The sequence below is a fragment of the Macaca nemestrina genome, chromosome 11 (assembly GCF_043159975.1).
Source record: "Macaca nemestrina isolate mMacNem1 chromosome 11, mMacNem.hap1, whole genome shotgun sequence".
NCBI classification, from domain to species: Eukaryota; Metazoa; Chordata; class Mammalia; order Primates; family Cercopithecidae; genus Macaca; species Macaca nemestrina.
Window position 1 is genome coordinate 86,698,572 of NC_092135.1, and position 72,089 is coordinate 86,770,660.

The 72,089-nt window shown below is 34.5% G+C and overlaps 1 long non-coding RNA gene across 1 annotated transcript; it reads left to right on the forward strand.

Annotated features, from left to right (window-relative positions):
• The first annotated feature begins 52,159 nt into the window (after positions 1–52,159).
• On the forward strand, positions 52,160–59,417 carry LOC139356986 (uncharacterized). Its single transcript, XR_011609590.1, has 4 exons — positions 52,160–52,785; positions 53,786–53,962; positions 54,289–54,370; positions 59,167–59,417. It is a non-coding gene; the product is annotated as an uncharacterized lncRNA (long non-coding RNA).
• Positions 59,418–72,089: the final 12,672 nt, after the last annotated feature.

A 72,089-nucleotide genomic window follows, 5' to 3' on the forward strand; every position in this document is an offset into this window, starting at 1 on the left:
CAACTTAAAAATTTAGAAAGAAAACAATCAGGCAGTGTAATTTACAACTTTAAAATATTTACTCCCTGGTTTCCTTAAACTGTATACCTTTCTATATTGATATACATTAATAACAAACCTTGATTATTAAACATATTTTCAGAAAATGTTAGTTGAATAAGAGAAATCATATATATTTATATTTATATTTACATCTTACTGGCTGGTAAAACGAGATATTGAAATATGGGGCGGTGAGAAATAACAAAATGAAAGCACAGTTTTGTGTGAGTAATCTTTGAACAATTGAGTCACATTTGGCATAGACCCACTGAAGGGACTGTTTTAGAAATGTACTTGGTAATTTTATGGCCAGTCCTTAGGGTATAGAATATATTCCATATTACTTATTATCATAGTGTGCCAAGCTAATAAATTAAAAATTATTAATGTTGAAACTTAAAAAAAAAAAAGATCTTTGCCAAGTTGAGAGAAGTGGATTTGGACTTGCCCAAGTACTAAGGAGCAGAAACATTTACCATGTGCTTCTATCACTTTGAGTGCAGGATACATGGTGGGATGTATATAGGTTGTAATTTATAACAGATGCCAAAGTAGAAATAGATTTGGAATTTATAAAAATCTTACATTTAAAGGAAATATTTTGCTGGTTGTATTGTATCAGCAATTTAAATATATTTCCCACTACCGTTGTAAGAAGGAATATTTTTTCAAGTGCTTAATTCATGAAAAAGATACGTTAACAAAATGAATATAAGCTCTGTTTATGGCCAGGAGTCTGCTTTGGGGAACCCCACCCTCACTCACAGCCCAGACTGAGATCCACTAAGGAACCTGACCTGCAGGGACTTGTGTTTCTGCTACTTCCCCATGGACTTAGGGTAGTGCTGCTCCCTGTAGAAAGAAAAATATATGTCCCATTAATTTCTTTATTGTATATAAGATGGCTTTTCTTAAATGTAAATAAGGATGTTTCATTTATTTACATAAAATTTTAGAAATTGGCATTGGATAAAAAAGGAAGGTTTTGCAAATGTGAGAGATAAGGAATTTGACAGAATTGGATCACTACGTCCAGCAGTTTCTAAGCCAGAAATATGCAACATCTTCTATGTAACTTTTCTAACTACCCATACCCAAATGACACAAATTGATTTTATTTCTTAGTTGTCAATTGAGTTTACCATCCAATCTAAGGCAGACATTACTTGTCACCTGTGTTACTGAAGTGCCTTCTGATACAATTGTATGTGTAACATATATTGATAAGGAAGAGAGATTATATGAGTTACAATTAGGTTTTTCTCAGTATTTCTCCATGTCCCCAGCTTTCCTCCACAACAAATATTCACAAAATTTTCTTTTGTATCTTACAAATATACCCCATGGAAATACAAATTAAGTTATACACATGAAAGCATATTGATACATGTTTATGTTGTTTATACAGGTTGTAGGATATTTTCTACAATGTTCTCCAATTTGTATATTTCACTTAAAAATATATATTAGAGATGATTTAATGACAGTTCTTATAGAATCAATATTTGTTTTAATGGTAGCATAGTATTCTTCTGTATAAACCTAATGGCCGGGCATGGTGGCTCATGCCTGTAATTCTAGCACTTTGGGAGGCCAAGGCGGGCAGATCATGAGGTAAGGAGATCGAGACCATCCTGGCCAACATGGTGAAATCCCGCCTCTACTAAAAATACAAAAATTAGCCAGGCGTAGTGGTGGGCGCCTGTAATCCCAACTGCTTGGGAGGCTGAGGCAGGAGAATTGCTTGAACCCAGGAGGCGGAGGTTGCAGTGAACCGAGATTGCACCACTGCACTCCAGCCTGGGCAACAGAGTGAGACTCCATCTAAAACAAAACAAAACAAACAAACAAAAAAAAACCTAACACATTTAGTACATTATACAATAGGAAGTTCTTGTTACATTTTACATATACATTATACAATGAATATCTCTTATTAATGAATATATGATATATTTCCAATTTTTTGGTTATTATAAATAAACATGTTCCAATGTATATTCATATTCATACAATTTTGGACACTTGGAGAGTAAAATAAATTCTTGGGAATGGTTGTATATCTTTTACTCTTTGATTTACATTGGCAAAATGCTCTCCACAGAGGCTCTGTCAATTTGCCATCCCACCAAAAATGTCTGAAGTTGTCTGTTTTTCTTCCTCCTTGTGAACAGAATATGTAACCAATTTTTAAATAAATCTCTATTGATGTGATTGGTGAGAAATCACTTAGTCTAATTTTCCATTTCCCTTATTGTTAATTAGTTTATGTATATTTTCACAAGTTTAAAAGCCCTTTGTTTTTCTTTTTATGTGTACTATTTATGTTATTTTGCCCATTTGTAGTTGGGCTGTTGGGTCTTGTTGATTTTTAGGAACATTTAAATATAAATTAAAATCTGGTCTTTTTCAGATATAGATGCTTGTTTGGACTTTTTTTTTTAAGGCTCTATTCCAATCATTTTATAATTTGTATGGCATCGTATTTATACCTTTTGATCTGTTAGAACTGTGTAACTTTCCTTCTCATTAGTCTCTGCCGGCACCCAGCCCAGTGCTCAGCGATAGAAGACACTACATGAACTTTAAAAATGGAAAAAAACTGTTTAATTAAAGTGTGAAGATTTTTTTAAATGTGAAAATCTAATTTGTTTCTACTTAGTATCTATGAGATTATAAACTTTTTGAAAGAAGAATTAATTCTTTAGTCTTATTTCCCATTTTTCAAATAAAAGTATAGTTTGAAGTTTGGATGGAAACATGGACCAGTTTGTGGAAGGCAGACATTTTTAAATGTTGAAAATTAAATTAGATTTTTAATAATGAAGCTGTCCATATTTCATAAATAGAAGTTATTTAAATAATTTTAGTTTCAGCCAAAAAATAGTTGAAATGACTTTTAGCCTCTCACAAAAGAACTAACTTACGACTTATGGTGAAAATTCATGAATGGAACAGATCAGATTAGATTTACTATTGACAGTTGAATTAAAACAGTTAAAGTTAAAACAGTTGAATTTAGTTGATGTTAAATAATTATTTCAAATAATTAGCATGTGTTGAACACCATTTAATATCCTATTATATCTTCCAAAATTTTAGGATTTAGAAAGACGTTTATGCTGCACTTAAACATCAAAACAAATTTTTCCATTAACAAAACCAAAGAGTCTCATCATTCATATGCTGAGTTAAGGATACCAACAGTGAATCCCACATATGAAATAGATTCAAATATTTGCTAAATTATTCATATTTTTATTATTAATTGTTTTCCTTTTTAAAATTTATCAACCTACTTATCAACAATAGCCATTCTGACTGGTGTGAGATGGTATCTCATTGTGGTTTTGATTTGCATTTCTCTAACAATTAGGGATGTTGAGTATTTATTCATATGCTTTTGGCAGTATGCCTACTTTTGAAATGTTTTTATTCATGTTCTTTGCCAATTTTTTTAATGAGATTGTTTTTTGCTTGTTGATTTGTTTATATTCCTTATAAATTCTGTATATTAGGCCTTTGTCAGAGGCATGTTTTGCAAATGTTTTCTCCCATTCTGTACGTTGTCAGTTTACTCTGTTGATAGTTTTGCTTGCTTCTTTGTTTGTTTTGCTGTATAGAAGCTCTTTAGTTTAAATAGGTCCCACTTGTCTATTTTTGGTTTTATTGTAATAGCTTTTGGAAACTTCATCATTAAATCTTTGCCAAGGCCTAGGTCTGGATTGGTACTTCCTAGATTTTCTTCTAGAGTTTTTATAGTTTTAGGTATTATATTTAACTTGTTAATCCTCTTGAGTTGATTTTTGTGTATGGTGAAAGGATGGGGTCTAGTTTCAATCCTCTGCATATGGCTAGCCAGCTATCCCAGAGCCATTTATTGAGCAGGGAGTTCTTTCTCCATTGCTTGTTTTTGTTGACTTTGTCAAAAATCAGATGATTGTTGGTGTGCAGCTTTATTTCTGGGTTCTCTAACCTGTTCCATTGTTCTGTATGTCTGTTTCTGCACCACTACATTGCAATTTTTGTTACTGTAGCTTCATAGTATAGTTTGAAGTCAGTTGGTATGATGCCTCTGGCTTTGTTATTTTTTTTGGTTCAGATTACATTAGCTATTTGAGCCCTTCTGTGGTTCCATATGAATTTTATAACAGTTTTTTCCAATTCTATGAAAAATGATAGTGGTAGTTTGATAAGAACAGCATTGAATCTGTAAACTGCTTTGGACAGTATGACCATTTTTAAAATATTGATTCCTCCTATCCATGGGCATGACATGTTTTTCCATTTGTCTGTGTCATGTCTGATTTCTTCCAGCAGTGTTTTATAATTCTCATACCCTGGTTAGCTGTATTCCTAGGTATTTTATCTTATTTTTGGCTATTGTGAATGGGATTGAGTTATTGATTTGGCTTGATTTGATTCTCAGTTTGGACATTACTGTAGTATAGAAATGCTACTGATTTCTCTACATTACTTTTGTATCCTGAAGCTTTACAGAACATGTTTATCAGGTCTAGGAGCCCTTGGGCAGAGACTGTGGGGTTTTCTAAGCACAGAATCATATTATCAATTATGGAGATTGTTTGACTTCCCCTCTTTCTATTGGAATGCCTTTTATTTGTTTGTCTTGCCTGATTGCTCTGGCCAGGACTTCCAGTGCTATTTTGAATAAGAGTGGTGGGAGTGGGCATTTTTGTCTTGTTGCAGTTCACAAGGGGCATGCTTCCAGCTTTTGCCCATTCGGTATGCTGTTGGCTGTGGGCTTGTCATAAATGGCTCTTATTAGTTTTAGGTATGTTCCTTCAATGCCTAGTTTGCTGAGGGTGTTTAATATGAAGGATGTTGAATTTTATTGAAAGTCTTTCTGTGTCCATTGAGATGATCATGTGTGTTTTAGTTTTTGTTGTTTATATGATGAGTTACATTTATTAATATTAATTTGCATATATTGAACCAACCTTTCATTCCAGGATTAAAGTCTATGTAATCATGCTTTAGCTTTTTGGTGTGCTTTTATCATGATTAATAAGTCTATTTAATCATGAGTTTAGCTTTTCAATTTGCTAGTATTTTGTTGAGGAGTTTTGTGTCTATGATATTTGTTTATGCCTAAAGTTTTCTTTTTTTGTTGTGTCTCTGCTAGGTTTTGGTATCAGGATGATGCTGGCATCATACAACGTGTTAGGGAGGAGACTCTGCTCCTCGATTTTTTGGGATGATTTCAGCAGGATTGGTACTAGCTGTGAATCCGTTTGGTACAGAGTTTTTTCTAGTTTATAGAGTTTTATTTTTTTATTACTGATTCAATTTAGAACTCACTATGGTCTATTCAGGTATTCAGTTTCTTTCTAGTTCAATCTTGGGAGGTTATAGGTTTCCAGGAATGTATCCATTTCTTCTAGTGCTTCTAGTTTCTGCGCACAGAAATGTTTGCAATACACTCTGAGGTTTTCTTTCTTTTTTCTTTTTTTTTCTTTTTTTTTTTTTGTATTTTTGTGAGCTTGGTGGTAATGTCATCTTTGTCATTTCAGATTGTGTATATTGGGTTATTATCTTTTTATTACTCTGGCTACTATCTATCAATCTTATTTATTCTTTCAAAAAACCATTTTTCCATGAATTTTCACATCTCAATTTTGTTCAGTTTAGCTCCAATTTTGGTTATTTCTTTTCTTCTGCTAGCTTTGGGACTGGTTCACTGTTGTTTTTACAATTCCTCTAGATGTGATGTTAGTTGTTAATTTGAGATCTTTCTAACTTTTTGATCTAAGCATTTAGGACCATAAACTTTTGTCTTAACTCTGCTTTAATTGAATCTCCAAGATACTGGTATGTTGTATTTTTATTTTTATTAGTTTCAAATAGTTTCTTGATTTCTCAAATGTCTATGGGGATCATGGGGTCTCCTGCAGCTAGGATTCTGGAAGTCCATTGGTGAGAGTGAGTCACTCCACACCTATTTCACTTACTCCTTCCTTGGGAGCCACTTGGGCCCAGAAATGAGTCCTGGTGCTTGGAATCCCCAGGTGTTTTTTCCAGCTTTCTACTCTTCCAGCCTGGGGTCTGCATCCTTTCTCTTTCCACACTTAATGCTATCATTCTGAAAATCTGTTTGGAGTATGCCAGTCTACTGATGATCTGGTCTCTCTAGGTAAGAACAGCTCTTCTTGACTGTGCCTATTCAGCCATCTTGGCTCTTCCTAAAATTTGGGTAACCTACAAATCACAGTTTTTTTTGAACTAATCTAAGATTCTGAGGACAAACAAGTAGTCTTAAGTCTAAGGAAATATAGGCACTTTCCAAGAGAGACAGGACATGAGCACTGGTTCATCTGAACAAAAGTATACAAGAAAGGCACGTAGGATACAAGCAAACCGGTAAAAAAAAGAAAATAAGCTAAATTTTTAACACATATTTAAATGTTGATTTTTGTTTAGTATAAGAGTGTAGAATTGTAGCCACAAACACAAAGAAAGATTGCACTTAATCTTTTGTCCATGTAAGTCTCCAGGTGCTCACAAGAAAGGTTTAGGTCAGAGTAGGATACCAGAGACAGCTCCTACTTAATGCCAGCATTGGGGAGAAATTTACCAACCACTGTGAGAAAGGCAAAGTGCACCCATGTACCATTATTGACTTTTTGGCACAAAGTCCCAACTAGATCATTTTTGTCTGTCTACACATTGAAAAAAAATAAAAAGCCTTGCACCACTGAAGGAGGGACACAATATCCTGTATCTTTCAGGAAACACATGGAAATCCATTGTAGTGTGGGAAAATAAAGAGGAAAAAAAAGCATTTGATGTTGGGACAAAGTAGAACATTAGAGGTCCTCTACCACAGTGGAGGCAGGATCACTGAAAAAGACCTAAGACCTGGGAACATAGGGTTTGCCTAAAACTGATGCTAAAGCAGAACAAGAGAAAAGCCTCTCCATTCCCCAGCACCATACTACCAAGTAATGTGTGTTGAGTAATGTCAGTGTACTGCTGAAAGAGAGGCAACAACACAGAGAGAGATCTTCTCTGATTAGTAAGGCTATAGAAAAGTATAGAACTAAAAACAGAACAGAAACATTGAGGAAATCTCCCTGAAACTAAGGTCCTATCATAAGCTCAAAGAAAAGCTAGAAAACATTGAAACCAATGGTGTTCCCAAATCACTGCAACAGCAAAACCTAAATCTTGCTCAAACCCTGACTAGATTAACTCAGTCTGCCAGGCTAAAAGTCTAGCATAAAAAGAGACATGTTCATTTCACACATAAATGATATTTATTTTCATCTATATTGTCTCAGACACAATGTCCAGTATCTATCAAAAAATTACAGAACAACGAAGTGAGAAAAACAATGTGCTGGCAAGATATATTGGAATCAATAAAAGCAGGTCTATATATGATCCAGATGTTGGAACTATGAAACAAAAATTTTAAAATAACTAAAATTAGTGTATTTAAAAAGTTGTAAAAAAAAAAAGTGGATAGCATGCATATACTACAGTTGAGAAAAAAATTATAAAAACATATTTTATTTATTTATTTATTTTGAGACAGAGTTTCGCTCTTATTGCCCAGGCTGGAGTGCAATGGCACAATCTTGGCTCACCACAACCTCCACTCCGAGGTTCAAGTGATTCTGCCTCAGCCTCCCAAGTAGCTGAGATTACAGGCACGCACCACCGAGCCTGGCTAGTTTTGTATTTTTAGTAGAGATGGGGTTTCTCCATGTTAGTCAGGCTGGTATCAAACTCCCAACCTCAAGTGATCTGCTCACCTCAGTCTCCCAAAGTGCTGGGATTACAGGCGTGAGCCACCATGCCTGGCCAAAAACAGATTTTAAATTTCATCAGAATGATGAAAACTGTAAGAAAGAAAGAAAAATGCTGGGTATATGAAACACAGTAATTGAAATAAGAAAAATGCCTTTGACAAAGAAAGAAGAATTGGTAAATATGAAGATAGTCCAATAGAAAGAAACTAGGCGAAATCACAAAGAGTAAAAAGAAAAGACTAACGCATACAAGACCTTGGGGACAACATTAATCAGTCTAACATAGGTGTAATAGGAGTCAAAAAAGAAGAAGAGAAGCAAAACATGGAAGAGAAATACTATAAGTTAGTGGCTGAGAATTTTTCAAAAAATAATGGAAGACATGAAACCACAGATCAAAGAAATTCATAGCGAACCAAGCAGAATAAACTGACTAGCTAACTATCTAACTAAATAAGTAAATCACCTAAAATAGCATATTAGAAATGCTAAAAACTAAAAGTAAAAAGGAAATCTTGAAGGAATCCAGAAAAAAATAACATATTTAAATACAGAATAATATATATTTACATATCTTTTTATATATGTCTATGAATGATAGCAGACTTCTCCAGACTGCATTCAGAATTATAGAAACCAGAAGAAGTGACATGTTTAAAATGCCAAAACGACCAGAAAAGGTCAACCCAGAATATTCTACCAAGTATAAATAACTTTCAAAAATAAAAGAGAAGGTTTTTTTCAAACAAACAAACCGGAGATAATTTATAACAATAAACCACTACAACAAAAATGTTAAAAGAAGTTCTTCAGACAAAATTAATATCATAGCAAATAAAAACTTGTATCCACACATCTGACTGAGGAGCATTGGAAGTTTTATGTATAAATGAAAGTACATATAATACAAAGAAAATTAATTTTCTTTCTTATTTTAATTGCTCTATCAACTCCTGAATAATGAAGCTTAATGAGAGCTTCAATATATTCAGCTCACAGTTGGGCTCTGTTTCAAACCTGAAATGTAGTCATTCTGGGTGGTGGGTTGTTAACCAAAGCTGAATGTTAAAAATCAAATACTTATTATTTGCTTTAATGTAGATTGGTGTCTAAAAATATTTAGTCAGCAAGTGAACTAAATGATAATTCTTATCCCCTGTTACTCATCATCAATACTGAATAAGACAATTTAAAATTATTAAAGTTACTTCCTTCTTATTGCTTGTGAAAACAATTATAAGGAAAATGTTGGAGAAGAGGAAATGGAGATATAAGAAAATAATGATTGTCTACTTAAAACAGAAAAATTACTGTTTTCAACCAGATAGATTTAATCAAATTTCAGTGATAATAAAAAATCTTATATGAGGTAGGGTATAATTTTGATAACATGGAAGCCAACAATCAGCAACTAAAGGCCTTAACACTCATAGTTCATAATTCAAAAACAAATAGTGTTTTTCCAACAGTATCTGTCATTGAAATCCAGGTACATGTTTGTTAGTAAACCAGAGTTTAATAACAAGGTGAACATTTCTATTCAGTACTCTCCCTAGAATTTTGCTAATAAAGATTTAGAGGAAAGAAGGTTGAATGCCAATAAATCTATGTTGGCAAAATGTTCATAGAGATTTAATGTCAAATGTAAATCTTTTACTTCCGATTTTATTAAAGAGCCCCATAACTATGCATCATTTAGAGATCAGTGCATAATTCCAACATCCAAGGTTATTGTAACCTGAGGAAAAACCATTCTCAGTGATGAAAACTTCTAACTTATCAAATATTCAGTTGGTTTATTTTACAGGCAAATTGTACTAGCAAATATCTCTGTGTGATGCAATATTTATATGTTCTTCTTGACAATTTTGGACAGGAAACTGTCAACTAAGGAACAAAATCTAAAACACATCACAAAACAGTATATTTTGCAAAAATATTAGTCTTTCAATAAGAGCCTATTCAAGGGAACATATGAGATCTCTTTGAGAAAACACAGAATCTGCAATACAAGGAGAAAAATTAAACCAATGATGTAAAAGCGCTAATCTTCAAAGAAAAGAATTCAGATTTAAACTACAATTGACAGAAATAATTGCCTGGCCTTATAGCTTTATCAAAGTATAGCTTTCATTTTCTTGTGGTTGGTTTTGAAAAATTGATATTAATTAGATAATTAATAATGTATTATTAAAATTCCAGTGTAAAAAAAAAAAGCCTTCTGAAGGTTCTTAATACACAGTGACTTTCTTTACAATAATTTGCAAGTAAAGTAAAATGAAATAGAAAGTATGGGAATTTTGTAAATTCATTTTACTCCTCAAACATGAATGTCATATGTATCATTTGATTTATTAAGTTTAAAATGTACATATGCCATTTTAATTTTAGATGTAGCACTAAATTGTGAAATTTCACAGGCACCAATTCACTTACTGAAATATAAATGGATATGCTATTTTAGCAGGAGTTGTTCTGGCAGTCTGTGTGAGCAAGCTCAGCATCCTCTTCTGCATATAATATAATATATGCTTTAATAGGCCAGAGATCACCAGGGAAATAACACAGAAAAAATGGAGAGTTTCAAAATTAAATGTATGCTTCTTTATACACAATAAAGAAAAAATATCAGTACTTAAATACCATTAAGATTAGGAACTTCTTCATCAAAAATAGAGACAACAGATGTGTTGAAGGAAAATTAACATAGAAACAAAATAGCAAATATAAAATGGAATAGAAAAAATTAGCTGATTACAGGCTTTCATCTCTGCTTACTAGAGAAGCAAAGTCTAATTTTAAAGAAATGGAAATTTTTAGTGAATGCCAAGTGGATTTTTCCATGTGTTAAAGCTCTTTGGCGTAGAACCTATATGTATTTATCCAGATGTTAAATGTGGGAATTATGGTGTTTAATGGTAACTGGAAGTGCATTTGATGTACAGAATAGTAATAAAATATAGGTAACTATTTTTGCAAAAAAACAATTATATTTCACTCCTAAAGGAATCTAGGATCATGCCATGTTATAAATGTTAAAAAAAAATGGAGGTACAAACAAATACAAAATTGCATTACTTCTAAAGTTCACACCTTAGTTCACAAAATGGATGGAAATTTTCTAAAAACAGTTGGATGTGAAGTATTCAATAGTCTCTAAAAGATACATTTTAATATTATATGTTTAGGAGTAACATTTTCTGAGTGTGCTCTGGGAATTCTTTCCATAGGAGGTTATAGGGGTGAGGCAGTACTGTATGGTGTGTAAGAACATGCACTCTGGGTCACCCAGCTGTGGGTTATAACCCAGTTCTACCATGTATAAATTGTGTGAACTTGAGAAGGTCACTAACCTCTCAGAACCCCAGTGTCCTTATCTGTAAAAAATGATGAGGAACCCCAAGGAACTCCTGTGAGTATTAAAGTCAATCAATTCAAATGATTATGATTATTGTAATCAACAAGAAATTCTGTTCCCAGTGTACTAGGTAGATTATGATTATTCTGACCATCAAAAATGACCAAGTGTATAACAGAATAATTACACTCTTCTTGTTTCATGAAAGATATTACCACCAATGGTGCCTCAAGGCTAGGCCGGCACCACTGAGAGATCCGTTGCCACATAAGAGGTGTCCCCAACCCCAAACCATTCAGTCTTCAGTGAGCTTCAAGATCATTTTACCTCCATGCCTTGTGACTCCGAATGTCCTTTAATCTCATTAGTTTCCTTAGTCTTCAGCAGCATAATGAGTATGTGAAGAATCTAACATAAGATTGAGAAAAGTAGGCAGGTGCTAGGTTCATATGGATTCTTGAAGACCATGCTAAGGAATTTTGTTTGTGTGCAATGATAAGTGCATGAAAGTATCAGCATGGCTCCTTGGAGAATGAAAAAACAGTGGCACTAATATTTAGTAAACACATATGGTACAATGATAATCGGCTGTGTTAATTCAGATCGAAAACTAAAACGGGAGAGAATCTCATAAGAATTTATATAAAAAGTAAATGTTTTCTAAAGATATATAAAATACAAATTATCTAATTCATTTTTCAAGATTTAACTTTTGCTCCAAAAATATGTTTGAGAAATGATTTTCAAAATGACTAAGCTAATAAAAAATTAATATTCACTTAACTTCCATTTAGTAACTCATGTTTCAGAAACTACATTTTGTTTCTGTTACTTATTCCTCTCTTTGCTTTAACCATTATTAGTATTTTTAAAAAGTCAGTTAAAATTATATCAAGAGCACATTAATCCTTGATATTCTAGTAATCTTTACATCATTCTGAAACCTATTGTTCAGACTAAATGAGCACGTTCCCATGGAGTACTAATAAGAATAAGGTCAATATTTTCATCTCCATAGTAGATTAAGTAGCTTTGCTCAAAGCAAAACTCATGGTCTCAGACTCACCATGAATTCATCTCAATTCATTTAAAAAGTTTGCATTAGTCAAGTGTTGCGTTCCAGAACTTGATTATAATTCCTAGAAGTCAATCACAGAGGGGTAATTAAAAATGAATTGCTCCTTACTTAACTGAAAAAGCAGAAACTCAAAAAGCAACATTGGCTCCCACTGAAGAGAATGAGATTGAATGTCAATGACCTGGCTTCCAAGCCCAGTACTGTCATTATCTAATTTCCAAGAATGAGTGGTTAAAACATTTTAGCTTAAAAAATAAAGTAAATAGTAATAGAAATATCCTTAGTGGGGTCTATGGTGGATTTACTTATTTTGCATAATTTGATTCCCAAGTTCAAAAGGAGAAAATTTGCCAAAAAGAAAGCCTCTGGTGGCTAAGCAAGCAATTCCTTAGTATTCCACAGCAAATGCAACAAACGCAACAAAGAAAAAATAGAATACCAATTATATCCAATGCAAAAGATTGGAAAGACAGACCCTCTTTGGTCAATAATGTCTTATAATGGTAGAAATTTGGGGAAAGCCACAAGCAGAAAAGTATGAAAAAGCAATGAGAAATAAAAGAATGAAAAATATAAGAGAAAATAACATTGTCACAAGACAGCAGGAGTCATTATTTAGTCCAGTGCTCCACATTCACAAATGAATCTCTAGCTTTTTCTATGCAGCACAGTAAAATGATTTAAGAAAATGGCACAACGTTCTATATTTGGGGGGAATAGTTCCACCATGAAAGGTTTACATTTTTAAAAAGAGTGGAAACAAAGTTTTATAGAACATTAACTTGCCTGACATCACTTATTTCTCAGTGTTGTTGCATAATTGAGTTTTTAACTTTTCCTTTCAATGATGTAACATGAAGTGTTGCATTTATTGTTTAAATTATATTATTATGTAAACATTTGCTTTCTTGTTGTTTAAAAAAACTACATTATTTCTTACAGTGGTGTTATGTGAAAGTACAATAGCTTGTACTTGGTAAGTCTTCAATAATTACATATTGATTATATTGTACATTTATTACTGATAAAATTATGTTTATTCCTACCTTCTTAGCTAAACTTTAGCTCATTCATTCACATTGTAATTAAACTGGATATTGAATTTTTAAAATTAGGAATTATAAACCTAAAACACATTGCTAACATTTATCAAAAATGAATAGTTAAAACATGAATAAATCAATACTAATGCTGTAACATTACACATAAAACAACTTCTAAATATTTTCACTAATTTAATTATTAGGATTTACTAATATATTTCCAACTTAAGTAAATTAATATTGAAATATATTGCCAGTGTTAAATTTTAGAAATGTATTGTAATACCATTCAAAAAAAATCCTTTCCTTCCTTCCTGTGTCTTCCTTCTTTTCCATTCTTGCTGCCAGCCCAATAGTTCAGTCTCTTTTTACTCTCATTTTAATATTATGTAGTGGCTTAAAATTATGAAGTCACCTTCATGCCTACATCTTTTACCAACTTCAGCTATTCCTGCATATTGCTGAAAAATTAATTCTTCTAAAGCATGTATATGTCATTGTGTCACTAGCCTGTTAGTATCTCCATTGGCCTTTCTGATGAACGAGGTCCACACTTGTCATCTTAGCCTTCCTTCAAAGTTCCCCACAAGGGGGCCACAATCTAACATTAGCACTGGCTGTGTACCAAACACAATGAACCATTAACTACTTTATAAACTACTCATGGCATGTGAATACTCGACTCCATTCTCCCTATCTGAATGCCTTGCCTTCTGTATTTCTGTATGCCAAAATATTATTCAGTCTCAAAGATGAGCTAGTTATTTTCCGGTGAATACCAATAGATTTTATTTGTGTCTCTCATATTGCTTTTATCATCCTATCATAGTTTTGTGAATATGTTCGATGTCTCAATCTATTTGGAAAACTACCTAGTAGGGGTTGCTTTTTTTCCTTGGAATCTCCTCTCGGCTCAGCATTGTACTTTTTTCACAGTAGATTCATTAAATATTAATTAAATAATTGAACTGAAATGTAAATGTGCCTTATTTTCCAAGTTGCCTTGCTCAGAACTGAATATCAAATGTTTTGAAGTTGATGTAATTTGTATCCCTATGTTATTAACCAAAATAGAAATTGTCCCATTTTGCATTTGTTCCCATTGTTTTCCATGGAATTGTCAAATGCTAAAATCTGATTTCAATTAGAAGAAATAGATAATGCCTATAATTAGTGGTCTTGGAAGGATAAAAGAAAAACAAGCCACATTCCTATCTCATTAGAAATATGAAAATTTGCTTTCTGAGGTACTAGCTAACCATGAACCAAATCTCTGGGAGAATTTTTACCAATGAGGAGAGTCTCTCATTCAGTGGTTGTATTTATGCCTGAAACAGTGATTCTTAATTTTTTGGAGTTTATTTTTGTGTCACGATACCCATTCATCCTAAATATCATTTCTTTAGAGTATTTGTGATTTCAAAAAAGATTAAATAAATTAAGATCTACTTTGTTTTGAAATCTTTAAGGGATAGTGGGGTTTGAGATTTCTATGAAGCTGTTCAAAATAATCTTGGACACTCTGGGTTACCGCACAAGCAGATTGAGAAGCTCTGGCTTATGTCATTCAATGGTGTCACTTTCTTAACAAAAACACATAGTGTGCATTTTATAAACATCTAGCCAGAATTAAATATGTAACCAGATTTTCAGCACTTTGAATCAAAATTTAATGATACGGTGAATCTAAGAAAATTTTTGGTTTGACTTGCATAATTCATTAAGTCTCTCTATATAACATTTTTACGTTTATTAATAGCCACTAAAACATTTGACATTTCTTATTTGTTAAGTAATTCAAACAATACATTTTCCATCCAATGATAATTCCTTTTGTCTAAATATCATTTTATTAGAATCAGAATTTTTCCTGCATGTTGCCGCTTTACTCAGTGAATATTTGCATAATGTTAAACATTTGCTGTCCATGTTTTTCGTTCACACCCTTTAAATTCTTTCAGTTCTTTTGTCCTTTATTCGTCAGTTGGCTTAGCTGAGAAGAATTAGTTCTTTTTACCTGTTTGAATATGTCAATTCCATATATTTAACAGAATACTTCTCTTCTTCATATTCCCATCAACTTTCTGACACAAATGTACCCAGAATGATACTTAATGTGGTTTTAAAAGAAAACTACATAAACAATACTTATCGTTAAATTAATTATTCAAGGATAAAAATGGCTTTTCACAAGTGTTCCATTATCCATCCACACAATTAAGACAAACTGTTCTCTACTACTTTACAGAATTTGGCAGAGGAAGACTTTGAACTGCGAACTGAAGAAGAGAGAGGAAAGAACTCTATACAAATAGTTTACAGATGTGTCCATGAGATTTTTCCTAGTGTGTACTAAAGTCTGCAGAAAATAACCTACAATTGTCCTTGGTATTTCATGTGCTGTTTTATGTCAGTGTGCTAAAGTTTCCTTGGCGTAATTAATTTTACATGAAATCTCACCTTCCACTTTTGTGAATTTTTTTAAACAGTTGAGAGAAAACACTGGGTAAACAGAATTTCTTGGCAGCCTTGTATGACCTATGTACTCTGAGAATCAGAGCTGGTGTGGTGGCCACCTCTCACTTACTTTCTCCCCCATGTAAATTCTGCATTTTGGCAAACGAAAAAATGCTGAATGCCAAAGTTATGATAGAAAGTTCATGATGGTAATTTGTGAAATTTAAAATATAAAACAATTATGGAAATAGTCACCATACCTTATGTGAAAAATATCCTTGATATGAGCATATTCAATGTTGTTTAACAATATTTAAAAATGAGTTAAAACAGCAAAATGTGGATTTAATTCTCAAGAAAGGCCTTTCCAGATTAAAAGACTTAAGTAGACACAAACACATAGATGACAGAATTTGATATGAAGTTAAATCTACCCACTGGAGCATACCTCTCTTCATGGCTCTGCAAGACTGCTGGCTAGGTCTCCTATTTTTAAGAACATCTTACCATCAAAATCACTTCTCATAATTATACAACAAAGAGAGATCTTTTTCCACAGGACATTCCTGTCAAATTTTGCGTTTACCACTTTGGGACAGAGGTTAAAACGAGGACTGTCTTATTTTCTGTTCATCATCACATCAATGAACTAAGAGCTCTTCAACTTTACAGCCCTGAGAACACACTGTTATGAAAACGATATGCAATTATCTATCAATTGCTCTATTCAATAATAATTTATTATAAGTATTCTTTGTACCTGGACTGAATTAAGTGCTGAGAACACAGAGGATAATAAAAACACACATTCACTCATGCACGCATGCGCGCGCGCACACACACACACAGACACCCCCCACATGGTTTCTGTCCTGTGAGCTGTGAGACTCTTAGTTTACTCAGGAATATAGATATGCAATATAATTATTATTGGAAATACAATAAGAGTTTTGTACACCATACTAAAGATTTTGAATAGTGTTTTAAAGAAATTGAGAATTACAGAATTATTTTAAGCTGGGAAGTTAAAGGATTAAATTGAAAGTTGGAAAGATAGCTTTGTAGTCATAAGGCAGATATATTGAAGTAGAAGAGAAAAGAGGCATTACTTTAACCTTAGTATCCTTATTTCTTTTTTGTTCTTCATCTCAGAAAGTATAAAATTAAAAATGCAACGGAAAAAGGGGGTGATGTAGCAAGTAGACTTTAGGGATTGAAACAAAATTAGGATAATAGCAGAGTAAAGAGAGTAGAAGAGAGGTAACAGATAAAGAGGAAGGATGAAGAGATGAGTATTGAGTTATTGGCATTTCCTATGTGTCCATAATCAGATTATGGATTAAGTGAGCTGGGAACCCAGGTCATCTCTCTAAGCATTGCTAAAACATGACATGAGCCAGTCAAATATATGGTGGCTGCTGCTTGGCTCAGTTGTCTCACTATTACTCTTAAAACATACATTGATGTGGCTCTTCCCAAAGAAGACAGCATTTTCATAATAAATTAAAACTACCTAAACCCCCCTTTATATTCACTTACTCTTCCCCGATTACGTAATATTGATTGTATCTTCAAACAATATCTGTTTGCAAAGATATAAAAATATTAACATTAGTGTTCTTGTTGCACCAAATGACTAACTTGTCTGGGAAAGCACCATGTCTCTGTCAATCCTGAATATACTTTTAGATATTTTGTGCTTTCTATAGAAGTAAATAAGGGAAAGGAATTCAGAAAGGAGAAAGTTATTTGGAGAAAAAAAAAAGCATTGGCTTTAGTCCAACCGTACATAAGTAGAAATACATCTTATATAACTTTTAAAAGTTGGACAATCTAAGAATGAAATAAGATCTAGTGAGAAACAGAAAGGAAATTCTGAACTTCAAAGGTGAGCTAAGATATTTTACTCATAAAAAAACATCAAGTTAAAATAATCTTACTCAAGGTGCAAGAGATAGTAAGGAAGAATAACAATGCCACAGTCATTGTGAAACAAGAAATGGGGAACAGTATGTGAGCAACCTGTGTTGATGTGTATTACGCCGACAAGATATATTTTTTAAAACATATCAGTTGTATAGTTGTGCTGTTTCATTTTTTGTCAGAGAATCTGGATATCAATACTGCTTATTCTCTATCATGTTTAGCATGTCATATAAATATTTATATTAGTTCCTTTATACCATTTGATTAAATATACACTAATCAAGATGAAATAAACCTACCAAGATCATTTGAGTCTGCTCTCAAAATAAATTTCCTGACACTTTAGAGTATCATATTTTCTATAAGTAGTATTCTTTTCCCCACTCTCACTTGTAAATAGTCCCTTACTTAATAACGATTTCATAGGCTTGCTAATTATTCAGATGCGCTTGATATGCTGCACAATGTCCACCAACATGCCACAATCTAGCCTAAATCCTAGTTAATAAAAAGAAAAAAACATGAAAGGAGGAAAACAATGATAGAGGAAAACATGGGAGATGTGTTGGAAAATCAAACTCACAAAACAATTCATGTTCTCACCCATGCTGACATTAACTCATTTCTAAGCTCTTGATATTAACTTAGCCATTGACCAGGCAACACTCTCACTGCTAATGACATTACATTTATACAGAAGTACATAATTATTATACTTTTATAATATTGGATTATGACTTTTATAATAAACATCCAACTCAGCCTATTCCACTTGTATTTTGGTTCCCTAAAGCATAGTGTTAGGGGGAAAGGAGTTTGTTATATGTTATTTTTTAAAATTGTTTACTTCTCATCATTTGAATTTAAAGAATCTGTTTTAAACTTAACAAGAAACCGTTTTGAAGTTTCTTGTCACTATTAGGTCTAAAGCTGGGTAGAATATGTTCTTCTAAATGAGACGTGGGTGAAAGTGTTGTAATGGACATGCATGACGGGAACACAGCTGGCTGGTCTGCCTGCCACAACCACGTTAAGAAAGGTGAATAAGAAAGAGCTAACGTGATTTTTAAAGAGATGCATATGCTCAATGATGGTTTCTGCCAGATTTAGTCATGTGCAAATTTTTACCTTTTCAGAATTAGGCCATTTGTTATTCTGCTCCATGAAAATTAATTAGACACTAATTAAATCCCAGGCATGGTAAGCAAACCATGACTTCCTGGAGTTTATAATCTAGTGAGAAAGACAAACATTAATCAAACTAGCATACATATATACTTTTTTATATATAGCAATAAATGTATTGTTGGATACTATGGAGAATTAGATGTGTGATACTGTGAGAATGTAATGTAAGAGTGTTTGACCTGACCTATAAGGCCCAGAAAGTCTTCCCTAAGGAGGTGAACTATGAAATACAACTGAGAGTTAACTAAGGAAAGAAAACTGTGGGTAACAACAGATATGCTACATGCAAAGGAAATATCATGTGCAAAGTCACTATGATGAGAATCAGTTTGCCAGTTTTCTTACCCAGCAGCCATTGGTTAAACGAGATGTCATATCCCTCTGATACTTGAACCAATACTATAAATACACTCCTCAGAGGGGCTTGCAGCCATTTTCCAGAACGATTGTTACCTGAAGACAAATATCTCCCAGATTTTTGAGAACCGTTGTATCTGATTCTAAGCTCTACCTGACACCAGAGAATCCCAAACCCCATCTTGCCCTTGGGTTGAATTACAGATTTTTGAATACAGGGTGATATAAGGAGAGTTCAATATGTCTCTGAACCACATTGTAGTGATTTTCCCTGTCCCAGAATGTCTACATGAGATGGATTTAAATGATGTCTTGTAGAACACTCAATTGGTTATTTGGTGGCTGGAATAAAAGCCATTAAGCCAGGAAAGACCAAATGGGAGCCCTTGTACCACACAATGACCACCATCATGACCAGTGTGAACCCAACAATCCCTGACCTGACAAAGATGTTGAATTAGAACAATACTAATACTACTGAAGACTGAAAAAGGCAGGATAAAGTTGCCACGATAGGCCCACTCAATTGATTTATTTAGCCCTAACCCAAATTAGGACTGTGGCAGATCTAAAGTTAACTGCTTTGTAGCTCTAATAGAAGTAGCTGAGCAAGAAGTACTATTATGGCATATCAGCCCAGCCTCTCACACTTGTTATTTTCAAATCTTATCAATAAAGGGAATTGAAAATAGTTTGCTAATTTATGGGAAAGTAGTGCACATTCACCATCTTGATCACTAAATTAACACCCCTGTGGTCTGTCACAATATAGTCTGTAGGGTCATTGATTATTTTAATGTTCTGTGGGATATCATCGTTGTCTTCTTTGTGAATGAAATCATGCTAACTGAACATGATAAGCAGTATGTGGTATTTTGTATGTCCTAGTCAGATACTTATGAACATAGAAATGGTAGGATATAAACTCTATGAGGATTCAGTGATTTGCTAAATTAGTCAACATTTTGGGTGTCAGAAGTATGCTAGAATGCTCCTTGGTGAAGTTAAATACAAGTTATTGCCTCTTTCATCCCTTATCACTAAGAAAGGGGCAGCCACTTGGAAAGTTTATGTAAATGTTGAAGGCAGTATATGGTACATTTGGGAACACTTCTCTTCCATATTTATCAAGTGAATCCTAAAGTTGTCAATAGAAGAAACTAGCAAATCAAGGATGCCATACATGTTCTACCACTCAGGTTGTAGATATGGCACATCCAGTGGTGCTAGATATGTGTGTGGTAGATAAGGATGCTCAATGGAGTCTTGGTAAATATAATAGCAGCATAGCACAAACTCCTAGGATTATGGAGCTTCTCTATCTTTAAAGAGCAAAATGCAGCTAAATACAATAGATTTTCTTTCTCTTGAGTTTTCTAAATTATGTTTGACAATAAACACCAAGGTAATAACACTGTCTGATTTGGTTCTGAATATCTGTAGAGAAAAATATTTAAGACAGTTATATTATAAATTAGAGAGGTTCAAGGAACGTAAAGGAATATAAGGTGTCTACATATTACTCTAGTTGGTAAAATGACAACAGTATGAGGTGTGTGTGTGTGTGTGTGTGTATGAGTGTGTATACACATGTAGTAATAACTGGAATAGTTAGTGAAAAGCTATACAAAAGGACACACTCAAAAACAGTATACATCAAAATGGGTTTCTCCAAAATGTTCAAGTAACACATAGAAAGGTAGGAAAAAGACAACAGAGATGAAAATCAGAAAGAATAGCAGAAAAGCATAAAATGGCAGACAGAAATGCTAAATATTGTTATAATAAATGGAAAGTCTTAATAAACAAGTTAAAAAACAAAGATTGACAGGGTAGATTAAAAAATATGATCCAAATATATGCTACCTACAAGAAACTAACTTCAAATAAAATGGTAAAGTGAGGCTGAAGAAATTAGGAAAAATTAAATATCTTGCAGACATTAATCAAAAGAAAGCAGAAGAGGCTAAACTAATATAGTAACATGTCATGAAATGATATTTTACTCAATGATCGACTGTATATGCCATGGTAGTCTCATAAGATTATAATTTTATATTCTTACTGTACCTTTTCTATGTTTAGATACACACATACTTACCATTGTGTCCCAGTTGCCTACATTATTTAGCACATAGCATGCTGTACCGGTTTGTAGCCTAGAAGCCATAGGATATATAATATAGGCTAGGTATTTAGTCAGCAGTACTATTTAGGTTTGTGCAAACACACTCTACAATGTTTGCACAATAATGATATTGCTTAATCACTCATGTCTCAGAAAGTATCATGTAATTAAAAGATGCATGCCTGTATTACATACAGTAGAATTCAAAGTAAATTACCGGAGATAGAAGGACATTATACAATTACCCCTCCATATCAGTGGGTTCTGCGTCCATGGAGTCAACCAACCGTGGATATAAAATATTTATTTTAAAAAAGGATGATTGCATTTCTACTGAACATGTAAGACTTGTCTCTTGTCATTATTCCCCAAACAATAAAATATAACAACTATTTACATAGCATTTGTATTATAGTAGGTATTATAAATAGTCTAGGGATGATTTAAAGTATAGAAGAGACTATGCCTAGATTATATGCAAGTACTATGCCATTTTATATAAAGGAATTGTATTTTGGTACCCATGGGGGTTCCAGAACCAATCTTCCATGAATATAAAGGAATGAATGTATAGTGATAAAATAGCCAATCTACAAAGAAGACATAGTGAACCTAAATGTTTATGTACCATACAACAGAACTGCAAAATGTATGAAGCAAAAATGATTCATATGAAAAATAAATAAATAAATCTTTAATTATTATAGCTGATGATTTTAATACTCCTCTCTCAATAACTGATAGAACATTTAGACAGAAAAACAGCAAGGATATAGAACTCAACAACACCACTTCTAAACAGAATCTAATTGACATTTGTTGAACACTCCTCAACAACAGCAAAGTACATCTTTTCAAGTACTCATGGAACATATACCAAGGCAGGTCATATTATTAGCCATGAAATAAATGTCAACGAATATTTAAAAACTGAGATAATATGGAGTGTGCTTTCCAAATACAATACAATCAAGCAAGAAGTCATCAATAGAAAGATAATAGGAAAATCTTCTAACGTTTGAAAACTAAGCCACACACTATGATATAACTCATGGCTCAAAAAGGAAATCTCAAGGGAAATCACAAAATGCAGTGAACTGAATGAAAATGAAAATATGTCAAAATTTTTAAGAGACAGCAAAAGCAGTGCTGGAAGGAAAATTTGTGAAATTAAAAAGACTATAGTAGGAAATAAGAAAATGTGCCAGTCAATAATCCAAGCTCAATAATCAAGGAAAAGAAGAGTAAAATAAACGCCAAACAAGTAGAAGGAAAGAAATAATAAAGATAAAAGCAGATATCAGTGAAATTAAAAAAGGAAAGAGACAAAGCAATGAAACAAAAAACCTGTTCTTTAAAACTATTAATAAAATATTCAAACCCCCAACAAAAAGGAGAAATAGGAAGAAAGACAAAAATTACTAATATCAGGAATGAAACAGGGCCTATTACTACAGACCAGATACAATAAATGTTAATAGGACAAGAAATGAAGAATATGAGTAAATCTCCACTGTATCCTCACCACATTATTGCCAGTATCTTGGCCATCTCTCCTACTACAGTTCTGTATTGCTTCTGTGTGCATGGGATCACTCTGATTATTTCTTACAACTGCATGTAAATTTAAAATTATCCCAATGTTTGAAGTTTATTTATTTATTTATATTTATTTTTATTTTTGAGACGGAGTTTCAATCTTTTTGCCCAGGCCAGAGTGCAATCTTTTGCCCAGGCCACACTGCAACCTCCGCCTCCCGGGTTCAAGCGATTCTCTTGCGTCAGTCTCCCAAGCAGCTGGGATTACAGGCGCCCGCCACCACGCCTGGCTAATTTTTTGTATTTTTAGTAGAGACGGGGTTTCATCATATTGGCCAGGATAGTCTCGATCTCTTGACCGCCTGATCCACCGGCCTCGGCCTCCCAAAGTGCTGGTATTAGGCATGAGCCACCGTGCCCGTCCCTGAAGTTTATTTTTAATAACAAACAGGTACTGATGCTACTGTTTTTTAAGTGAAGACTTTGTCTGTAGTTTATTGAGTGACTATGAAACTACAATTGCTCATCATTCCTTCTTTGTGGGGATACAGGGTATTTCTATCACCCCAGGTGGAGTTCAGTGACACAATTATACCTCGCTGCATTCTTGACCTCCTAGGCTCAAGTAATCCTTCCATCTCAGCTTCCTGAGTGAATGGGACTACAGGTATGTGACACCACGTATGGCTAATTTTTAAATTTTCTGTAGAGACATTGTCTCACTATGTTGACCAGGCTTGTCTCAAACTCCTGGGCTCAAGCAACCTCCCCAGTATGCTGGGGATTACAGATGTGAGCCACTCTACCCAGACTCATCATTCATCATTCCTTTTTTAAACTAAGGAAGGTAAGACATGTGTTTATATATAATTCTGTATTTATACACAATTTTGTTATATATTTTATTGATATGTACATAATACAATTCCATCACTTAAAATGGACAATTTGATAGTTTCTAGTAAATTCACAGATTTGCATAACCATCACTACAATCAATTTAAGAACATTTTCATTACCCCCAAAAGAAACTTCTTACCCATTAGCTGTCTCTCCTCCAATACCCTTCCTCCCCACAGCCTAGGCAAGCATTAACATAATTTCTGCTTCTACAGAATTGTCTATTGTGGGTACATTATATAAATGGAAATATGCAATATGTGTCCCTCTGTGACTGGCTTCTATTAGCATGTTTTCAAGATTCATCTCATGGGAGGTCACCATTTTGTTCCTAAAGATGTCCATGCCCTAACCTCTGAAATTTGTGCATGTGTTAGGTTATCTAGAAAAGAGAATTAAAGTTGCAGACAGGATTAAGACTGCTCATCAGTTACCTGAAAATAGGGAGATTATCCTGGATTATCAGGAAAATTCAGTGTCATCACAAGAGTGCTTAAAACTACAAGAGAAAGGCAGAAGAGGAGGTTTGAATGATGTGCTGTGAGGACTGCATCCACCATTGCTGGTTTTGCAGGTGAAGAAAGAAAGTCATGAACCATGGAATGTGGTAGTCTCTACTTCCTGGAAAAGGTCTTAAAAAAAATGTTCCCAGTGGAATCTCCAGAAAAGAACATAGCCCTGCTGACACTATATGAATTTAACTCAGTGAGACTTCCAATCAATAGAACTGTAATAGAATAAATTTGTATTAATTCAAGCCACTAAATTTGTGGTAATTTGAACAAATATATTTTTAATATGAATCTTTAGAGTTATACATTTCTTTGCAAGCACTGCTTTAACTCCGTTCCATAATGTTAGCATGTTGTGTCTTTATTTCCATTCATCTCAGGATAGTTTCTAATGTTCTCTGTGATTTCTTTTTTGACTTACTAATTATTTAGGATTGTGTTGTTTACTTTTCACATATTCATAAATTTCCCAAATTTCTTTCTGTTGTTGATTTGTAATTTTATTCCATTTATATCAGAGAGCACACTTCATATGATTTCAATCGTTTTAAATTTTATTTATTTATTAAAGCTGGCTTTGTGGCTATCATATGGCATATCCTGAAAAAATATTCTGTGTGCACTTGAAAAGAATGTCAAGTGTGTAATGCTCCTGAAATTCAGAAAGTAATCAGAGAAAACATTATTAGGCAAAGAGATAGAAACTTGTAGAATACACATACATATCAGATAATACATATGCTTGACTTGACTCTAATTTTTAGGAGTAATGTGATTGAGTATATGTTATGGACAAATCATGGGAAAATCTTGAACACCAGGAAAAAGAACGTGGGGGTTTTTTTCTAAGCTTTATAAAAGCAGTGGTTGATTTCGAAGTTGGAGGACAAATGTTCAGTGCCTCACTTCAGGAGGAAAAATACTTGGCACTAATGTGGAAAGAAATCAATTCAAAACTCTGCTACTGATCTACAAATTAAGTGTTCCTGAATGAAAATATGTTCCTTATATGTGTACTTCAGAACTGACAGCAGGGATTACAATCTCGTGTGTCATTGCTAGCAAATATTCACAACTAGCTTCCATCTCCACCTTCTGCCTGTTGAGAACTCATTCTGTGACCTCAAGAAATGCACCTGATTTCTTTAACCAAACCTTCTAGAAATCACTTTGGTTGCATGTAAGTACAGAGAATTTAGTTTGGTATACAAAAGTTGTAAGTAAGCAGTAGGACACAAGCAGCTTTAGATTCTGAGGTTTACATATATATTTACCAACCTAGACTATTAAATGTTTTATATAGTTTTTATAACCTGGAATTATAGTTTTGAAGCTAAATTATGAGGTAACATTGTTACTTAAAAAAGTTATTCTTCCCTGGAATCTTAATTCAAATGATTTATCCATATGGGAGCATTGCTAAATAAATTTTATGATATCGTATGACTAATTTTTTTTAAAAAAGAACAGCATAAAAATGGAAGGATATTTTTTTTATTTTTTATTTATTTATTTATTTATTTATTTTTATTTTTTATTTTTAATTATTATTATACTTTAAGTTCTAGGGTACATGTGCATAACGTGCAGGTTTGTTACATATGTATACTTGTGCCATGTTGCTGTGCTGCACCCATCAACTCGTCAGCACCCATCAACTCGTCATTTACAACAGGTATAACTCCCAATGCAATCCCTCCCCTCTCCCCCCGCCCCCCTCCCCATGATAGGCCCCGGTGTGTGATGATCCCCTTCCCGAGTCCAAGTGATCTCATTGTTCAGTTCCCACCTATGAGTGAGAACATGCGGTGTTTGGTTTTCTGTTCTTGTGATAGTTTGCTAAGAATGATGGTTTCCAGCTGCATCCATGTCCCTACAAAGGACACAAACTCATCCTTTTTTACGGCTGCATAGTATTCCATGGTGTATATGTGCCACATTTTCTTAATCCAGTCTGTCACTGATGGACATTTGGGTTGATTCCAAGTCTTTGCTATTGTGAATAGTGCTGCAATAAACATACGTGTGCATGTGTCTTTATAGCAGCATGATTTATAATCCTTTGGGTATATACCCAGTAATGGGATGGCTGGGTCATATGGTACATCTAGTTCTAGATCCTTGAGGAATCGCCATACTGTTTTCCATAATGGTTGAACTAGTTTACAATCCCACCAACAGTGTAAAAGTGTTCCTATTTCTCCACATCTTCTCCAGCACCTGTTGTTTCCTGACTTTTTAATGATCGCCATTCTAACTGGTGTGAGATGGTATCTCATTGTGGTTTTGATTTGCATTTCTCTGATGGCCAGTGATGCTGAGCATTTTTTCATGTGTCTGTTGGCTGTATGAATGTCTTCTTTTGAGAAATTTCTGTTCATATCCTTTGCCCACTTTTTGATGGGGCTGTTTGCTTTTTTCTTGTACATTTGTTTGAGTTCTTTGTAGGTTCTGGATATTAGCCCTTTGTCAGATGAGTAGATTGCAAAAATTTTCTCCCAATTAAAAGAACTAGAGAAGCAAGAGCAAACGCATTCAAAAGCTAGCAGAAGGCAAGAAATAACTAAGATCAGAGCACAACTGAAGGAGATAGAGACACAAAAAACCCTCCAAAAAATCAATGAATCCAGGAGTTGGTTTTTTGAAAAGATCAACAAAATTGACAGACCGCTAGCAAGACTAATAAAGAAGAAAAGAGAGAAGAATCAAACAGATGCAATAAAAAATGATAAAGGGGATATCACCACTGACCCACAGAAATACAAACTACCATCAGAGAATACTATAAACACCTCTACACAAATAAACTGGAAAATCTAGAAGAAATGGATAATTTCCTGGACACTTACACTCTTCCAAGACTAAACCAGGAAGAAGTTGAATCCCTGAATAGACCAATAGCAGGCTCTGAAATTGAGGCAATAATTAATAGCCTACCAACCAAAAAAAGTCCAGGACCAGATGGATTCACAGCTGAATTCTACCAGAGGTACAAGGAGGAGCTGGTACCATTCCTTCTGAAACTATTCCAATCAATAGAAAAAGAGGGAATCCTCCCTAACTCATTTGATGAGTCCAACATCATCCTGATACCAAAGCCTGGCAGAGACACAACAAAAAAAGAGAATTTTAGACCAATATCCCTGATGAACATCGATGCAAAAATCCTCAATAAAATACTGGCAAACCGGATTCAGCAGCACATCCAAAAGCTTATCCACCATGATCAAGTGGGCTTCATCCCTGGGATGCAAGGCTGGTTCAACATTCGCAAATCAATAAACATAATCCAGCATATAAACAGAACCAAAGACAAGAACCACATGATTATCTCAATAGATGCAGAAAAGGCTTTTGACAAAATTCAACAGCCCTTCATGCTAAAAACTCTCAATAAATTCGGTATTGATGGAACGTACCTCAAAATAATAAGAGCTATTTATGACAAACCCACAGCCAATATCATACTGAATGGGCAAAAACTGGAAAAATTCCCTTTGAAAACTGGCACAAGACAGGGATGCCCTCTCTCACCACTCCTATTCAACATAGTGTTGGAAGTTCTGGCTAGGGCAATCAGGCAAGAGAAAGAAATCAAGGGTATTCAGTTAGGAAAAGAAGAAGTCAAATTGTCCCTGTTTGCAGATGACATGATTGTATATTTAGAAAACCCCATTGTCTCAGCCCAAAATCTCCTTAAGCTGATAAGCAACTTCAGCAAAGTCTCAGGATACAAAATTAATGTGCAAAAATCACAAGCATTCTTATACACCAGTAACAGACAGACAGAGAGCCAAATCAGGAATGAACTTCCATTCACAATTGCTTCAAAGAGAATAAAATACCTAGGAATCCAACTTACAAGGGATGTAAAGGACCTCTTCAAGGAGAACTACAAACCACTGCTCAGTGAAATCAAAGAGGACACAAACATATGGAAGAACATACCATGCTCATGGATAGGAAGAATCAATATCATGAAAATGGCCATACTGCCCAAGGTTATTTATAGATTCAATGCCATCCCCATGAAGCTACCAATGAGTTTCTTCACAGAATTGGAAAAAACTGCTTTAAAGTTCATATGGAACCAAAAAAGAGCCCGCATCTCCAAGACAATCCTAAGTCAAAAGAACAAAGCTGGAGGCATCACGCTACCTGACTTCAAACTATACTACAAGGCTACAGTAACCAAAACAGCATGGTACTGGTACCTAAACAGAGATATAGACCAATGGAACAGAACAGAGTCCTCAGAAATAATACCACACATCTACAGCCATCTGATCTTTGACAAAAATGGAAGGATATTTTTTAAAAGAATTTTCTGAAACTCTTGTTGGATCTATTTGAGATTTGGAAAACAACCTTAAAGGTGTTTTAAAGTTGAAATTAAATTTATAATGTTACTTCTTGAGCATTATAACACATGAATGGGCAATGTAGGGTTAAATTATAAAAATAACAGCAGGCACACTACTCCTTCACTGCAGTTCCACCCTGAGTACAGATAGTTAAATTCTATAGAATAAACTTGCAGTCAGTTCCTTAAATGTTGTTATTATTTGAGGTTCTGTTCTAGTCATCTCTTGGATATTTCCCTGAACCTTTAGTAAATCACATTGTTCTATGAACATGGTTGCATAAGAAACCATTATTTTGACATATATTTATGAATTTTCTAGACTGAGTACAGATTTACTTGTAAGATGCTATTATTTGCAGAGAAAAATATAATTTTTATCCCAAATTCTTATTTTACTCCAATAATCAACACCACAAGAACATAGAACCAACTGCAGAAAATGATTTTCATGATATGTTCTCCTGGAGTCAACAATATGCATCTTAGGAGTTTGGTTTCACTAATACAGATGTACTTAGATGGCTAATGCTGCTATTTCTAAGGAGAAGCTTATCTTCCCATTAAACTCAATCTACCTACAAAAGTGAACAGAAGCTGAAGTCAAGCGTGAAAAAGTGCCTCTATTAAGTTACAATTAGGCCAATCAATATCTGACAGACATTAAAAGCAGTGACAAGTTTAAAACACATTTTATTCATGGACAACCATAAAATTATAAATTGTAAAGAATGTTAAGTTTTGCCTATGAGTTTCATTTTTACCAGAATCTGAAAATAATTCAAGAATAAATATTACCTTTGTTATTTAAAATGGCAATCACATCTAGTCATTTTTTAATAACTTGAATTATAAGAAAATGAAACAGCCAGAAAGAGGTTTTGAAGCCCTAAGCACTGAAAAGATTATAGTTTTCCCTGCTTTGGTTTAAAATTTTAAAAAGATGAAGTAATTGTAAAGAATGACAAAATTTTCTAATTTTTTTCATGAAAACTACTTCAAATTTTTTTTTTTTGAGAGGGAGTCTTGCTCTGTCACCCCAGGTTGGAATGTAGTGGTGTGATCTCGGTTCACTGCAACCTCCACCTCCCGGGTTCAAGCGATTCTCCTGTCTCAACCTCCCGAGTAGGTGGGCTTACAGAAGCAGGTGGACACCACCACCACACCTGGCTAGTTTGTATATTTTTAGTAGAGACGGGGGTTTTACCATGTTGGCCAGGCTGGACACAAACTCCTGACCTCAGGTGATCTGCCTGCCTTAGCCTCCCAAAGTGCTGGAATTCAACGCACCCGGCCGAAAACTACTTCAAATTTTTTGAAGTACCAAAAATAAAATTATTTCAAAACATATATAGTGCCTTGAATTTCTGCTGCATTCACTTGGCCTCCCTGGGAATTAGATTAATTGTCATGCTAGGAGATATTCTTCTATTCAGTCTGAAGGCCTAAGAAGTCACACATAATAGTCTGTTTTGTTGGGAGGATGGGCACTCTGTGGTTATGAGAATGATTACAAATGGGGCAAACAACAGAAAAATAACAATCTTATAAACTTTCTTTTGCTTCTGCTATTATAGTCTTAATGAAAAGCCGCTAGATGCTACTGGCCCAAATGAGAAGTTGTCATTGTATCCATTTAGTCCCATAATAAGTTGGCACAGTCCATTTTTTAAATTTATGTATTTATTTTTATTTATTATTATTATTTTATTCATTTGTTTGTTTTTGAGACGGAGTCGCGCTCTGTCGCCCAGGCTGGAGTGCAGTGGCGCGATCTGGGCTCACGGCAAGCTCCGCCTCCCGGCTTCATGCCATTCTCCTGCCTCAGCCTCCCGAGTAGCTGGGACTACAGGCGCCCGCCACCACGCCTGGCTATTTTGTTTTTTGTAGTTTTTAGTAGAGACGGGCTTTCACCGTGTTAGCCAGGATGTTCTCGATCTCCTGACCTCGTGATCCGCCCACCTTGGCCTCCCAAAGTGCTGGGATTACAGGCATGAGCCACCGCGCCCAGCAGTGACCACTTTTATCTATACCAAACAAAAATATTATAACCTCCACCTCCCGGGTGCAAGCGATTCTTCTGTCTCAGCCTCCCCAGTAGTTGGGCTTACAGAAGCAGGTGGACACCACCACAACACCGGGCTAATTTTTATATTTTTAGTATATATTTTTATTCTCAAGGATATACTTAGTGCTAAGTAAGTGATGAGTGGATATGTGTTTTAAGATAAATGAATGTATAAATCAATTCTGTATAATATCAGTGGGTAGTACCAAAGAGTGTAAGTTGGGCAGAGGAAATTTTGCAGTAAATTGTTAACTATAACAGCATTTTATTAAAAGAATGGATATTTATCTGGCGGTTGAATTGTAGAAAATATTGCTTCACTGCATGAGGGATTGGACTGGATAGTATCTAAACAATAATCACCATAATAACATACTAGTAGCAATGGCTTTATTCCTTTATCACCTCCCACAACAATTAATGAATGCATATTATGGGTCAGGGACTGTGCTAAGTATTTTTAAAAATGATGTCATTTACCAGGAAAAAAAAGGAGTGCGTCTTGAGATAAATATATTGACTTGTCTTTGTGCAGCATGACTGAGTAAAAAGAAACTTAATTTGATCTATTTCTGAACTTTTGCTTTTCCAACTATTTTGCCACATCTCTGCATTCCTATAATAGCTTAGATCCAGAGCCCTGACCCCACAGAATCTCTCACCTGATGACTGTGTAGCACAAAACACTGAAAAAACTAGGGCTAAGACTTAGGCCAAGGTCAAGAGAAAAGGAAAATTGAGAGGGCATCATGAAAATAACATGGATTCCTGAAATTCAGAGATCTGGGGAAAGAGGAACAAGAGCTGAGAGATTCAGGTTAGTGAGAGAGAGCAAAAGGTCTACACCTTTTGATGGAGCTAGCTGAGCAACCTTTAACCTCTTAAAAAAAAAAAAAAAAAAAAAAAGAGTAGTTTTTCTTCCAGATTTCAGCAACAAAGAGGTCTCCTTGATCCCTCTCATCCATTTGGCACCACTCTCAACCCCATTCATTTTACCTGCACCCTCTTGTCTAAAATTCTTTTAACTAGAAAGAAAGCTTTTCAGTTTACAATAAAACATAAAAGTTGGGGAATTATGCCTTGGAAGCACAATAATCCTTAAAGTTATTACATTATAAATACCCAAATGTTGTTTTTTTTTTCCAGAAAGTAAAATGATTACCAAACTGTACTACATAATTTCCTGAATACATTTATAAGATATTTGTCTTCCTACCTCTTGTGTTAGCCTAGAGCATAAATAGAAGAAATTTGAATTTGAGACCAAGCCGTGGAAGTAGTAAGATAGGAGTACATTAGACCACGAGATGTAATGAAAGTGAATCTTCCAAATGCCATTATTGCCACTCTAACTGAGACAAGAAATAATATGCCTTGGAGATTGCAGAGAAAGGCATGTAATTCATCAGGACTCAGTCAACCCCACTAGGAATTCCGTCCTTCCTTTCCCAGTCATGATACGCTTTGCTGCTCCCATCTCTCCTTTAAATGACACCCATACTTAGCTCCATAATAAATTTTCTTTACCAGGGCACGGTTATATTAGAAACTTCTTTTTAGTAATACTTCTCATTGTTTAAAAATTTTATTTTTTATACTTCAAATTATATTGGCTTTAATTTAAACTAGATCCTGACTTATTCTGAGGTGAATGAGAAAAGGAAAATGTGACTGTTGTTTTCTATTTCCCAATAGTTTGTAAATCTCATCATGTGGTAATATCTGATATTTTTCAAATAGTTTTTTTTTTTTTTTGCTAACAAAGTATAAACTACCAAATATCAAAGTGATTCTAGATATTTGTAGCAGATTACTTAGAAAATTCTGTTGTATTTTTTTTCCTGTCAGAATACCCTGGAGTCATAAGCTTTATTTAATTACAATTTTGACAGTGCGTAATATTTTATATACTCTTTGGTGTCCCCATCTCTCCATTAAATGACACTCATACTAATCTAGGTGTTATTTTGTTTATTTATTTTTTATATTTTATTTTCTTTTATTTTGAGATTGAGTTTCGCTCTTGTTGCCCAGACTGGAGTGCAATGGCGAGATCTCGGCTCACTGAAACCTCCGCCTGCTGGATTCAAGCTATTCTCCTGCCTCAGCCTCCTGAGTGGCTGGTATTACAGGCATGCATCACCACACCTGACTAATTTTGCAATTTTAGTGGAGACAGTGTTTCTCCATGTTGGTCAGGCTGGTCTCGAACTCCCAATCTCATGTGATCCCTCTGCCTCCTCGGCCTCTCAAAGTGCTGGGATTACAGGCATGAGCCACCACACCCGGCCTCGCTGGGTGTCATTTATATGATAATATCAGTAGATAGAAAAGTTGATGTTGACCAGTAAATTGATCTGTGGATGTTAAATATCATTTTTGGAAATATGAGGTATAATGTATGGAGTATTGTTGTTTTTAAATGTATCTGAATTATAGTCATGTTTCAGCATGACAACGGACAAAATTCAACATCTCTCATAAAGGAATTCAGTTTGGTCTGACTAATATAGTTATCTTTGTGTCACATAACACAACTCTCAATCCAAAAGTCAACATCTCACATGCTTGTTCTTGTTTTCATGACCCTCAGTTCTAGCTAAGATCAGAAGGATTATGTGTGGATGCAAATAGACTTAAGTAGTGAATTATTTTTTAAAGGAAATCTCTAACAGAAATCAAAAATAATTTTTTATAATAATGTAATGTCTGACTCAGCTGAACCTGCAATATTCTATCTGACAAAGTAACTACAGTAAAAGAAGACAGAGAGGCCCCATTTACTCATGAGATAACTTGGTGTACAACTACTTTATTAACTGGTTTTAATGTGCACATTGGTTCCCGGAAAATAAACATCTATTTCAGGTTTGGAGATGTGATGTGCTCCCCTTCAGGTTCTGACTGAAAAAGACAACTTGTAAATGGGGCCTCACTGACTCAGGCTCTAATTCTGGAGAGTTTCACTGTTATTGGAATAAAAATCATCAGAGAATAAAAGTCAAATGCAAAAAGATTCTTTGACAGTCTAGAGTAATCCTAGAGGTTACTAGAGGTAGTAATGTTGTACATGCTTCTTAGGACCCATAACGAAAATATGTGCCTAAGAGTTCGTGTATTTTACATTAATTGATCAAAGTGTCATATCCCAAAGGTATCTTTCTAAGTTTTCATAGTATTTTTAAGATTTCAAGTAATTCAAATGTGAAGATTTCTCTTTGAATTTCTTAACTTAATAAACTTATTTGATAACCTATTAAACAGAAGGCACTCCAGGGTTCCAAGAGGATAAATATGTAGCCAGCTCCTAGAAACTTATAGCCTATTCAAATCAACTACATAAAATCACACTAAAATAATTACTCGCCTAAACTAGATATATAAAGATAATATAGTATTTGATTCTTTGTTCATAACAAATAAAGCTCTATAAAGTGTGATTGCTAGATATTCTTTTTTTCTTAAAGATCAAAGATTCACCTTTCTAATATTTCTCAGTTATTCAATATCCATGAACCATTAAAAGAGATGGAAATGAATTTTTTTATTTTCTGAATTTTCTATTTACAATTTTAAATTCAGGGGTACATGTGCAGGATGGGCAGGTTTGTTACATAGAGGGGCCTGTTGGAGGGTTGGGGGTGGGAGGAGGGAAAGAATCAGGAAGAATAGCTAATGGATGCTGGACTTAATACTTGGGAAATAAATCTAAAATATGTGTAGTCCTTTAATGATATTCTTGAGGACAGTACAGAGCCATCACTTTTAGATGACTAAACACATGCCTGAAGCTCAGAGACTGACATAAACCAGCCCTTAATTTTTTCCCCAGCAACATAATCATCCATACCATGATCACATCAGATGGGCAACAGAGACCACCTTATCTCTTTGGTCACCTTCTTTCTTCTTCCATTTTCTAGGTCTTTTCAGATTACAATTATTTGCTTTATAAACTACTCGAAGTATATTACCTTAGAAACACAATTTATAAATATTTAGGCATTCTAATTTTAATTTCCAAGCATCCTTCAATGATTGGATAATATATTTCCCTATGTAACCCAAATGTTCCAAATCCTCTTGCTTTCATCTAATGTAACTGTATTAAGTCCAGAAGCCTTGGCCATAATTCCAGGGATTACCGAGATACATATTTTTTCTCTTGTTCACTCTCCTCTCTTCTGAACTTCTGGCTTTTCTTTAATCACCACTGCCTCATTGCTCATTTGCTCATGCTGGGTGTTGTCCTCTCCCTATACCACTTGGTCCCAAGTTGGAACATAAACCGTCCCTAAGGCTCTATTAACACACAGCTATCGTGTGTGTCTGACTGCACTGAAGCCTTTGGAGATGACGGAGAAGAATCACAATGTAGGACATGAAATAATCTAAAACTGGATATAGACATTGTGTTTCTTAAGTTTTATGTTCATTCCCATTAAAGAGAGCTCTTTTGTGCCTGTCCTCCTCCTTAGGTATAAGCCTGTTCTGATGGCTCTGGGGCCTGGTCACTCAGAACTGAATGATGCCCACTGCTTGCCATCCCTACTCCCCACCCCACTAAACAGTAATTTGTGGAATGTGAAATAAATCAAACAAAACCAAAACATTATCTCTCCAAGGTTAAAACCTTTTACTTCACTATCCAGGGAATTTGTGTATTTTCTTAACTTTTCCCTGTAGATGCTTCACTTTCTATAACTGAAAAGCCTATTAAAGAACTCCCCTAAATACAAGAACAACATTCACCAGAACTAAATTTTGTCATGACATAAGATGGAAAGAATATACAGACAATGCTCTGCGATTTTTTAGTTGACATTTTCCCTCCTCTTTTCACATGAATTTGCTTTTCTGTGTTTGCATAATCTCTATTTCTCTACTCAGAATTTCTAAGAAATGATAATCTTCTCTGGGAAAGAATGGTAGCCAGAAAATCATCTGAAATAAGAGTGAGTCACTTGGAAGTGAAGGACTGGCCTGACTGGGAGGAGTTAATTACACATGACACAAGGGAAACGCAAACCCAAACTTTATATTGGTCTGAGAGCTTAGAGCACCCTTGTCATTAATAACTAGGCTACAAATACATGAACATATCTACAGGCTCCTAGTTTTTTGTCTTTGAGCCCAGAGTTGAAAATAAATCTTTGGCAGTGATCCATTTGCTTCCATCTCTGTGTACCAACTTCGTTTGTCAGAGTTCCCAAGCCAAAGTTATATCCAAATCAAAAGGCAATACCCTAGGTTAAAAAACTGCAATCACAAAAAGCCACTTTTAGCTCCAGAATTTTCTCCTCTTTCCCCGTTTCCCCAAATCCCTCCGGTTTTTCTTTTTGTCTCTATCCATTTCTCTTTTCTTCTTTCCATTTCTCCACTCTCTGTTCCTTAACACAACGTCTTAAATTGAGATTAAAGAGAACAAAAAGGAAGGCTGCAATGTTCATTGTCCTTTTCTTCCCTAGGATAGACATTTATACCACACTTTACAACATTTTCCCAGCGCCAATAGGTTTTCTTTTTTCATGACAACTTTGTAAAACTGCATTCCTAAGGTAGTTCATCACTGTTTTTTTATTGCATGCTCTTGAAACTTTCCAGAACTGTTACCAGAAGAGGCTTCAGTAAATGGAGTTAGCATTTGAGCTCTACAGAGTCAGAGTCAAAAATAACAGTAGTCACATGGTTAACAATATTTATACAATACTTAATCGTCTGAGCTCACAAGATAAAGAGCAGGCATTTCACTGTTCATAACATGTTCAGAAAAAGTGGGTTTGTAACAAGGTTTTTAATACCTTGTTCCTGCAAGTGTGCAGGAATGCTAGGTTCTTCTCAAAGGAGAATTCTACATTGATTTAAACTTAGTGACATACAAAGTATGCATCAGGGATATATCTGATTACATAACTACATAGACATCATAATGGACCTATGTCCCCTTTCTTCACACAGAAGTAGATCTGCCTCTAGGCAGCATTGCTTACATTATGAGAAGCAAAATTACTATCATTTTTTCACAAATGTTAATAAAGTAATTAAAGTAAGTAGAAAAATTCAACTTATAGTTTGGAGACTCTTGCAGAGATCGGTAAATTTTAAGAACTTTTAGAATAGGATTTATGTCTGTGTTGCTTTTCTGAGATCTGAAATGAATGTGTGTGTGTGTGTGTGTGTGTGTGTGTGTATGTGTGTGTGTGTGTATTTCCAAAGAGCTAACGTGGCATATCTTCATCCTCAAATTCGCTTTTGCCCTTGGACTCTTTCTCACCCTTCTCCTCCTTAGGGAGACAGAGGAAACAAAAGTACTGTTTCAGCCAACTGACTTTATTAAAGCTTTCTCATCTACGAGGCATGAGAATATGTTTGTGAATCTGTTTCTCTTTTGTTTGGCAGTGAGAAGTGCAATTGCTCTTTAATTAGAACCTTCTGTGTATCATAAATATGGTTTAACCCAGGTGTTTTATCTACCTCCAATGCAAGTGCAAATTAGTGACGTGGGTCAAATGACAATTTTTTTTAATTATCAGACAAGTCAGGAATAGCTAAACGCCAGCCACCAGCGATTCACTGAGTTAAGGAATTTTGCTAATAATTAGAGCAAAAAAGAGGGGAGTAATAAAGGGAGTTCACTGGAAATCACAGTAGACAAGATCATGAGACCAAATGTTGGACTTGATGATTCTGACAATTTTTATCTGTATGGGAATGGGCAAATTTTTTAAGAATACTGGAACTTGATATTCTTATCTGTAAAAATTAGAAGTAGTATTTCTAAAATATTTCACCATATAACTTTTAAGATTATACCTAGTTCTGAGATCCTATAATTCTAATCAACACATAGAAAGACATGAAAAAATAGAAAGAGGTAGACCAATATTTATTAATGGTCGGCTATTATAAGAATTTATGGATTTAAGAAACCCGTATTCAGCCTTCACTTTATCACTGATGTTTTGCTTTTATGTCATTTTAGTAAAAACGTTTGCTGATATTGTCAAGGGATTTCCTAGCTAAAATATAATCAAGAGATCTCTCAGTGTCATTTCTCTTCTAATTGCAGTTCCATCACATTAATCTCTTACAACTAACTGAAAATAGCAATGTCATTCACAAATAGAAAGAAATTTATTTAATCAAACTTCATCGAAAATCACACAATTACCTCCCTTCCTAATGTTTGGCTGTAAGCAAATTCCAAGAGCTGTATCTTTTATTTTTCTTTGTGTTAGTTCCTGTTCATGTGTGGGAGAACATTGGTCAGTGACTCACATTACTGACACACAGCCAGCACAGCTGGATAGGCACAGAATGCATTTCATAATAAAAGGGACAAAGAAAGAAAGATAGAGAAGAAAAAAGTTTACGTGTTTGGTTTATTTTTTAAAATCTATACAACTTAATGCTAAAAAGCAAGAACCAAATTTTTCCAAACAAACAGCTTCAAGGAAAAATAATTTTGGGGGGACTAATTAAAATTACTTTAATAACTCTTAATATGTGAAATACTTCTTTAAGGCAGTTATTCCCTGTGGAAATCTCACCCTCTCCCATGAAAAAGAACCAGATTTTATGACTATCACAAGAGTAAAACTCTAGTGAGAATTTAGAAGTGCACACAATAAAATAAAAATACTCCAAGGCCGGGCGCGGTGGCTCAAGCCTGTAATCCCAGCACTTTGGGAGGCCGAGACGGGCGGATCACGAGGTCAGGAGATCGAGACCATCCTGGCTAACCCGGTGAAACCCCGTCTCTAGTAAAAAATACAAAAAAATAGCCGGGCGAGGTGGCGGGTGCCTGTAGTCCCAGCTACTCGGGAGGCTGAGGCAGGAGAATGGCGTAAACCCGGGAGGCGGAGCTTGCAGTGAGCCGAGATCCGGCCACTGCACTCCAGTCTCGGCGACAGAGCAAGACTCCGTCTCAAAAAAAATAAAAAAATAAAATAAATAAAAAAAAATAAAAATAAAAATACTCCACGATAGTTTTGAACTCTTGAGGAAAATGACAGGAATAGTATTATGTTTAAACAAATATATATATATATATATGTATATATACACATACATATAGATAGATAGATAGATAGATATACACCTCTTTAGAGATCTGATAAATGAATGAACTCAGAAATATCTGCACTCTAGATTTGAAAATGTGAATTAGCTGCCACATAACAATGTCAAAGAAGACACATTTTTACAGAAGAACTTTCCACAAATAAAATAACATTTCCCAGGCCATTAAATGCAAATGACATTGTCACTTATCGTATATTTTGTCTATGCTGTATAGAAGTTAAATGAAGTTGTTCACTGTATAGTTAAAACTAAAGGTTTCAGGATATGAGGTAGCTTACAGCATGTCTATTATCACTAGTAAGAAAATACTCTATAAATTTAAGAGGAAAGATCACTTATTCAGACTATGTTAATACAGTAGACTGTCCTGGCCTAAAATCTTATGATTGAGAAATGAGCGCCATAACCAACCCACCATTTTGACAGAGCTCACCTGAATTTTTCCTTCTGGTGATGAGAAACAATGCCAGAATATCTACTCCAGCCATCTTCACACTTGTGGAGAGAAATTCAATAGTGATACATTTGTAGTGAGGTGAAAGATGTGTTAGCTTAACAACTGATGCAGGGTTTCTCTTTTAAGGAAGATATTGTGTATGTGGAGGGAACATCTTGGAAGGTATTTAGAAGTAGCAAGTGAGACCTTAAGGGCAAGAGAAACTCTGCCTATGACAGAAGACACAACTAAACTGCTTTGTATTAGAAATCAATAGGAACTTGGAGAGAGAAAATAAAAACAAGAGTAATCAACAAAAGATGATTTAACCAACATGATCAGAATCTGAAGCCCAGGATTTGAAAGGAGAGAGGGAACTTTAGGAACATCAATATCTAACATGGAATATTAAATCATGAGCCTTTTGGCAGTATAAATCTCTATATCACCTATCATTCAGTAGTCCTTTACACATATAAAAGTTTCTATAAGTAGTTTGGCATAACTAAGAAAAAGTATAGTGATCCACATCTAAAACGATATAATTCAAAACATAATAATACATGTTGGACATTTAGTTTATCCCTAAACTGATTCGCACTAAGTAGGACTTAGGAGCCAAAAGTGATCATAAATTCTGATGAAACTTGAAAATTCTTGAGATATAGGCTGAACTCAATGGAAAATACATTGAATAAATCTTACTTCATCTCAAAAGGCAGGGAAGTACTGTTGAAATTTAGTTTACATAATTATTTTCTCTTTTTCTGGCCTTCTTTAAATCTAATATTTGGCATGATCCTAAAAATATTGTTTTAAAAGAAAATCTACTGTGGACAAATACAAGCTTTAGGAATAAATTAAAATGTTTAGAGGAATTAACATATCTGTGTAAAATTTTACATGTGTGCCAAATTGATCACCAAGCTAAAACTAGTGGCATATTAAATCCAACATACTAGCTCACACATTTACAATGAAATACAACAGTTTTTGTAAGACTATAGTTTTTGACAATTCAACAAGTGATAACTGGAAAACATGTTATGATAGGCATGGGCAATTTAAAGCTCAGTCTGGACAATCAGTGATAGTTAATCTTAAGAGGATTTCCAAAGTTCAGACAACAAATGATTAAAAATCAACTTCAACAATAGTCAATGATGGCTGAATTTAAGATATTTAAACATGCATTGGAAAATACAATGGAACCAGTTGTAGGCATGGACATTGAGAGAAGACTTATGGATTCAGACAAATTTTTACTCATTCAAATTCCTGTAACATTATTTACCCTATATTACATGTCATAAATTGACTATGTTATGAAATAGGAAGGGTAATATCTATTTTTAAATGTAATAATTATAAACAATGTATAAGATGTTTATACACTTTAAACTGGCAGTTTATAGTGACTATTGTATTATTATTTTGATTTTACTAGTTGTAAGGAAAAGAGAACAGCACAGACTGAAGTATTTATATCTCAATAATTAAACTTACTTAATATTTTCTATTGTACATTTACCTAAAAAGTATAGGACTGATACTTCCATATTTGTATGGAATAACAGTGCTTAAAATATATAAAGCAAAATATTACTGAAATAATGGGACAATAGATAAACTTGTAAAATTATCATCAGAGATGTAAATACCAACTCTACAATAGGTAGACCAAAATTAATAAAGACATAAAATAATTTAACAACACAATAAACTTGAACTAATTAAAACACAAGGTCTCTATCCCAAAGAACTACAAAATAAACATTATTTTTAAGTAGAAAAAATCTTTCACTAAAAATGTATATTTCAAGCCATAAGACAAGTCTGAATAAATTTCAACAACAGAAATCATGCATAGTACAATCCCTGACTACAAAGGAAGAAAGTTAGAAATCGATATTTATAAGAGTAAAAGTCTCCCAATTATTTGTAAACAATGCATTCCTAATCAACCCAAGAATCAAAGGAGAAATCAAAATTTGCACAAAGCAGCTGAAATAATTCTATCACTTATCTATTGATGTGTAGTGATCCACCCCAAAATTTAGTTGTTTGAAATAACCATATTCTTTGCTCATAATTCTACGACTCCACAGTTAGAGTTGGGGAAAAGGAGTGTTGTCTGAGCAATTCGCCTGTTGGTCTCACATGCAGGAAGTTTATATACAATGTGGATCACCGATTTCTTCTCCACATGGTCTTATTTACTAATTAGCTAGCTCAGGTGTCTTAGTAGTTGTGCTTGCCATTTAAAGTAGAATTATTTTAGTTTGATATGACCAATTATTTGGTGCTAATATACGGAAATAAAATTCAATTTAATACCATAGTATCCTGAAAACTTGTCAAATTCACTTATTAGTTAAGTAGGTTTTTTTCTTGGTAGATATCTCAGGAAACATGTCAATTATCAGTAAACAAAATTTGGCTCCATCATTTTCAATGTTTACACATTTTATTTTTTTTTATCTTGCTTCATGAGACTGTGTAGGACCTCTGTCACAAAGTTAAATAGTCGTGGCATGTGCCAGGTTATTGATTTATTGCCTCTCAGCTCCAAATCCACACTTCTTTGTCCTATTCTGTGATACTGTAGCTAGACCATATAAACATTTCTCCTTTGGCAGCTGGCACAATGGTTTACAAACTAATTTTGAAGTTTTAAATATTCAGAGAGATTCCTTGGCTGGGCATGGTGGCTCACGTCTGTAGTCCCAGCACTTTGAGAGGCCGAGGTGGGCGGATCACCTGAGGTTGGGAGTTCGAGACCAGCCTGACCAACATGGAGAAACCCTGTCTCTACTAAAAATACAAAATTAGCTGTGCGTGGTGGCACATGCCTGCAGTCCCAGCTACTCAGGAGGCTGAGGCAGGAGAATCGCTTGAACCCGGGAGGTGGAGGTTGCAGTGGGCTGAGATCGTGCCATTGCACTCCAGTCCTAGCAACAAGAGCAAAACTGTGTCTCAAAAAAATCAAATAAAATAAAAAAATCTGAGAGATGTTGCCTATACACTAAACACTGCAAAAGTTTGCTGAGAGAAAATGAAGAAGACATAAATACATTGAGAGGCCCACCACGATCATGGATTTTAAAAGTTCTATATTGTTAACATGTAAAATCTCCCCAAATTGAAATATAGATTCAGTGTATGCTACCGAGAATTTCAGCAAGGCTTTTCTACTGGAAGTTGAAAGAGTGATTACATTTATATGTGAAATCAAAGGAAGTGTAATAATTAAACAATCTTAAAACACAAGAATAAAGGTGTTGGTCTTACATTATGGACTGGGGCAAAAATCCATTCAACAAATGGTGCCATAACTGTTGTATATCCATATGTAAACTCAATGAATGTCAAACCTTACCTTATAAAATTTATTCTGACTATATAGTGGAATTAAACATGGAACTGAAAATCAAAGAAGAAAACATTATAAAATCTTTTTTTTTTTTCTTGGATAGGTAAAGATGTATTACAAAGGATACAATAAGATTTAGTAATAAAAAAGTGATTGGTTAGACTTCATAAAAATTAAATGCATGTGTTAATCAAAGATACACTTAAGAAAAAGGATAAGAAGGACAGACAACAATAGAAAATAATATCTATACATATATTGGACAATTCAAATCCAGAATGTATAAAGAATTTATACAGCTCAATAATAAAAATACAGACAGTTAAAAATTTATAAAGCAATTGAACCAGCACATTATAAGAGATGGTATAAGAATAGCCAATATGTTCTTTCTATATTCCAGCAGAAGGTTTTGAACCACCTTAGACATGTATGCCACATTCATTCAGGGATTAGTACAATTCAATTTTTCTTAATCTCATCATTTGGAAAGACACATCTGATTTTATCAGAGTAATTGTTAGGATATCCGTATAATTTCTATGTGTTTATTTATTTTCTGTGGAAGTTATATTTTTATATTTTGAAAGATCCTAAATAATTATTGAAGAGGAGGATGGACAGATAGATGATAGATGGATGTAGATGGAGCTAGTTCAATGACCACAAGAATTATCTTGGTTTTATAAAAGAACTAACAACAAATTTAATATTTCCTACTTCCTTTTAATTAAATTTATTATGTAATATAATTCAATAATATATTTTTGCATACATTTTTCTTCTGGTTAATGTTATTGAAAGGGAATATCAGTAAATGAGAAGAGATTCCTGAAAATTGAGAAGAAAAATTAATATGCTTTATCTTCCTTAGCATTCATTACAATGACTTTTATTCTTAAAATCATTTTTCAAGAAGTAAGTTGTTATATACATGTTTAGTGATAATGATCAAGGTATACCATTTAACAAATGCTTGGGTCAGGCACGGTGGCTCATACCTGTAATCCCAGCACTTCGGGATGCCGAGGTGGGTGGATCACAAGGTCAGGAGTTCGCGACCAGACTGTCTCTACTAAAAATACAAAAATTTAGGCTAGCGTGGTGGCGCGTGCCTGTAGTCCCAGCTACTCGGAAGGCTGAGGCTGGAGAATCGCTTGAACCCAGGAGGCGGAGGTTGCAGTGAGCTGAGTTCGCACCACTGTACTCCAGCTTGGCCGACAGAGTGAGACTCCCTCTGAAAAAGACAAAAACAAAAAACAAACAATAAACAAACAAAGAAACAAATGCTTGCAGCCTTGGTTCTTTGTTTTTAGGGTATCAGTAATATTTAAGTTTAGATTGCCTAAGCTTATGACAAAAACAAAACAAAACAAAGTATCTAGCATACCCATTTAATATACCTACTATTTATTTATTTATTTATTTATTTATTTAAGACAGAGTTTCACTCTCGTCACCCAGGCTGGAGTGCAATGGCCAGATCTCTGTTCACTGCAACCTCCACCTCCCGGGTTCAAGTAATTCTCCTGCCTCTGCTTCCAGAGTAGCTGGAATTGCAGGTGTATGCCACCACACCCGACTAATTTTTTGTATTTTTAATTGAGATGGTGTTTCACCATGTTGGACAGACTGGTCTCAAACTCCTGACCTCAGATGATCCGCCCGCCTCAGCCTCTCAAAGTGCTGAGACTACTGGCATGACCAGCCATATTTTGAGACAAAAAAATTCCACTTCCTAATCATGTTCTCTTCAGCTTTAATATTCTCATTTGTTTGTGCTCATTGAGAGTTCATTGATATTCATAACTACCTGCTATCAAAAGATAGGCAGAAAATTGGTACTGCAAAGTCAAATCGTATCCATTAGTCTACCTCTTGTTTCAACTTCCTCTACATCACTCACAGGTCACTGAGGAAATGAAATATTATTTTTGGCTTTCTGATCTTTCTCCCCTCCTTCTATCTGTAGTTCTTGTCTGGTCCATCCACTTTGTTCATGAGTGCAGTACTCTTCATGAGGTGGTGCTTCTGAACATTTTCGAAGAAATACATTTCACCAGGTAGTTATTGTGGTTTCAAATCCACCAAATTATATCAACTAATGCTCCATCATTAAGAAATTTAACATACTCATATTAGCGTTTTAATAAAAATTTAGTATTTTTTTCTGTTGATTAAAAATTAAGGCTCTCGTTCCACCTATTTTATGAAAAATGATACTGAAACGTCACCTTGAACATGATAATTTAAAAAATATACATTTTGGGCTTGTAATTCATTATCGTGTGCTGTTTAGTAATTCATCCATTCAACAAAAGTTTATTTAATACAAAGAAAGCAATTCATCATATGGCAGGTGCACGCTGGAAGATTTTCATTACTAGACTGGCTAGAGAGACATTATATTCACATAGATTATATTCCCACAATGACTACCCAAAGGTAATATCACACTCACACCTCATTATTATAAGAACATGCTAGATTGGAAATTATTTTGTCACAATTGAAAAGTTGAACTTAGACCGATTTATTTGCGTCATAGGAGTGTAAAATCTTCAACATGTAAAAATCTGCTACAGGAAAAGGTGAAACCAAGCATTAAACTGTCCATATGGCTAATACATATGGATAACTGACTCACTGTGCTCTTCTATGACACGTGTTTCTGTAAGATGAATGAAACTGTGTGCAGTTGGGGAATTGGGAGTGATGTCAGTAAAATACAGAATTCAGGTAGGTTCATATGGAATTTTTTTTCTAATGCATCCATCTCTATGTTATAAAGCAATAGCAGTTGAAAGCAAAGTGAAGTAGAAGAATTAAATGCACTAGACCACAGAAGAATACACTACTGTCCATAAGCCCATTCATTCCTGATTTTTTATCTTGGCTCAGTTTGGTCATGTGTTAATGTTTTGAAGTGCTTATTGTATAGTTTTCTCTGGTTATTTACATTGTACCTTTATCTTAAAGGTAAGCCTTTATCTTAAAGGCTCACGCCTTTTTCACACCATCTTTTATCCATCCATAAACATCTTTTTAAAAGGCAAAACTTTATATTTACAATAACTTTTCTTTACTTATTAGAATGTAAAGTCTTTAAAGCTGTACTAATATTTTAAATAAGATAGCTATATTTTTGTTGGTGCTCTGGATTCAAACAAATTTTGTTTGCACAACTCTATTTTTACCATAAGCCCACTTGTATATACTATTCAATATTACGTATTTCAAAATTTTTTAGAATTGCATACACTGTGTTAGATTTGAAATATCTCTGCTGTATAACATTGAAAAAAGGACCATTAAGTAAGTAAAATCCAAACACTTCTGAGAACAATTGGCAGTGACAGAAACATTAATCTACTAATGCTGTCAGTTTGGATGCCAGGCAACTTGTGAATAAAGCAAAATCCTAATGAGAGAAAATGAAAAAGTAGAGGGATTTTAAAAGAGACTTACATCAAAGTGAGAGAAAAATTAATGGGAAACTTTATTTAAAATGCTTCCAAATAAGTGAAAAGAAATGGCTGCTAACAATACACAAGCAGGAATCAAGCTGCAAACTTTTAAAAAATAAAATACTGCATTCACTATAGCTAGACTTGAGCACATATTGAGACTTTAATTAGGTATCAAATGTGACATATGAAAAATTATTTGACTACAAAGGTCATGTTTAGGCAAAAGTGACATTGTGGAATACATTGGATTTGTGCCAGAGAAAACAGAAATAATAAAAAAGAGCCTTTTGATTTATTCTCTTGTTCATCTATTTATCAGCTAATCTACCTATCTACTTACCTTCTCACATGTGCTCATACGCATGGCCCATAAATGTTGCCAAGCATGTTTTGATCTTATTTTATTATTTGTCTTCCTCAGGCCTAAGTACCTATATTATCGTCTGATGCAGGTAGAGGCTCAATAAATATTTGTTGCATAATTTAAAAATCAGTACATATTCCAATTGATTTCCTCGTTTGGAAAGGTCTACTAGATTACAAGTCATATGAGGACAAGAGCAATGTCTATCTTATTCACCATCCCAACCCCAGTGCCTAACATACAGAAGATACTCAATGAATATACAATGAGATAATAAATTCAGGCATTGCCTACCACATAAATCCTGAAAAAGATAGTTTTTAACTTTTAAAACCAGTTTCTGTGTTGCCTTATGAGATTCCTAGACATTAGCTGAGTTCCTTGACTAATAAGACCTACATCTCTTCAGTTATATTCTGGTTCTCCTTTATAGTAAGTTTGTCCAACAAACACTTATGAAATAGGTTGTGTCTTTTGATATCTTTAAAACACTGCTGCCCTATTCCAATAATTCGTCATGGGTGCCCTTGAAGATAGCTGTAACATAATGAATACATGTGGAATTTGAATAACTGAATTAGAATCCTGTCTCTGTTGCTTGTTGGTTGTGCAAAATGCTCAAATTCTCTGCAACTCTCTTTCCTTGTCTATAAAATATGAATAAAATCATACCCATCCCAGAGGATTTCACAAGAAAAATATGAGTTAATTAATACACAAGAACTTCTCAGTAGTAAATCTAACACATATTAAGTGATCAACAAATATGCCCTATGACTGCTACTTTTTGTGATACCATTTCCCCTTTTATTGTTATCCAAGGTAATTCCCTAGATATCTCTTCCACGTCCACTTCTCAATCCCTTAATCCTGCAAACTATTAATGGAAATAAACATATTAACTAATATAATATGTGACTAATCTTACATTTAATTTAAAACTTAACTTTAGAAGATGTAATCCTCCAGATATTCCCATATATACTCACATTTAAAGAATAAATAAAAGAAGGTAGTGGCAAGTAATCCCTGAAAAGTTGCTAATTTCCTTCAAATATTAAACTGTAGAGCACTACCACTTTTATTCATATTCAGAAATGTTTGCTCTTCTCCCATGCATTTTATTTAAATGATGTATCTATCTTTAATTTTATTACTTTTCATGCACGTGGTGACCCACATTTGTTACTGGCAATAAATTATTAATAAACAATGAGTCAGGATATAGCAGCTTCTTGGTAGTTGTTTCATCCATGTGTTTGCAATATGCTAGGTCACGCCATTTGCAGGATGTTTGTATATTCACTAGGGAGCCATGAACAATGGAACTGTTGGAAATATCTGGCTTCGTGGCGTACTATAGAAAATGAAAAATTCTAGAGACAGCTGTGTAATATAAGCAACAGTTGGAGAAACTATGTCTAGAAAAATGCAAGCCTTGAGCTTCTGTGTTATAAATGAACTAGAATAAATATCATGTCTTTTCCTTGTTGACTATCTAAAGTTTATTTTTATAAGATTTGGAGTAAATGTTGCAGTACTGAAATATTGTAAAACAATATAGCAATGCATTCTATTTCTTAAATTATACATACATGCACACATATGTATGTATAGATACACATGCACACACATATATATGTATGTATAGATACACACACATCTCTACTTAATTTTATTATTTTTACATACCCACTATACAGAAGAAAATATATAAAAGCTAATATTACAACATGCAAAAGGAAACTAACTTTTATATTGTGTTCTTTAAGTATAATTTTCTACTAAAACAAACCAGGGTTCTTTGGAAAAAGCCAGATCACAAATCTGGGGCAAAAAAAAAATGCACAAGTTTAACCTAATATATCTTATTAATGGATGGAAAAAAGTATCAAAATCTATAAGCTCATACATGGAAATTTCTAAAGTTTGTTATGGTTGCAACTCATTGCTAGAAATACTGATAAAGAAAAAAGCTCAAATATCTTCCTTTGTGGATTATATTTCAGACAAATCAAACAGTTAGTGTGAGAAAGTTTTTTTTTTCTTTTTTTACATAGAAAAGCCACCGTTAATGGAGTTGGAAGAAATGATAGCATTAGAAGATTATCATTTTAAAATACCAGAATAAATGATGGACTATACTCCTAATGACTGCTAAACCATTGGGAGACAAATTCATGGCAAACTCTTCAAAAAGTCACACTGACTACACCTGAACCCAGATAAATCTTAGCATCACTAAAAGTGAATATTCATACATTAAACATTTCCTAATGTGAAGCAAAAAGAAACAGCATCCATGTAAAGTTACTTTTGCTAAAAGTGTGCACCTAAATATAAACAACTTTTTGATAGCACTTTACAGGAAATACAAGGGAGAGAGGATCTAAATGATGCCATGAAGATCCAATCAACCAAATTACAAATGAGAGGCACTGTTGGAAACATATCTCAGTTTCAACTTATAAAGTGCACAAAAAATGGAAGAAACGATGTTACAAATTTAAAACAAGAGACATGTCAATCAAAGCACATATGTATATCCTGTTGAGATATGCAACTAAGGAAAATATGGTGAGTTGCAGATAAATTAATAAATTATTTGTAATTCTATTGAATGTGATAATGACATTGTGGCTATATTTTATAAATATCCAGATATGTTACAAATATATACTCAAGTATTTGCAGCTGAAATTCTATGATATCTGCAATTTGCATTTAAATCCTCTGGGAAAACGTGAGGGATATATGAAATAAGTGTATGGAATAATGATAATTGTTGGACTGATGGGTTATTGATTTAATTATATAAAGCCCTATTCTTTCTAAATGTTTGAAAAACATTATAAGATAAAGCTAAAATATACAAGAAAACAAGTAAACGGGACATCTTTGACTGAGTATAGAGTGCCTACAAATAAATATGAGTGTACTCGAAAATTTTAGTGAATATTAAATATGGTAGTTGAGATATGGGCAAAGGATGCTTGTTTTAGTATTAGGAATGGCATTAGAATTTTAGCACCAAAAGAAAATACTGACGTCATTATATAAAAGGATGCACACTGTCAACATAAAAAACAATGACTGCTTTAATAATCACTTTTAAGAATTTGAGTGCACGGTTGACTGATCAGTCTTGTAGCCACATCCTGTCATTGTTTAGGTTCCAATCAGCTATGAAATTTCACCACTTTGCTGAGGGATCTGTTAGATTTCAATGGTTGAAGTGCTTGGTGCAACCAAAGAGAAAGGCATGGACTATGTAACTTTTATTCCCCTGTCAAACCACAGAGCAATAGAAAGCCTGGAAAGTTAAAACAATTCCTTTTCAGTGTTTGTAGAAGAACCTGAATCCCTGGGAGAGATCAAGAGTGCGGTTTAGGGTGGAAAGCCAGATTGGTAGAATTCTCTCCTGGCTAGATACCTTGACAAGTGTGGGAAAGGAGCAAAAACTTGTAATAGCAAATAACTAGACACAACCTAATTCTCTACAAATAAAACAGGAGTGTTTGAAGATACATAAATGGATGGATGGATGGATGGATGGATGGATGGATGGATGGATAGATGGATGGATGGAGAGAGAGTGATAGGTAGATAGATAGATACATAGATAGATAGATAGATTCACACACATATGCTTATATAGCTAAAAAAAAGATGAACGAATGGATCAGCCAGACTAATGAAAATATTACACATGAGATTTTGAATAAAAACGAGATCAGAAATGAACACTACTATTCTCTGCACCTTGTTTTATAATTTTGACTTTGAAATCGTGTGTAATGCACTACATGACTATAAAACAAAATCAAATCAAAACTAAAAGATATCTAAAACTGTTAAAACAAAAACATCCATAAATACAGAAAGAGAAGAAAAATTATTTTAGTGACTTTAAAACACAGGAATTAGACTCTGGAAAATATTCAAAGGTTTGAAAAACTGAACGGTATCTAGCAAATATGTTTACAGAAAAAATATATAACAATATATAAAATATATTTTTTATATTTATATTTATATAAATATATATTTTATATATTTATTTTTATATATTTATGTATTTTATAAAATATATGATATATTTATTTATAAATATATGAAATATATTCATATATTTATATATAATTTCATATATAAATATACATAAATACATTTCATATATTTATATATAATATATAATATTTAAATATATTGCATTACACTTCCAATGTAATTGTGATGTTTAATACTGAGTGTCAACTTGATTGGATTGAAGGATATCAAGTATTAATCCTGGTTGTGCCTGTGTGGGTGTTGCCAAAAGAGATGAACATTTGAGTCAGTGGGCTGGGGAAGGCAGATCCACCCTTAATCTGGTGGGCACGATCTAATCAGCTTCCAGCCAATATAAAGCAGGCAGAAAAACCTTAAAAAGTGAGAGGCACCTAGCCTCCCAGCCTCCATCTTTCTCCCATGTTGGGTGCTTCCTGCCCTCGAACATCCAAATTCTTCAGTTTGGGGACTTAGACTGGCTTTCCTTACTCCTCAGCTCGCACACAGCCTACTGTAGAAACTTGTGATAGTGTAAGTTAATATTTAATAAACTCCCATATATATAATATATCCTATTACATATCCTATTATATATATATCTCCTATTATATATCCTATATATATCTCCTATTACCTATTACATGTATTTTATATATCATATATATCATAAGTATCATATATATCACATATAATAGGATAGATACATATATCCTATTAGTTCTGTCCCTCTAAGAGAATCCTGATTAATACAGATTTTTGTACCAGGATTGGTTCTAGAGAAACAGAATATAAAAGATGGAGTTCTTCTGTTGGTTTTGGGGTTTCTGGAGTTGGCTGCCTAATATGATTAGACTCAAAAATGCTAAAGACTCTACTTCCAATAGTATGGAGAACACTGATAGTCCTTGTCATGAACTGTTTAGAAAGTTATTCAAAATAAATGCATTTGACACTCCTGATTCACCACTCATGAGAGGCAAGGAGTTTAGTGACTCTATACATAATACCTTTGACCATATGTGTAGAACCGAGGAACATAATGAAGCTCATTGGTTGCTCCTAAGTTCAGTGGTCAAAATGATGAAAGAAAATGATTAACTCAGGGATTCTGTCTCCTGGCTTCAAAAGCAGATGCTAAGCCTCAAATCTGCTAAGATTGGCCTCTGTGAGAATCTTATCTCCTATAGAGAAAGAGCTGAAATTGTGGAAAAACAGACACAAGCTCTTATGAGAATAGCTGATTTGCAACAAAAGATGCATGCACAGCTTCACCAGGTGTTTACTGTTAAAGTGAGGGTATTGATTGGAAAAAATTGGGACACTGCAACTTGGAATAGGGACATGTGGGAGGACCCTGGTGAAGCTGGGACACTAAGTTTGTAAACGCTGATGAACATTTTTTTTTTTTTTTTTTTTTTTTGCCAGCAGTAACAGCTTCCCCATCCCCAATAGGGGCAACATCCCCTCCCAGACCCATGCTACTGTTAGCCTTTCCACCTTTGTCTGAGGAGATAAACCAGTGGTGCCTGAGGCAATAGTGATCACTTTTCCTGAGGCAGTTGCCAGGCAACATAATGTTGATTGTCCTCAGGAGACACCCTCAACACTTCTGTTTGCTTCTAGACCTATAACTAGACTGAAGTCCCGGTGGGCCTCTAGAGGTGTGGTTGAGAGTGTGACCCATGAAGTGGTGCACAATCCTTAAAAACAACTGTTTGAGTTCTCTAATTTATGTAAATAGAAATCTGGGGAACAGGCATGGGAATGGATATTAAGGGTATGGGATAATGGTGGAAGGATCAGTTGGATCAGGCTAAATTTAATTATTTGGGCCCACTAAATAGGGACTCTGCTTTTAATGTTCCAGCTCAGGGAGTTAAAAATGCTTCTAATAGTTTATTTGCTTGGTTAGCTGAAATATGGATTAAAAGATGACGCACTGTGAGTGAGCTGGAAATGCCTGATCTCCCTTTAATGTAGAGGGAGGGATCCAAAGACTTAAGGAGACTGGTATGGTGGAGTGGATTAGTCACTTGAGACCTACTCATCCCAACTGGGAGGGTCCAGAAGACATACCCTTGAACAATGCCTGTGAAACAGATTTGTGAAGGCAGCACCTGCATCTTTGAAAAGCCCTATAATTGCTCTTCTCTGTATGTCATATCGAAGAATAGGAACCACAGTCACTCAACTACAGATTTTAAATACAATGGGAATAACTGAATCCTGAGGTGGCAGGGGTCAAATTACAGCACTCAACTGTCAAAGGCAAGGTGGGTATAGCTACTGTTCAGAATTTTCTGACTCACGTACAGCTCTGGCATTGACTAATTAATTACAGTGTTCCTAGAAGTGAAATTGATAGGAAGCCTATACCACTTGAACATTTTGGATTTGGGGCTCCTCCTACCTTTAAGTCAACAGACCAAGAAGAGACTTAGAGTGTTGGCTGGGGTGACTGACCCGGACTATCAAGATGAAATAAGTCTACTACTCTGCAATGGAAGTAAGGAACCGTATGCATGGAATACAAGACATCCATTAGGGCATCTGTCAATATTAGCATGCCCTTGGATTAAGGTCAATGGGAAACTGCAACAGCCCAATCCAGGCAGGACTACAAATGGCCCAGACCCTTCGGGAATGAAGGTTTGGGTCACTCCACCAGGAAAAAACCAGGACCTGCTGAGGTGCTTACTGAAGACAAAGGGAATACAGAATGAGTAGAAGAAGAAGGTAGTCATCAATACCTACTAAGACTATATGACCAGCTGCAGAAATGAGGACTATAATGGTCATGAGTATTTCCTTCTTCTTTCGTTTAAAACATATCTGTACATGCATACACTTGTACTAAGAAAATATGTTTTATTTCCTTTTCCTTTATTACATGGCATAAGATTTATTGACTTCATATCAGTATTTAAGTATTGTTACCTTTATGTAATAGTATTTGTGTTGGGGATCGGTGCATTTCCAGTTGTAGGAAGGAGAGTGGTATTATGTTAGGTATAATTATGACCTTATTACTGTCTTTATTTGAAGATTATGTGTGATCTCAGGAGATGTGTATGGGTTCAAGTTGACAAGAGGTGGACTTGTGATGGTTAATACTATCAACTTGATTGAATTGAGAGATACAAAGTATTGATCCTGGATGTGCCTGTGAGGGTGTTGCCAAAAGAGATTAACATTTGAGTCAGTGGGCTGGGGAAGGCAGATCCACCCTTAATCTAAGGGGCACAATCTAATCATCTTCCATTAAATATAAAGCAGGCAGAAAAACATGAAAAAGTGAAATGGGCCTAACATCCCAGCCTCCATCTTTCTCCTCTGTTGGATGCTTCCTGCCCTCAAACACCAGACTCCATGTTCTTCAGTTTTGGGACTTGGACTGGCTGTCCTTGCTCCTCAGCTTGCGGAAAGCCTCCTGTGGGACCTTTTGATCACGTAAGTTAATATTTAATAAAATATCATATATATAGATATGAATATATACATATGAATATATATGAATATATATATTAGTTCTGTCCCTCTAAGAAAACCCTGACTAATAAAGTATGATATTAAACAGAACATTTTAAACTTCATATGCATGTATGTGCTTATATACATATATACACCTGTGTACCTATATGTATATAATAGAAAATTAGTAAATTATAATGAAATATTTAGGAATTAAGATTTTCAAAGAATAAAAAGATGATAATATGAAACTAAAAAAGTTAAGTAAATATCATAAGCTTATGATGTATTTTTCTCTTTTAAAGAAATGTATTTTTCAGCTCATGCTACTGAAAAGGCCTAAAAGCAACGTCTAAATCAGGAGCAGTAATTACCACAAGTCTCCAGGTATGAATCCTCATGATGGATAAAACCTAAAGTGACCCCCAATGAATCATGCCCTCATATAATCCCCTCCTCCTTGAGTGTGTGCAGAACTTGCCTCTAGCTAACAGAATGGACAAAGATGATGAGATGCTACTTTCATGATTAACTACAAATTCCGTATTATAAGGTTTTAGTGACAAAGATTCTCCTGCTGCCCTTGAAGACGCAAACTGCTGTGATGTGAACTACCTAGGACAGAGGGTTGTGTGGCAGGAAATTGCATGCGGCATCCAAGACTGGACAGTGGCCTCCAGCTGACAGTTAATAATAAGCTGTGCCTTTAGTCCCACAGTGACAAGAAAATGAATTCTGACACCAACCTAAATGAATTTGGAAGCAGATTCTCCCCTAGTCAAGCGTGCAGATAAAAATTTAGTACAGCTAATTGCTTGAGTTCAGGCTTGTGATACCCTGAGAAAAAGACTGAGATAAGTCATGCCTAAATTTCTGACCCACAGAAATTATGGACGTGTGTGTGCCTGTGTGTGTGTTTTAAGAGACTAGTTTGTGAAAATTTGTCACACAAAAATAGGAAACTATTATAGACTCGAAATGGTTTTTATGAACCAAGAATCCTTGAATAATTGACTGGTTTCAGATCTGCATATAGAAATATACTAGATAAGGCTAAACATGTTTTCATACTAGAAAGCAAAGAATCTTAAAAACTATGGTGGTTTTGTTAAACAGCACATAGGAATCAACTTGAAGGCCTTCCATAGGTTAGATATGAGATAATTTGATATCAAGAAAAATAGTGAACAGCAAAGCACTGATATGTGTTAGATAGGTTACGTTCTAGGTATACCAATGAAGCCCCTTTGGTTAATTTTGAAACTTGTTGTGGCATCATATTATTTCACTGTCACCATCTCATTTCCTCAAACTATTATAGAAAAGGAAAGATGGCATCTATGCTATATTTAATAAATGAACACTACTATAAGCTAATGCAAACAGTGGATATATAAAAATTATTTGTAGGAGAATCATAGCTTAGAAATGCAGAAAGAATGATGAAACTAGAATATAACTGTTTTCCAATCCCTAATAAACTAATGCATCTAGGCAATTATCAATAGCTACTTTAAACTATTAGGGAATAAGCTGATGGCATCTTTACAGGAAGATAAGCCCGACCACCTAACCCTACCTATCAACCTTAACTTCACTTTAAAAGATAAACAACCAGACATAATGGTTCTTCCTGATGTGATGCGGTAGGAAGCTCAATTAGCTACCTATGAAATGAATTTGCCAAATTGTTGAGCATGAATCTCATAAAGTACCATATCTATCACGTTTTTAAACTTGTATTTTTGACATAATAGGCTTTCAGAAAAGTTGCAAGCATAGTAAAAGTAATTTCCATACACTTTTCATCCAGCTTACCCAAATATTAACATTTTGCCATATTTATCTTTCTTCTTCTTCCTGTTCTTCCTCCTCCTTCTCTTAATTCTCTCTCTTTCTCTCTTTAAGTATGAATCCGTACAGTAATGCATAGCTTAATGACAAGGCTATGTTCTGAGAAATGTGTCTTCAAGTAATTTCATCATTGTGTGAACATTATAGAGTGTACTTCCAAAAACCTAGATAGGGCCACCTACTACATACTTTGGCTATATGGTAAAGTTTATTGCTCCTAGACTACATATCTGTACCATGTGTTACTGTTTTGAACACTGTAGACAATTGTACCACAACACTAAGTATTTTTGTGTCTAAACACATCTAAACATAATAAAGGTAATATATTTCTCTATGATGTTATGAAGACTATGATGTCAATAAGCAATGGGAATTTTTCAGCCCCATTATAATCTTATGGGACCACCATTGCATATGTCATTCATCATTCACCATAATATTATTATGTGGTATGTGACTGTGTGTCTATATACACATATATGTATATACTTATATATGTTCACACATATATGCATTTTTTAAACCATTTAATAAGTTATAGATATGACACTTTCCCCCTAAACATTTCAGTGTGTTTTTCTAAAAGTTAGTACATTCTGTTACTAAGTCACAGTACAATGATAAAAACCAAGAGGATGTAGTCATATAATAGTGTGAACTGTTTATGGACTTTAACAAATTTTGTCAATTGTCTCAATAATGTCCGTTATAGCAAAATGAAATCTCTCATTATGCATTGCTTTTAGTTTTCATGTGTCTTTAGCATCTTTTAATCTGTAACAGTTCCTCAGACTTCTTTTGTCTTTTTTATGATAGCAACATTTTTTAAATGTAAATGACTTAACAGGTGCAGCACACCAACATGGCACATGTATACATATGTAACAAATCTGCACGTTGTGCACATGTACCCTATAACTTAAAGTATAATAATAAAAAAAAACATTAAAAAGTGCAGCAGAGTTTTGCTTTTTCTTCTATAGAATATCCTCGTATTTGAGTACCTTCCATTATATGGGAAATACAGAAGAATGAGGAATATATTTAAAAACATTGTAGGCAGCCAGTCATGATGGCTTATGCCTGTAATCTCAGTATTTTGGAGGGCCAAGGCAGAATTATTGCTTGAGGTCAGGAGTTTGAGCAACGTAGTGAGAAAAAAAATAAAAATAAAAAAAAATTAGCCAGCTATGGGGGTTGTTCTCCTGTAGCCCCAGCTAATTTGGAGGCTGAGGGTGGAGGCTACAGTGAGCCTTAATCATGCCACTGCACTCCAGCCTGGGCAAGAATGTGACCCTGTCTCAAACAAATAGGAAACACTGCAAGGGCAAGCAGACAAATCCAGAATATGAGAACTTCCATAGGACAAAAGTCTTGGTTTCTTCAACAAATTGAAGACAGATAGAAAATAAAGTGATTATTATGGATGAAAAATCACAGGGAATATATCCAAATGTACTATGCAGAATTGATTAAGATTCTGATTTTAATGAACCAACTTTAAAATGTACATCTTTAGCAGTAAGATAAATTTGAATCTTGCTGGATATAAAGAATTATTGTGAATTATTAGATACAATAATGTTATTATATAATTTTCAAAAATATTTCTTGTCTTCTAGAGATATGTATTGAATTATTTATGGTTAAACTGATAACATCTGGTTGGTGGTGAAACTGACAGGCAAAGACAAACAAGAATGCCTATATGTTAATTAATGAATAGCTTGGGACCTAGGTACATGAGGAGTTGTTATGTCATTCTCTTCCTTTTGTATATAATAGAAAGTTTCTTAATTAAACATTCTAAACAAAGATTTGTGGAGGGGTGAATAGGCAGAGCACACGAGACTTTTAAGGCAGTGAGAAGACTATATGCTATTTTAATGGTGGATACATGTCTTTATACATTTGTGCAAACCCATGCAATGTACAATACTGAATGAATCTTAAGGTAAACGATGAACTGTGGATGATTATAAGTGAGAGCTGAACAATGAGAACACGTGGACACAGAGAGGAGAATAACACATATGGAGGCCTGTCGGGGGAGGGTTGGGGTAAGAGCATTAAGGAAAAGAGATAATGCATGCTGGGCTTAATACTTGGGTGATGGGTTTATAGGTGCAGCAAACCACCATGGCACATGTTTACCTATATAACAAACCTGTACATCCTGCACATGTACCCTGGAACTTAAAAACATTATAAAAAATAAAGTCTTTGTAAAACAAATGTAGGTTTATTAATTGTAATAAATGTGTCACTCCGGTGGAGGACATTGATAATGGATGAGGCTATGCATAAGGCAGTAAACATATGGAAAATGTCTGTACTGTACCTTCCACTCAATTTTGCTGTGAACCTAAAACTGCTCTAACAAAATAAAGTCTATTTTAAAAATCAAACTAACTAAAGGACTGAATGCCTAACCATGAGACTATTAGATGGTCAAACTCCCTGTGCTCATGAAGTATGGATTATCTGGTGCATCTACCCACAAGGCCTGGTATGAACATTAGTGAAGTCTAATAGATGAAACTTACTCCAAGACAGTCCTGAAAGCACATATAATTTGCATGAGCTGGTGACTCACATTCCCAGTGGGCCAATTCTTATTCCAGTTCTACCATTCTCTCAACTTATTATCACAAATGACCTCCTAGGGAATTTCTTACCATCAGTTGACTAAAGGGAAAAATATTTTAATCTGTTTTAGGGCTCCAAGCCATATGCATATAGCAGCTGGAAGTTTAATTCTGTAGTAAAAAATTGTATGTAGGTGAGTTCTAATGGATAATGGAACTAGAAAACTGTTCCTTTGGCAAAATTTTGAGTGGCATATCTCAATATTAGGATCAAATACCTTACAAAATACTTTTACATTTTGCCTGAGATGAGTTGAGGTTAAGATTTGTATTCATTGACAGTTTATGGATCTTTCAAAGTAGGCTCACAATATGCAAACATCCGTTGTGGAGGATGTTCTTAATATCTAATTGGAAATGAAGAACTGTTATAAGCATGTTGACCAGCCCTCTTTCCCTCACTTTAGTCCTAAATCTATGTGCTCATGGTAGTAAGCAATTTTATTCATGGTTTCAACCATACTGATCTTCCATAGCCAGGCTGACTTGGCTAGCAGCTTTCTGTAAGAAATGAACAATTATTGGCCTCTGTGATGGTACCACAACCTGAAGGTCTATCAGCCACTTGGTAGATCATATAGAATTTCATTGTCATGGAAGAGGTTGTGATTTGTTATCACTACAATAGATTCTTATACTATATATGGCTGCTTTTTATTTTTCTTTCCCTATTTGCAGATTTCTTCTAGTACCTCCATCAATGTGCTTACTGGTTATATTACTCAACTTTGTGGTATTCCACAGAACATATCTGGCTAATAACCAAGGATTTTACTTACCATGCACACTATTACCAAGAAACAGCTGGTCTCGGGTGACAAGGAAATAACAACAACAACAACAAAAAAGACTCAATTACTGTGCCACCTGGGAGACAAAGCTTGAGGAGATAGAGGTAGAATTTTATGGTGTGATAAAAATCCTGAACTAAAAATAAATATTGTTGTTTCTCCACTAATCAAAATTCTGGGATGGTTCTGGGTTGAATATGAGGATATCTCTAACTATTACAGTTGCTCTCACAATATTTTACTTCCTACTCTCATCACTGTATGTTCTAACAGTTTGGAGATATTAAGAACAGGGATATTGTCATTCCATTGGAAATTTCAATTTCAGCCTACGTCTGCCTCCAACTGACACTGGTTAAAAGAAAAAGATGGGGAGGCCTAGGTGGGCAGATCACGAGGTCAAGAGATGGAGACCGTACTGGCCAACATGGTGAAATCCCGTCTCTACTAAAAATACAAAAATCAGCTGGGTGTGGTGCTGCACGCCTGTAGTCCCAGCTACTCAGGGGGTTGAGGCAGGAGAATCACTTGAACCCAGGAGGCGAAGGCTGCAGTGAGCCGAGATCACGCCACTGCACTCCAGCCTGGAGACAGAGTGGGACACTGTCCCAAAGAAAAAAAAAAAGAAAGAAAGTAAAAGAGGATGTAATTTTGCAAGGTGTTAGATCCTAAGATTATTGAACAGATTTCTGTTAATACAATAGGAACAGGAGGAAGAATGACTAAATCTTAGGGTGTTCCCAGGAATTTCTCCTAGAACTACCATATGTCATGATAAAAACTGTAGAAAGATTAGAGTAATGCTTTACAGATAAGACTGCCAAGTATTTTGTCACCACCTTAGTAAAATCTCCCAACCAGCTATGATGCTGGCTGACGGCAAAAGGATCATGAAATGGAGTGGGAGAGGAAAGTCATAAATACCAACTACGACCTCATAACTTTTTGACGAAACAAGGTCTCTAAAGTCTTTCGTCCTGTGACAATATAAACACTTATGTGTTCTAATTAAGTTTCATACTCTCCTTTTCTCTCTTTTTTTCTCTGCCATTACATGACCATATGGTAGTAGTAGCTAATTTTACAGTTTATGTATCAGTTAAGACATACTAGAATCATTACCAAACTAGATTAAAAATTTTATTTTTGCTTAGCCATCTTGGACTTGTATTTGAAAACACTAATTCTAAAGTCTTTGTCTTGTCTGTCATATTGATATAGGCAAAAAATGCTTTATGTTGTACCTGAGAAAGGATACATGTTGATGTTTATTAGCCAAATATATGAAATTTAATAGACATTTGCCTTTTTTTTTTTTTTTTTTTTTTGAGACGGAGTCTTGCTCTGTCGCCCAGGCTGGAGTGCAGTGGCGCAATCTCGGCTCACTGCAACCTCTTCCTCCCAGGTTCACGCTTTTCTCCTGTCTCAGTCTCCCAAGTAGCTGGGACTACAGGCACCCACCACCACACCCGGCTAATTTTTTGTATTTTTAGTAGAGATAGGGTTTCACCATGTTAGCCAGGATGGTCTCGATCTCCTGACCTCATGATCCACCCGCCTCAGCCTCCCAAAATGCTGGGATTACATACGTGAGCCTCCATTCTTTCTTTTAAAAAATATTGCTATATGTCCTAAGTCTCCTTCCTGTTTTGGGGGAACTCCTGATTTTATGAGTACTGTTGGCAAGTGGAGTAAGCCTCTTTTCTTTATGAAACCTAAAAATGCCTGCTTGCTTTCCCAGTCTTACTTGGAGTTGAGGTGCAAACACATGACCTAGGTCCACTAATAAAATGTACACACCTCAGACTTTGAATCAAGAGCTAGTGGTGCTAAGACTGGAACACACATATAATTCTGCAAGAGGCCATGGTGATAATACCAAAATGATGCTTTTTAGTCAGCAGTGGTACTAAGTCTGATAGAAGCATCCAGAGAGCAATATATTCAGAGTGGGTTGGTATGAAAATTAAATGAGTTTTTATGAGTCATGGTGTTACACAATGTTCTGATGGTTGTGTTCTTAACAGTTAATTCCAGCACTGAGATATGGAGGCCACATTTATAATTGTGGCTCCTTTTCAGGCCACTCAAATCCTGTTCTACTTCATTTGTCTCATACTCAGTTTCTCCGTTCTGCCTCTTTCTGATTGCTGAGTTGGTTGGAAAAAATGTCTGGACTTGATTTTGCCCCTGAATCACCTTTAATTCCATTCTTTTCACATAAGTAAACTCTTTCTTCTTCCCTTATTTAGTCAGGCTCTGTAAAAATATTAATTCAGCCCAGGTACACACACTGGGATCCCATATATCTACAAAAGGGAAGCTAATATTAAAAGCAAGGTACTATGAAAACCATGTGATAAACTCATTTTCTCCATTAACTTTCTTGTAATTACTTTTCATTTTTTCCCATGTTTTTAAAAGCAATATCTCAAAGACATTTAAAGTTAGTCTTAGGTAACTTTCTGTTATAGTGCAACTTCAATAATTTTAAAAGGTATGTTCTAATTATAGAAAAACTATTAAACATTGTGCTACCAAAGGAGGAAAGTAACAGCAGATACAAAGACAAGTTTTAGAATAACAGAAGGTGAAAATTCTTATTTAGGGAATATTTAAAGACCAGAAAATATCAATTGGATCAATGACTAATGTGATAAAGAAAATAAATCACCCTCCCTCTCTATTTTAATTTTTCCCTATTCATATTGATGTACAATAAACCAGCAAATCAATAATTATTTCAAACAACTGGTCAGAGATCCACTGCTATTTAGATTGGGGCTGCAGGCTAGAAAACAAGAAAAGAGCAAACACTTTGATGGGAAAGAAGGGTCATTAGCAAGGATGAAAATAGTATACTAAGAAAAGACAAATGATGCCATCATGAATTGAAGACCATCTTTATAACTGCTTATCTTCCATGCTATTTACCCTTACCTGATCACAAAGGGCAGCACACAGAGATTAGTCAGTATTGTGTGGCTTCTTCAGCAGGTTGGCAGAATGTTCTTATTGAGCTGTGTAAGGTAGGCCAAGATGTATATAAGATGTTTTATAAACTTGGTAATTTCATTCAATAAAATAAAGCAAAACAAAAGTGAGTAAAGGCTTTACATCCACAGAATTTAATTGAAATATTACTGCATTATTTGCTTTCCAAGTTACTAAAATCCACATATGTTGAAAAGTTAGTAACATAATTCTTTTATAATGGCCACGATATTCCCCATGATGCTTAAGGAATCCCTCGGCAGCCCTTACACTGAAGCTATAAGAACCAGTCACATGAGAGAAGCAGTGCTAAACCAAGGGAAGGTTGACCCTTTCAGATACACCTGCTCTAATGGAAGCATCATGAAGACCTGCTGAAATAGAGAGTATTTAGTGGTCCAATAGCTCTGCTGTTGAGGATCTTTCACTGTGGAAAAAGGGGGCCTCTGTTACCTTGTTTATAAATCAAATGTACTGCAACTATCTCAATATTTACTTCTCGTTGAGCATGGGAGATTATTGGGAGCAAGTGCAGATGAGGTACAATATTATTTATCTCTTTTTGCTTTACAATAGAAAATTAAATTAAAATGATGTTAAATTTCTACTTAATAAAAAATGATTGGTATGTTTTTTCTTTTCAAGGCGTTTTTCTTAAGAGAGTGCAGAATTCTCACTTGTTCTTTGATGGATTTCTCTGGTACTAGATGATATGGCTCTATGAATGAAGTAAGCTTTTAAAATAGTCTGATGTCGGGTTTAATGAAAAAAATTGAAAACCATATGTATAAAAAATATAGCTGTTACTAGACAATTTTAAACCACATTGATATGTCATAGGCAGAAAAATATTTTGATGACTAACTGTGGTTATCTTAACTAAGGTCTTCTTATTTATTCATTTTCTAACTCATTTCTTCAAAGACATTAAGTTGACTTTGGGATCCTTCTTACCATGGTAAGTAAGTAACCAACGTGTGTTTTTCCAAAACTCTGTGGGGAATCGTAATTTTGTGTGAAGGATTTTCCTAAATGTTGAAATGTCCTTCCTGGTTCCCAATGACTAAATTCCTACTTGGCTTGAATTTTTATAACAAGACTTTGGAAACCATTTTTTCTCAGAGAAACATTTCACATTTGACTAATGTTTCTGCAAAACTACGTAAAACATAGATTGCCTGAAACTGAATGCTCCCTGCATTTAGACCATGTATCTGTGTGGTTCAGGCCCAGGTGACAGAGAACTTATTTCTCACTCTCAGCAGTAAATTTTAGATTGGTTGAACAACCCAGACACCTTCAGCATTTCTAAGTCACAGAATCAGTCTAGGAATGTGTCGGTGAGAGGAGGCTTAGTACTGGCCAAAGTCTGGAAATAGTCAGTGTAATACTGTGAGCTTCTGGGGCTGGGCCCAACGTTGACTTAAGACAGGAAATGTGTGCTCCGTGGCTCTCTGTCAGACCTACTTGGGCCTAGGTAAGACGTGCAGAAATCACAAAACGTACTTGGGGTTTTATAGCTCCAACTGGTAAATTCAACATTAAGCCTCCCTTTCCTGCCTTCTGACCTAATAGGAATTCTCTTCTTAGTTGTGTTTAAATACTACCTAGTGTATTCTGGCTTTTGGTAATTAGAAAAACAGAAGTCTACAGCATGTACTGTGTCTCTCAATTTCAGACTGCAGTGATATCATAAGTAAAAGGAGCACCATTCATCACATGGGGCAGGCTAGAAACATTAGGAAAAAAAGAGTTATTTTTCTATAATAAAATCCAGACTGAAATTGAAATGGCGAAGAAAAAATGCAGAAAGGAAAAGAGATGACCCTGACTCATGTATTTTAAATTTGAAAACTATTAAACTGAGCTATTTAAAAATTTATTTATATAATATAAATAATACATATAATTGATACATTATGTTTTATTATAATTTAGTACTTAGTGTATAGATTTAAAGAAAAATGTGAAGAAATCATTAAGTGTAGGGAAATATATTTTGCTTTAACTTTAAGCAATGCTTATTTTAACAATCCATTTTCCATCAGAGGTACCATTTATAAAACAGGCAACTGTCCCCACTTTAGTTCTTGCTGAGCTTCAGTTTGGAACAGAGACCATATCAACTAAATTATACAGGAGTCATAATATTGATAAAATTTGGAAGGAAAACTGCTTTGATGGTAAACTTTTCTTTCTTTAAAAGAAAATCTAATGTAAATCATGAAGGTTTATTCTTCCTATAATCTAAGATAATGACTTAAGAAGGAAGTAATAAAGTAGAAAAGTTTACTCATGTTTATGAACATATGTTCAACTAAAAATTATATATTACATTTTGTGAATGAGATTAGTAAGGCAGACACACATTTTATTCATTTATTTATTTATTATTATTATTATTATTTTTTGAGACAGAGTCTCACTCTGTTGCCCAGGCTGGAGTGCAGTGGTTCAGTCAAGGCTCACGTTAGCCTCCACCTCCTGGGCTCAAGTGATTCTCCAACAGCTTTCTCAGTAGCTGAGAAACAGGCCCATGCCACCATTTCAAGACAATTTTTTAAATTGTTTTTTAAAGAAGGGGTCTTGATATGTTGCTCAGGCTCGTCCCAAACTCCTGGCCACAAGCAGTCATCCCAACTTGGCCTCTCGAAATGTTGGGATTACAAGTGTCAGCCACTATGCCTGTACAACATGTTATAAGCAAACTGTGATTATTTATATAATTATTAAAATCTTTTAATGTTAACAAGGTCTATAAGTCAGAAGAGTGAATCTGGCTGAAAATGTGAAGCAAAGAGATAACCATTTAGTTCTTCCACTTAAAAGGAGTAGTGCATTACAATATGAAGTATTTGTTGTGTTTTCCATATTACTTTGTTTTTAGAAAGATAGTATCTCTGGCTTTCCTTAATGTTCATATCCTAGAATGGTTTAAGCATTATTACTTTTATGAGCATTTAAAATTTCTTACAGAGACCATTATTATTCCATGGTTCTTAATTATACCTTAATTAGACTGAAAAAATTGATAGAGTATTTTCAATTGTTTCCACAAATTCAGTGAAGTCAACTCCAGAATATAGTAAAAGCAGTGTCTGACATGCTACATTTCAATTTTTCTATTACATAAGTTCATTAAAAGAAGAGGGGTACATGCTTTTAATATCGCATTTAGATGAAGCTTAGCTAGTATTGTTGCAAATGGTCATAAAATACAGTGCCTTTTATCACATTTAAAATGCACTTATCCATATATTCATTTATTTGGCAAAGCACTGTACTAGGAGTTTGTGAGTAATCTGGCTAAAATAAACAAGACTATGTCTCATAAAATGAGAGATATTGTGTCTTGATAGGCTAAAATAAATTTGAAAGTTATCCTGACAAATGAAATAAATTATTAATATTTTGTCTTTATTAATTTCTTTAGATAAAATAACATGTGACATGGGGATAGAGATGGGACAATAGAAGGTAAAATGGTGAAGGGAGGTGGGATGAAAGGAATCAAAACATAGAGGGACTCAGAGACAGAAGGCAATCAACATCACTGTATTTTTCCGCTTATGACCTGTCCAGTGTGACAAACCTTTGCTTTAATATGTCTTTAAATATCTTGGTTTTCATTTTAGAACTGTAAAAACTAATTTAAAAGTTTGTATTACCATAAAGGTAGTTATTCTATAAATAGCCCCCCAAATTGAAAACTGGTACTCAAATACATGTGCACACATATTCATAGTAACAATATTTCCAATAGCCAAGAGATGAAAACAGTCTAATGTCCATCAGCAGATAAATGGACAAACAAACAGTGGTATACTGATACTATGGAATATTGTCCATCCATAAAATGTAATAAAGTACTGACACATGCTACAATTTGGATAAACCTCAAAAATACTATGCTAAGTGAAAAAAACCAGACATAAAGTATCATTTCATTTATTTGAAATATCCAAAATAGGTAAATTCATAGAGAGAGAATGCGGATGGTGGTCGCCAGGGACTGGGAGGATGTGGAAATTGTGAATAACTGCTAAATGGTATGGACTTTTCCTTTGGAGGTGGTAAAAATGTTTTGGAATTAGCTAGAGGTGGCGGTCAAACAGCATTGTGAAGGCACTGAATGTCATTAGATTGTTTACTTTAAAATGGTTAGTTTTATATTATTTAAATTTTACCACAATTTTTAAAAGTTAATATTTTAATGAGTCTTCTCAGTCAGATGGAAAATAAATTGACTATTCAAAATGAAAAGAAACATTGTCACTCAAAGAAAATAATTCTAATAATATATAAAATTTTATAGAGCACTTAATCCATTTGTGCATCTTAGCATACTAATTTTCTTACCACCAGAATTTATATCTTCAAGTAAGTTATGTAATTTTAATAGGTTCTGGGAATTTAGAGCCACCAATTCATATTTCATATTTTTAATAATGAAACATCATTCTAATGTAAGCATACTGTAATGTAACTTTTTAATATTTCTACCTATAACTTTGTCAAATTATTTAATCTCTCTAATAGTCAATTTATCCGACTCTAAAAGGAAGAAATTGCCTTCTCAATGGGTGTGAACCAGGAGCATGCAACATGAATACACATGTATATTTCTATCTCAAACCTTACAAATCAAACATGAAGGAACAGTGCCCTAGTGGGCATGTTTTGAAAAATCTTCATCTTCTCATATTCTAATCAATAACTATGAGATCAAATGATCTCTACTGTCCCTTACATTTCATAAATTATATGAGAGTAACTTATAATTATGGTCAAATTATGAACCAAACCATTAGTGGACTTTCATACCTTAATTATATAATCACAAATATTCACTCAATAATATTTCAGATTATTTTGTTTTGCATAATTAACAATGGAAATTATTTCCATATTTTAATTCTGCATGTGTATATAAATTCTAGTTTGTTTTTGTTTTTGTTTTTGTTTTTTGAGACAGAGCCTTTCTCTGTCGCCCAGACTGGAGCACTGTGGTGCGATCTCGGCTCACTGCAAGCTCCGCGTCCTGGGTTCACGCCATTCTCCTGCCTCAGCCTCCCGAGTAGCTGGGACTACAGGCACCCGCCACCACGCCCATCTAATTTTTTGTGTATTTTTAGTATAGACGGGGTTTCACCTTATTAGCCAGGATGGTCTCGATCTCCTGACATCATGATCCGCCCACCTCGGCCTCCCAAAGTGCTGGGATTACAGGCGTGAGCCACCACGCCCAGCATAAATTCTAGTTTTTAATTTTTGGTTTGTCATTTACTATTTTAGGACATAAAGATGTATACATATATATGGAAGTAAAGTACATATTATTTGTTCATATATAAATATAACTTTTACATATACTATATAAATAATAAATTTTTCAGACATTTGGAAAGTTTTTGAAGAATATTGCTTGCAAGTTATTGTGAAATTTGTATTTTCCCATAGATTATTCACTGAAATATCTGACGACTATTCATAAAATGACATGATGCCACATTTTTGTGGGTAGCCACGAAAGTAGGCAATCAGACAGCCATTTATTGCAACAAACAATTCTTAATGACTTGCACCCTGAAAACTATAGAAACCAACTACAGAAACTCAAAAATTATTCCAAACGCTAATATTCAACCCTTAAGACATATAACATCTCTCAAATGTAACTGTGTGTGACTATTTGTCTGGCTGAGTTACCCCTCTGGATGTAGACAGGTCAGTGGATTCTGATTTTAGTAGCCATATGATTCTCACTTTATTCACTTTCTAACTGTAGTAATTTCTAGATCACAAGATAGGAAAAAAACGTTGTCAAAACTCTAGAGAAGTAGCATTTAATGGTTTTTACACTGTCAAATTTTGCTAAGAAGTTCACTTCAGAAAACTTAAGACAGTGCCAAGAATATAATATGATACACGGTCGTTTGCTTTCCAGTCCTTATAGGAGACAGGTGTTATGACTTTGATTTTAGTTGCAGAAGCTTTAATTTGTGCAACAAGTGGGTAATTTGGTGTAGATAGAGCAGCTTAATTTTCTTTTCAGCTGCAATTAACTTTAAATGAAATCATCAGATTAACTCAAGATACAGGTATCATAACATTATTTCATTCAAGAAATATTTATAAAATATCAGGTGCATGATAGGCTGTCTTTTTGACACTGGAATTAAAGTGAGACCCCATCTCAGACTTAAATATATGTACCATTTACTTTCAGAATCAAGAAAAGTAATAATGACCACAGTAGAATAACATCTATTTATTAAGCCTTAGCTTTATTTCCAGCCCAGGGCTAAGCACCACGGTTGGATATTAAGAACAATAGCTTTTGTTCCATAAATTTATTATCTACTGACAGTGAAAGCCACCAGGTTTGTAACACAATAATTAAGAGAGGTACAGGGTGCTTTGGGAGCTCAGGAGGGACAGCTAACATAACTTGGACTAGAAGAGGCCAGGAAAGAACATTGAGAAAGATCTCAGGAGGAAATAATGCTTTCAAAATTAAATTTTAGAGGGTTTGGAACTAGTCAGGCAAAAATTATGTTAAGAAATATATGGTGATGATATGTGCACAAAGTGCTACAAACCTACGAATTATAGCATTAAATTATAGTTTGTGGGAGATTCAGAAAATATTTATGTGGAAAATGTTATTAAGCCTTGATTTTGAAGAATGAATGATATCAAGCAGGTTGACATGAGCAGAAAGATCATTTCAACAAAAGTGAAAAAACATGCTCAAAGAATCCAAGTATGAAAGTAGGTATTTGTTTGATCTTACTATGAGCATTCTGTTAGATGCACACACCCTTCCTGGGGAACCTCCCAGGGATGTGCTTTGTTGTGAAAGTGTTACATCTTCATCTTACAGAATAGCAGACGATAGATAATGTCTAATCTTCAAAATTATCTTCTAGAGTAGAAAGATAATAGATAATATCTAAAACTTAAAAACCAAAGGACAAGTAGCAAATTTTGCTCCCCCTCCCATCCCCACTCCCCCAAAAAAGAAAATAATCAACAAGGAGAGAAAACAACTCACAGAATTCAAACATGAAAATATTGGATATTTCTGAGCCAAGGAATTTTTTCATATTCCTAAAAGCTTGTTCAGGAGCTATTTAATTCATTATGGGATATAGTGGTTCAGTTTTCTCCTGCTTCATGTTGTTTTATGAGGGGAAGACTTTTCCTAACTCATGTCTACCTAATTAGAAGAAACTGAGGCAAAAATAAAACAAGTAAGGAACTTATTTAGGCCAAGCTTAAGGATAGCAACCCAGGAACATAGATTTAAACTGCTCTGAATATACAATCTCATTAGCAGCAATTACAAGTGGATTTTTAAAGGCAAAAAAAGAGGGGGGCAGGGAGTGAGCTGATAACAAAGTTTTTTGTCAGGAATTCTCATTGCCTTACGGAAATAACAATGATTGGTCGTTAGCTGTATATTGTTAAGTTATCCAGCATGGTTTATAGTGTCCAGTGTGGCATTATTATGTTAATTTATGACTACTTGTGGCAACAGAAGGCAGTTTTAAGAGACGAGTACACAGCTCAAAGCAGGCAGGAAGGAGGGCTGTCTCTCCGGGCCTGATAGTTAAAAGAACTTGCATTCCTCAGATAAAAGTGATTTTCTCTTCTCACTTGAAAAAAGCCTTATCTGTTAGTTCTGTAGTTCTGTCATCTTTTACACAGTTTCCGGAAAAGATAGTGTTGCAGGCAGAAAGGTTGCATGCCTTGTTTCTCAATTGTTCTTGTTGGTTTATCATTTTTTCTTTTTTCTTTCTCTGTATAGAAACATCACAAAGGCATATCTCCACTTGTCCTTGTAATATGAATCTTTTCCAGCAATACTTCCTAAAACCTGTAACCTATAAGTCCCCACTTACTTTTGAGCCCCTTCCACACACTATCAAGTCCCAGCCTGTGCCCAGCATGTTACAACTTAGTGTTGGACTTTTCCTTTCTGAGAATCATTTTGTTTGTCTTTCATCTAAGTCCTCTGCACCCTTGGACTCTTTTTAATAAGTTTCATAAGCCTTAACTTCTCTTATTTCCACATTCATAGGCTTTGAACAGTAGGTGCTGGAAATTATGGTGGAATTTGACTTAACGCTTAGAGGCAATTTGAAGTTTGTGGAATGAGCTTTGTGTGTTGTTACAAAGGGCACATGGGTAATTCAAATTACGGGGGAAAAACACAGGAAGGAGTGGATCCTTGGATCCAATACTGAAGGCAGTATGGTTGAGTAGACCCCAGATCATTATGACACCTCTGTATCTAAGAGTAATTTCTACCTCCACCCCCAACACACACACAGTTAAAGGCAATGCCTGAATATCATCGTGTTAATATCATGGCAACAATATTCCTAACTTTCTTCTAAATAAGGAAGGATATGAAATCAGACACTTCTGACCCAGCACTCATTCAGACTATGTTAAGTGGAAAGATTGAAGCATACATAATTTGACAGATGCTCAATTATAACCCAATGAGAATATAAATAATTTTTATTTCATACTTCAAGGACAAATGATAAAAATTTTATTTTACTTTTTCTGCATTGCCTAAAATGTTTAATATTGACCTTAAGTTTCATTCATCTGCCACAAAATAACTTGGTAATTACTTAGAGATTTCCAACATTTCTAGTTCGCCATGCTCTTGAGAAAATATTTGCTTAAAACATAATAATGAGGCTGGGCGTGGTGGCTCACGCCTGTAATCCCAGCACTTTGGGAGGCCGAGGCGGGTGGATCACAAGGTCAGGAGATCGAGACCGCAGTGAAACCCCGTCTCTACTAAAAATACAAAAAATTAGCCGGGCGTGGTGGCGGGCACCTGTAGTCCCAGCTACTCAGGAGGCTGAGGCAGGAGAATGGCGTGAACCCAGGAGGCGCAGCTTGCAGTGAGCTGAGATCAGGCCACCGCACTCCAGCCTGGGCGACAGAGCGAGACTCCATCTCAAAAAAAAAACAAAAACAAAAACAAAACATAATAATGAGTGAAAAGGTTTTCATCATTACTATTAAAAGGACACTTTATAAAATATTTGCAATCTTTTCAATAAATTGCTAGACCTTTTTTTCCCAATATGGTAATACTACTTAAAAAGTGTATTTTTTTAAGATTTCAGGGTTGCTTTATATTTAATTTTAGTCCTTCTGGTGAGTGTATATCTTACTGTGGGTTTCTTTTGCATTTTCCTGATGATTTGCAAAATGTTGGTTCAAATAGTTTATCCATTTTTACCAGTTTTTCTTTGAATTATTGAATTCTAGGCATCCTTTATTTATCCAAAAAGCCAGTTCTTTTGAAATATATGCATGAATGTGTGCGTGTGCATGTGTTCACTATTTATAAAATACTCACAATATATTCTATATAAACTACATTTATAGGTATCTTCATAATACATATACATACAACTCAAATTCTATATATACATATATACATACATATATATGTAAAGAAAAAGAGAGGGAGAAATCGTATTTTCTCCCAGTCTGTAACTTGCTTATTCATTTTCTTAATGGTATTTTTTGATGAGCAGAAATTTTAATTTTGATGTAGTTGAATTTATCAATTTTACTTCTGTTTACTGCTTTGTAGTTTAATGCTATTAGAGGTTATAAAAATCAAAACTATTTTTATATTTACTTCTATGAACCTTTAGAGTTTTAGTTTTTGTATTTAGGTCTCTGATGCATCTTACTTTGAATTTTTTGAGGTAGTGATAGAATTTCTTTATTTTTAATGTGAATATTTACTTGCTGTAATACCACTGTTTGAAA